Below are 71,051 nucleotides of genomic sequence, written 5' to 3'. Positions count from 1 at the left end.
AGACTGGGCTGAGAAAATATCTGGACCAAGTCATTCTGGGACTGAGTTTCCTTGATTGAAGGTAGAACAATGTTTCTCATCTTTGGCAACTTTAAAATGTGTGGACTTCAACTCCCACAATTCCCTAGCCAATCCACATATCTTAAAGTTTCCAAGGTTGAGAAACTAACTCTAAGGTAGACTGAAATCCACATCTTTCCAGTGCCAGGACATTATATCCACTTATCCACTATAACACACACTGACTTAAAATTGAAGCTATGAAAAGGTAGAGGACATTGAAGAGTTCAAAACTGTTAAAAGGCAGGTATCTACCATGGCTTATTATGCAATATGATAGATTGGTCTGAATCCAAGCAAATCAAATACCATGAAATATTTCAAGCATTAAAAGAGGTAATTTTAAATTGGCCATTAATACCTGCAAACAAATACACACTAATACATCCACCTAAATGCCATCTAAGCATACATTTGTTTCCATTGAAGCCAAGCCCAGTTCTGTGTTAATCCAAAGTGCTGAATTTACCTACAAATCTTGCCAAAACAAAGAGATACACCTTTTGTAAACTCTGATTCCAGAGCAGCCTAAGATTAATCATGTTTACCATTGCTCAAGACCATTTGCAATATGCCTGAATGCAGAAAATCAGCAACCTGGCAGGTACTACAAGATTACTGAAACATTAGCATGAGATGCAAATAAAATTTTGCTAACACAAACATATTCTGAAAGCCAACATGACTAGCACTCTATACAGTGCGTAACCATCTGAAAAAAAAATGCAAAGCTGAAAAGAAAACAGATATTATTTCCAAAGAATTTTGGGTGATATAGTAAATACATTGTAACCATATGACGTCTGTTGATAATTTTCAATCTGTGCATATCTTTTAGGTATTTTGAGAGAGAAAATCTTCCAAGCATATTCTTATACCTGCTGGCTAATTGTGACTTAGGAAGAGGTTATAAGTACTAAACGATAAATTAAAGATGCTTTTTTTTTGTATTGGTTGACTGTAACATATGAACCCACCATCACTCTTAGTAATATCAACAGATCACTATTGCTTGTTTTTCAAGTCTTAATTGTAAAATTCTTAGCTTATTATGTGGTGTGACATTATCAAAGCCTTTGTGATTGCAAAAATGTGATTGTGACACCTCCCAACAACAGTATCTCCAGCAAGCTGAAAGTATATCAAAATGCTGAAATGTTGATAATATGGGGCAAATACTTCCTTAACATACTTGTATTCTAATGTCTGACACCATTATGTAAGTTAGGGTTAAAGTTGATAAGTGGATGTTTCTTGGAGATTCTTTCCCTTTAATTCCTTTCTTGAATTTGGAAGCAAAGTTTCAGGGATCAAGGTGGATGAAATTCAAAATGGACAATGCTGAGGACTGCTGGGAGTTGTAGTTCAGCATTTTAGGAAGGCTGCAGATCCTCTGCCCTATTGGGTGTCACTGAACTGAACTGAACTGAGCATAGCACTTACTGTATGCTCATGCTTATGAATGACCTCTGGCATGGGAGGGATGGGCTAGTGTATATATTCTGAAGCTTAAGGAACCATTTATATTGACTTCAATCTTTCCTGGGAATTGGTCCTAAGTGCAATAGCACTTAGACTTATATACCACTTTACAGCCCTCTCTAAGCGGTTTTACAGAGTCAGCCTATTGCCCCCAACAATCTGGGTTCTCATTTTACTCACTTCGGAAGGATGGGAGGCTGAGTCAACCTTGAGCCTGGTGAGATTCGATCTGCCAAACTGCTGGCAGCCAGTGATCAGCAGAAGTAGTCTGCAGTACTGCACTCTAACCACTGCGCCACCGCAGTTCTTTACCTCTTAAAGAGGACATGTTTTGCCTCTTCCTCAAAAAGCCATTTCTATATCCTATTATAAGGAACAATTTATGTCCAGTATCTTATCTCCCTTTATTTGGGAATTTGGTGGTAGGGAACATGATTGGGAAACAGCTTCAGAGGGCTTTGGAGGTGGGTTATATGGATCTTTTTCAGCCACGATTCACCATCCCTGATATGGGATGGAAATAGCATTGGTTGTGCTTATGAATGACCTCTGGCATGGGAGGGATGGACTAGTGCATATATCCTGGCCCTATTTGACCTTTCCGTGGTTTTGATACCATCGACCATGGTATCCTTCTAGATCAGCTCAGAGAGTTGGGAGTAGGTGGCATGGTGTTGTTCTTCTCCGTCCTTCAGGATCAATTCCAGTTGGTGATGATCACAGAGGAGGGGACTCACCCTCATCCCTTACTAGGAAGGGTGCCATAGGGTATGGTGTTTTCTCCTCTCCTTTTTAACATCTACATGAGGCTACTGAGTGAGCTTATCTGTCACCTTGGGTGAGGTATCCTTAGTATTCTGATGATACCCAATTATATATCTTAACTCTGGCAAGTTAAGTGATGCCATTCTTACCTGGAATTTTTGGCTTCTTTATTAGCATTTAAAAATGATATTAGGACTTTCAATGTTTTAATGTTTTGTTTAAAAAGAAAACTTCAAGAAAACATGTTTTTTCTCTTCTTATCCAAGGCCTTTTTTTATTATTTTTTTATTTTTGTATGTGAGAACTTGTCTTTTCAGCCTCAAACAATAGAGATCGTCTTCTGAAAAGTCCTTGAATACACTTGTAAGTTTTAACAAAGATACAAACCCAACTTGGAAAGAGTATTGCAATCCATACATTTGGCACTTGTGGAATGTTGTGTCGAATCAATGTTTTCTATTGTTCAAGTCTCACATGTAATCACTGTCTTTTATTGTTTAGTCACTTGCTTTCTGAATTATCACACACACCGAGTGTTTGTATCCTTCATTTCTGTATCCTATAACAAAGATTTGACCTCCATCCCTAAAGAAATGCTTTTTACTTTTCCTGAATTGGTGATTCACATTTTCAGGTGAGCAAAAGACCCCCATTGCAAAGATAAAAGTATCTGGCTTAAATTCAGGAATAAAATTTATATCAGCTCCATGCCAAACTCAATCCTGAGTTTTGAGGGAACACCACAAATATCTTATTCTGGTGCCTGGAGGCTGTGAGGATCTGGATAGGGTACATCAGGCTTCAGCTAAAATCTGGTAAGACTTAGTGTCTTTGGTTTTGGGGGCCCAATGATTCCAAGTCCATGCCGCCTTTGGTGCTGGGTGGAGTTGCCCTCCCAGACAGACCCGGTGCTCCATCTGGGATCTTCGTAGACTTGTGACTTGTGCTGGATGAGCAGATGGTAGTCATGGCTAAGAGGCCCTTTGTAGAACTTTGCCTTGTGTGCCAGTTGCACCCATTCCTGAATCTTCAGGCCCTGCTTATAGCAATTCATGCCCTCACCATCTTCAGATTGGATTAATGCAATGTTCTCTACCTGGTGTCACCCTTGAATAGTATTCTGAAGTTTCAGCTGGTACAGAATACTGAGGCACAGGCAGTTATGTCTGCTCTTAGAGCAGCACTTCTGTTTCATGAGCTGCATTGGTTGCTAGTTTGCTTCCAGGTCCAATTCACAGTACTATTTTTAATCTTTAAAACCCTTCTTGGGATGGGACCAGACTATCTGAGAGACCATCTCTCCTCGGTTACATTAACTCACTTAATTAGATCTTGCAGAGAAGGCACATTGTAGATACCATTGGCTCAGAACCTACAGTAGTGGCCAAAATTGGGATAAATACACTTTGGGAAAAGTGTATTTTCTAAAACTAGCTAATAACACCACTTTTTTTTTTAGTAGAACCATAAAATTATATATCAATGGAAAGATAATTTAATCAAGAATGTAATGCAATAAGTTTTATGAAGGATTTGCTATTAGAATAGCAGTTACAATATAAAGAAGAAAAGTGAAACACATAGAAAAAACAAGATATACAAAAATTATCACCATAGAAAAAATGAGATATACAAAAATTATCACCAGTTAATACTTAGCTGGGTAACCTTTAGCATGAATTACAGCCTTACAACATCCTCCCATGGAGTGAACCAAGTCTTCTACTTCTGCAGCTGTTATAATGTGAAACCAAAATTGAATGATTGCTTCTATTACCTGGGTTTTATTGTTGGGTCACTTCTGACTAACAAGTTTCTTTAGTTGGCTCCATAGATTTTCAATTGGGTTAAGGTCTGGGCTATTCCCAGGCCATTTCAGCAGTGGAATGTGATTATCTTTAAACTCCAAAAAAAAGTGGTGTTATTAGCCATCAAACCTCAAAAATACACTTTTCCCAAAAAGGTTTCCACAATTTTGGCCACTACTGTATATTGTTGGGTCCCAGGAGATGTGCTTTCTCTGCTGCCTGAGGTGCCTACTCTATGGAACCTTCTTCCTCCTGGAATTAGATTAAGCCATCCCTTTGGTTTTTCTGAAAGGGCCTCAAGATCTGGTTATGCTACCAGGCCTGGGTCTCCCAGGGAGCCAAAGATTTATCTCGCTATCTCCATTGCTGAGGGAGGTCATTTTTATCTTCCCTTCTCCTACAATTAGTATTTTATGGTATGCATTACTGTGGCTGTTTAGATTTTTATCTGTTTTATCTGTTGGCTGTTTTATATATTGTTGTGTACCACTCACCTTTGATGAGATGGGGAACTAGATACATTGGATTAAAAGTAAATAAAAACAGAAATAAAAAAAGTTGAAAACCATCTTATGAAAGCACACATCTTTTGTTGGACAACTTCATAAATCTTTGTACGTTGACATTTGTTCTTAGATCAGATTCAACATCTTCTAACAGATGTTGCAATAGAGCAAAATTATGAGAGTTTCCCAGAGATTTTGCTAGGCTGCTCCCTTAATAAAGAATATATTTGTCTGATTTGAGCCAACCCAAGCATCTGTTAACAAGAAAAAAAAAATTAACTCTGTATATTAGGTAGTATATAGTGAGCAACTCAACAAAATATGCAATTGTCTGACCTTCAACCTCCCTGCATAAACTTTGGCATTCTTCAAGGGTAGCGTCTCAAATCTCACTATACTCTTAGAATGTGGAACAGAGAGAAAGTTGTAATAATATTTGAGGATGGTAGAAGAGACATTACAAAGGTCACTATAGTGGTGATATTTTTTAAAAAATAGAATTGGTATTTTGTAATTTGGAATCCAGAATTTTCTGTTTGAAGTCAGTCAAGATAAAATCTGTTAGGCCTTCCAGCTGTAACTGGAGACTTGTCAGCTGTGAACAACCAGATCCACACATGAAGAGCCTGATTAGCTCATGCCCGTTTCCCGCAGAAAACAAAACACCGGGCTCTCTCATCTCTCTCTTTCTTTCTTTCTTTCTTTCTCTTTCTGTCTCTCTCATCTCTCCCTTTCTCTCTCATCTCTCTCTCATTCTGATTCTCTGGCATGATCGAGGTGCACGCAGCACCAACAGGGGCCAGAAGAAATGCCCGCGAGACCCAGCAAGAGATGAAGCTTCGCTCCCGCTCTGGAATATGGAGTGAATCTCCATCCCCCACCCTTCCCTTCTCAGGCCAGGCAAGGAGTGACTGGGAGGGCAAGAGGCAGGCCAGCCAGTGGTGGGATCATCCAACAAGAAGCCACAGCAGGGGCACAAAAGAGCCACGGGTTGCCGTCACCCGTTGCTTTGGCCCGCCTGCGCCACTACCCTCTTTTGCCACAACAGCACCATTACTTCATTCTGGCCGGTGAGGGCTGCACTACTCCTTGCACGTTCACCAGCTGCAAAGTTGCAAGTTGCAGGTACCTCCCTCTATGGAGCAGATTTCCAGCCCCACCACAAGCTGCCTGGCTGGGCCCATATTCCAGAGCTCTAGTCACAGGACTGGCCCATTGATCATCCCAGAGCAGCTCCTCCACCCAGGTGTGCTGTGGACCACCAAAATTTTCTCGCGGACCCACCAGCGGTCTGCAAACCACCGGTTGGTGACATCTGCTCTAGGGCAGAGTGCTCATCACCATTTCTTGGCCAAGGGAGCCAGTGTTGTCCAAAAACCCTTCTGTGGTCAGCATGGCTATATGCCAAAGGCATATAAAACGCCGCTACCTTTCCAGCAAAGTGGTACCTATTAATGTACTTGCATTTGCATGCTTTCAAACTGCTAGGTTGGCAGGAACTGGAGCAACTAACAGGAGCTCACCCTATTTCATGGAACTTGGGTCTCGAACCCAGGCTGTCAGCTCTCCAGCTGACAAGCTCAGCGTCTTTAATCACTGAAATCTAAAGAACCCATTCTACAGTTGCTACTCTCTGGCCGATAAATACAGACTTTAACTTTGTCTTTATAGGAATTCCCTAACATTATTTGGCACTGCACAGGTTAAAGAAAAGTGGTCTGAGAAAAATAAATAGCAGACAAGAAAAATCCATAGAGTTTCTCTTGCTTTAAACTCATCAGCCCTACACTTCTTAAAACAGTAAACTTTGGATGGACCTAAAATTATTTATTTTGAAGGTGAGACATTTAATCACAACACTGAACTAGACACCTGGCAAATGTATAACAACTAGGAGGCCAAACTGTGAGATTTTGCAGAGATAAGGACCTGTGAACTGAAAAAAAATCCAGGAACAAGTTAAATATTTAAAACTAAAAATCTCCATTGTTTAACTAAGGCATTGTGTCCATAAACAGAAAACATCTGTTTAATTTTAAGTCATTACATAGTGATAGGGATTCATTTGCTATTATGAATTATGAATTTAAGAATATCCTCCCCCACACTCAAGACATAACTTTTTTTAAAACACAGGCAAAAATTCGATGCAATGACCATTTTCTAACTTTTCAGTCTAAAATTGCCAATCCTAGCTAAACCCAGCCAAATTCACATGGAACCAGCCTTGGAAATTTCTTTCTCCTAATAAAAATATACCTGTGTATCTATTGGAATTAAAACAACAGTTTTAACTGTCTGTAAAATATTGTACCCATTTTAAAGAAATTAATTAAATTCCCGTGCCTCACTCTGTACTACATGAGCCACTCTTGCAACAATTGAGAAGTATTTTTATATAGGCATTTCTTCTAGCAGATGTCAAAGTGAAGTCAAAGTCCTCACTTCTTAAAGTTGTTATGTTGACAAACACTGGTTTAAGAGACATTGGTGGCAGGGTCGAGAGGAATGGCTCAATGCCATTTTTTTTTTTTAAAAAATGAACCTATCCCATACCCTCTTGTGTTGACTTGCAGGCACATCAGAAAGACAGCAAGAGTTGCACATTTAGTCAAATCAATATAGTTGTGTTATTGACAGTTGTGTTAGTCCGGGTTGGCATAAAATCGGAAGAAGGACTCTGTAGCAGCTTTTTTTAACCAACCCATTTTATTAAAAGGCTGAAGTTTTCTTGAGCCACAGCAAGAGAAGTTAAGCTCTGCCCTCTGCTGGTATGATGTTTCTATTACATACAGAACAAAATGTATATCTAAATAATATTATTAGTACTGTGTTTAAAATATATTGACCCAGACAATACACTGTTCACCAAGCATTTATGGATATTAAAGAAAAAACCATTAAAAAAACTATTAAAAAATCTCAATAAAACATGAATCCCCTGATTTCTTCTTAATTGTAAGAATATGTGTTATTTTTTTTTTATTTCTGAACTACATCAAAAGGACAAAGAAGAAAATTAATTTTTCAGACCAAAACAAAAGAAACTTTATTTTTATGCATTCATTTGCTATTTATTTTTTTAAAAACCATGTATGCCATCCACTCCTATTTCTGGCTGTTAGTTGCTTGCTAATTTTCATGCAACGAATATTTTAAACCTGTTTAAAATTAATTTATACCCAACCCACTTAAGCATCTTGAACTGGACCAAGAAAATAACTGGTAACCAGTACAGCTGATTCAGAACCACGGTATGTAATGTGACACTTCCTTCAAAGACAGTTACTCGGTTGGGACCATCTTCAAGGCCCACCCCTCCAAGAGCACATTGCAGTAATCCACTTTGGTGGTGTGATCCAGTGGTGGGATTCTACCAGTTCTACCCGGTTTGGGCAAACCGGTAGCGGTGGCAGCAGGAGGCTCCACCCAGCCACCCAGACATCATTACAGACGCTCTGCGCATGTGCAGAGGTGATGCACACTCACAGTTCCAAACCAGTAGCGAAGGTAAGTGAATACCACTACTGGTGTGATCCCCCTATATTGAAAAGCCCATTTCCTGAGCATGTATGTAGAGATTATTGTCAAAGAGAAAAGCTTTAACAAAATAGGGGATCCATGGATTCCATCTGGAGTATCACGTATTGATATCCCAGCTGATATTGTAGAAGAGGACAATGCAAGAAAGAGAGAGTCGCATTGACAAGAGTCCTTAGCTGTATAGAATGCCCCTGATTACATGAGAAGTTCTCCTATATAACCCATTCATTTTTAATTTATTAGATAATTTATGCCCTAGATAATAGCAGTTTTCTTCCGCTCACTAATTGTATTTCCTGGGCAGCTTATCAAGTTACCGTTGTCTCTACAGGCAGAAGACTCTGGAGAGAGAAGATAGAGTTAGCTCCTATTGCCTGCACACAGAGATATTGTGAAAAGGAGCTGAAGAGCTGGTGTGAGGGAAAGAAGGAATGTCCTTGAAGAACAGAAGGAAAAACCACCATTAGGACAACCGTCAGATAAATTGCCCTGAGCTAAGGCCAAGACAGTAATGTGTGTAAATTTGACAAGCTCTTACTTACTTCATATGGAGATAAAGGAATGAAGAGGAAACATTCAATTTTGGAAAATTATGTTATAATAGCTCTACAGTAAAACTACTACTGTCCTACATGGTTTCCTAGCCTGATCTATCTTGAAAGGCTAACCATGTTTTGCAGTGTTTTGGTGAAATTGAAATGGGTTCTAATTTTTCTTTTTTCATTGAGGCGTCCCATTTTTCTTTCTTTCAAAACTTTGGAAAATTTTCTGGATTCAATATAATGCAGGAGGTGATACCCAGAAGAAAGGAACATCTGGAGTTAAAAATCCTCTCTCTTCATCAATAAGAGTTTTGGAGCCAATTCTCTGAAAAGCAAAATAAAATGCCCTTTTCCTTTTTTTTGGCAGACTTGCATGTATTTCAGACTCAAGTAGGCGTGCACCATCCAGATCGTTTCTAAAATTGTAGAGTACTGGGGGTTTTGTTTTTTGTTTTTTTGTTTTTGTTTTGTTTGTTTTTTTTGCTTCACAAACAATATTTAACAATAAGGTAAAAGATAAAGGTTCCCCTCGCACATATGTGCTAGTTGTTCCCGACTCTAGGGGGCAGTGCTCATCTCCATTTCAAAGCCGAAGAGCCAGCGCTGTCCGAAGATGTCTCTGTGTTCATGTGGCCAGCATGACTAAACGCCAAAAATGCACAGAACACTGTTACCTTCCCACCAAAGGTTGTCCCTAGTTTTCTACTTGCATTTTTTACTTGCTTTCAAACTGCTAGGTTGGCAGAAGCTGGGACAAGTAACAGGAGCTCACCCCATTATGCAGCACTAGGGATTCGAACCGCTGAACTGCCGATCTTTCGACTGACAAGCTCAGCATCTTAGCCACAGAGCCACTGTGTCCCTGGCAGGGAACTACTATATCAATGATAAACTCCATTCTTGAGATCATTGGAAGAGAACTGAAAACAGAACTAATCAGAAACTATTGTCCTTATGCAAATCTGTGGAGAGGCAACATTAGGGAATGTCTCCTGTTCACTGCACATGAAGAGACAAATCATCGATCTGGAAAATGTGCAAAAAGGGAACAACAAAAAGAATATAGGTTTTTTCTTCATTTACAATGAAGAGGGGAAAGGGACACACAATAGAGCAGGATAAAACTAGACATGGCATAGATATAGTGACATACATAATAGTATTTTGCTTCCCGCGTTGAAGCTCAAAGATCTCTGGAAGCCAAATGTAAGGAAATGAAGTATCGTTGGAGCTGCAGTGGCGCATTAGTTAATTGCAGTACTGGAGGCTACTTTTGCTGACTGCCGGCTGCCTGCAATTTGGTAGATCGAATCTCACCAGGCTCAAGGTTGACTCAGCCTTTCATCCTTCCAAGGTGGGTAAAATGAGGATCCAGATTGTTGGGAGCAATAGGCTGACTCTATAAACCGCTTAGAGAGGGCTGTAAAAGCACTGTGAAGTAGTATATAAGTCTAAGTGCTATTGCTATTGTGTTCCCAATATGCATTTGGTCCCCATTCTGGTTGGGGACTTCTAGGAGTGGAAGTCCATCTTACAGTTGCCACATCTGAAAAACAATTGCTTAAATACCAGTTGCTGAGAAGCAGCAATAGGTGGACATTATTGTTCTCCAAAACAGGCTTGGGAGCTTCCCAAATGCATCCAGATTGTTTTCTCGAAAAGCTGGACTAGATCTCTGGCTTGATCCAGCGGGTTTCTTCTGATACATTCTACGACGCTTCATTTAGCAATCTTAGCTGTGTCACCTCGGATATTCCTTCTGGTTCTTCCTGCTGGCTCTTTCTGGATAATCACTCGTGAGTAAGAGTAATTATTTTTGAATTGCAGCATTGCCTACATTGAAACATATTGCTGGACAGTTTTTCTTATTGGTAATTTTGAGGTGGTCCTGGCATCCTTGGCTGAAAAGTACCACTAGGTGGAATTCCAGAATGTCCATTCATGCCTTTGCCTCGAGGTTCTGGTGCTCGTGTCACTGCTATGTGGGGAGGAGGTGTGGGGCCACCCCCTCTTCCTTTGCAGGGAGGAGAAAGGTTTCCATTGGCCACACCAGATCTTTCTTGCTGCTCATGAGGTGGCTTCTTCTTAGACTCCTTCTCTCCTTTGCTTTTATCTGAAATGGTTTTGGGAAGAGAAGTGCTGCTTTTTAAAACCCAGTATACAAATGTGAATTCCTACCCGAAGCCCTTCCTAAATTCTCTTGTGGTTCCTTGTGGCATAAGTTCATGAGAATCCACCATCAGCCTAAACCACAAGTGCAGAATCTGTTTTGCCCTTTTAGTGTCATGTCTGTGATAAATAATAGACACTGTAAGGTCAGAATGAAAAGTAAACATAATTAAAATGAAATTAATTAAATATATTAAACACAATTGCCCATCTCATGTGTACTGTATAATAAATTTGTGCACTGTATAAAAATATATGTGCTACCTGTAGTCGGAGAGATGGGAGGCATTTAAATAAAGAATGGAATGGAATGGAATGGAATGGAATGGAATGGAATGGAATGGAATAGAATAGAATAGAATAGAATAGAATAGAATAGAATAGAATAGAATAGAATAGTGTTTTAAAGATGGAGCATTGAAATGTAAAGTTGAATAAAACTGAAATGTTAGTAAATGATGTAAGTAAGAATGAAATGAAATATAAGTAAGAAGTAAAATAGAAGAAATATATAGTTAAAAGTAAAATAGATTAAGGGTTGGAAGGCTAACTTAACAAAGGTTTTAAGGTAAAAATGGAATAAGTTGAAATACATTGTTAATAATGAAAAAGATGAGGGGAATTTTGAGAAATATATTTAATAAATGGAGGAAAAGTCGGGGTTGCCTGGACTCCATAGTGGAAAATAGTAAATTGAAAATTTACAGCAATAGAGAGAGACGAAAGAAGGAGAGAGAGGAATGGAAGAAACGGAAGAGGGGAGGGAGGGAGGGAGGGGAAATAAGAATAGGAGAGAAGATTAGATAGGGAGAAAGAGAGAAGGAGGGGGAGAAAGGAAGGGGAAGGAGAGAAGGAGAAGGAGAGGAGGAAAGAAGATAAGTAGGAAGGATAAAAAAAGGGAGAGAGACGGAAGAGAATGAGAAGAAAGATTGCTGTACAATAAAAAAGATGAAATGGAAGAAAGGCAACCCCGAACATGTGTAAATGTATTAGGATGAAGAATGAATTATTAAAAAATAAAAGAGAATAAATATGAGTAAAAATAGAGAATTTAGAACTTGAGGGCGAATGAAGATGTTGTTTATATAAGTAACCATAGAAATATTAAGATATGTTCAAAAACATGGAAAAAGAAGATTTTGGCAGAAATTGTAACTAAGTAAAATGTATTTGGATATGATAAGTTGTATAAGATATGATATGGCCAATACTCTGTTCATAAAATATGTGGGGGAATGTGGGGGAGAAAAAAATCAATAAAACTTGATTCAAAAAAATAAAATAGAATAGATCAATAGGTTGTGAGTTTTGGCAGGGCTCCAGAAGCCAAGATTTGGGGAGAGGTAGAGTTTGGGTATCCATGCTCTAAATGAATCAGGAAAAAAAATGCAATCAAGAAAATAATTAACTCTCCTATTTACTTTTGTATTTTGTATCTTATTTTGTCTTATAATAAAATAAAATGTTAAACCAAGAAGAAAATAATTAACTCTTCCCCCAAATCTGAGGCAGATTAAAAGAAATTGGACCTCAACATCCAAATGTCAAGGACAAAATAGGAACCCATGATGCATCGATCACATGCAGCCACCAATAGCATTCATTTACACACAAGATAACGAAGGATTACTGTGTTTGAACAGTTCAAAAGATCTACTGTGGTTCCAAATTCCACAGATGCAAAGAAGGCAGGCATTCAACAGGATCTTTCCTCATCAGGTGTTGAACTGTAGATGCAGAAAGGTCAGGGCTGGCCCTGCTACTAGATAAAGTGATCCTATCACTTTATGAGTGATGATCACTTTATGATGAGAAGAGCATAGGCAGCAGTAAAATGTAGGAGTGGAAGTTACATGCTACACGGGTTGCTCTGGATTTCCTAAGATTCAGCTGCCAATTCACTCAGCTTTTCTCTAAGGAATTGAAAGGTGGCACCATCTTGACAAAGTTTTTGTCTAGAACAGGGGTGTCAAACTCAAGGCCTGCAGGCCAGAACCAGCCTGCGGGTTGCTTAGATCTGGCCCGCGCAGCTGCCGTACAAACAGCAAAGGACCGGCCCACAGTGCCTCTGCCAGCGGCCCTCTCGAGCTCCATTTTTACTTGCAGAGGGCTAACAAAACAAACTAAAAGCAAAAGAAAAGAAAAGGAGAAATGTTTCCCCTTTTGCATTTGAGCATGCAAGAAGGGACAGGAAAGGAGAAAGGGAAAGAGGAAAGACAAAGAAAAATAAGGAAAGAGGGGAAGAGAGAAGGAAGGAAAAATAAAGAGGGGAAGGAAGAAGAAGAAAGGGGAATGAAGAGAAAAGGAAAAAGAAGAGAAGGAAGGAAGGAAGGAAGGAAGGAAGGAAGGAAGGAAGGAAGGAAGGAAGGAAGGAAGGAAGGAGATTATAATGAGAGGGAGGGAGGGTCTGAGGGAAGTCCTGCCTTAGCACTTGGCCACCACAGGTGCCCCAGACACAAGTGATGTTGAGCTGGCATGCCCACCCTGGCCATGCCCACCCCAGCCCCCACAAAGTCAAACACAACTCTGATGCAGCCCTCAATGAAAGAGTTTGACCCTTCTGGTCTAGAATGATGATGCTACCCTTACATGCTTCTGGATGATGCTTCTGGAGTTTCTGCTTTAGGACGAGATGGACCAATGGGAAATAACGTTAAGGAAGAATCAAGACCGACTTCTGCCACCAATAGCCTCCCACCGACCAGTCCGCTCCCACAGAGAGGGTCTCCTCAGGGTACCATCAGCCAAGTTATGTTGGCTGGCGACACCCAGGGGGAGGGCCTTCTCTGTGGGAGCCCCAGCCCTGTGGAATGAACTGCCCCTGGAAATACGTAAGATCACCGACCTCCGGGTGTTTCGCTGCGCACTGAAGACCCTGTTGTTCCGCCAGGCCGGGCTATCAATATAATAATTTTAAATTGGGGTATTTAAAATTTTTGGGGTTTTAAACCGGCCAAATCTATTTAATTATTTTAATTTTTAATCATTGCTGTGTCTTGTGTTTTTAAATTGGCTGTACACCGCCCTGAGTCCTTCGGGAGAAGGGCGGTATAGAAATAAAATAATAATAATAATAATAATAATAATAATAATAATTATTATTATTATTATTATTATTATTATTATTATTATTATTATTATTATTATTCTACAGAAAAGTACTCAGAATAAGGGCAGGGGCTCTGGAATAAAACAGATTTCAAAGTGTTCCTCACCTTGGGCTCCCTTGGGATTGTTCTGAGTCTCAACAGAGACTTCTTCGTTGTCCTGTGGTTGCTGAGCTTTTTGCTTGTTCCTCCTTTTGTTTTCTTCAGCTAGCTGGGAGAGAAGAATAAAAAGAAAAATCTCATAGTTAAATCATAGATAGAATCGCTGTCTAACGAGCAAAAAGAAAACCAGCCTTGTGTTTTCAGCCTTCTTACATTTTGCAATTTCTTCTTGAGCTCCAAATTCATAGCCTGATATCCTTTGGATGTAGCATTGAGATAGTAGATGCTCAGCCTAAAGTGGAGAAAGCATATATTTTATGGCAGTCAATGACGATGACAATGACACTGATATAACAACCATCTTCAAAGTTGAAAATATAAAGTTTAATGGCTTATAAAAGGAAGGGAGAGAAAAGCAGGCTGTGTGGAATGGAATGGATTTACAAACTTCAGATTGTTCCCACCGAGATTACAATCCTTTCTGTTTCTCTCTATCTCTAAAATGACCCACTTTACAGGGCTATTGTGCAGATAAATAGGAAAGGAAAGCTCACTGAGCTTCTTGTGGGGAAAGGGGGGACATTCTGACAGGAGGAAAAGAAAGTAGTTGTACATACACCATCAGAAGAATGAAAGGTAGGATCACACCAGGGTTGGAGACCAGACTGAAAACCTTCTGAAACCAGGAAGGGAAATCATGCTCCAGAGTTTCTCCAATGACTTCAAACATTCTGGTTTTACCACTATTAACAGAAATAATACAGAGAGATGTAAAGAAAAACCAGATGAAAACTATTTGACTTCAAATTATTAATCTATATATATATATGACTCTGTATGTGTGTGTGTGTGTGAGAGAGAGAGAGAGAGTGTGTGTGTGTGTGTTCCAACATAACTCTGGAACACCACGAGTAATTTCAACCAAACTTGGTACACAGATTACTTACTCTCTGGAAAAAAAAATATTGTGGGGGTAAGACACCCTTAACACCCCTCGGGGGGGGGGTGCCTGTGCCTGTGGGTGTGTGAGACGCCTGGGTCACTGAAATGAAAAGGAAAGGAATGTAGTATATCTATAGCCCCAGTACTTTTAACAGTGATAGTGTGCATTTTGGATTCAAGTGCTGTTAAGATACAGCCTGTTGTGCCTTAAAATGGCTTCTACTGTACAGCACAGTGGAGTTGCCATGGTAACAGCTTTACAGTACACCACAAGGGAGCTCCCTCTGGCAATACACAGCCTCCCTGTCTAATACAGGGTTGGGATAAATAAATACCCGGGCAACATTGGGTTATCAGCTAGTACCAAATAAAAAGAAATGGCATTTATAATAATATCAATAATATTATTACATCAGTCTGGATGGTTGTTGGATGCCAGAGTGTGTTAAGGAAGAATCCTGTCATGGAGACTTTCTTCTTATATAGAAATTTGTTGAAAAGGATAATCGTTTTAGCACAAATTTGGCATAAAACAGCATTTTAGCAGTTACTAGTTTGTATGAATCTTAGATTCCAAATTTCAAAGGAATTTGGGGAAACTGTAGTTTTTGTTTGAAAGACTTCCAGTTATAGAAACCCTATAATTTTAGGAAGCAAACTATTCCATTATTTAATAGTTCTTAATAGTTCTTATAATAGTTATTATGGTCAAAATAATTGCTTCTTATAATATAGATGAAAAGTGCGACAGCACAGTGGTTAGAATGCAAAATTGCAGGCAAATTCTGCCCACAGTCGGAGTTTGATCCTGACAGGGCTCAAAGTTGACTCAGCCTCCCAGCCTTCCAAGGTCAGTAAAACGAGGACCCACACTATTGGGGGCAATATGCTGACACCAGGGGTGGGTTCTACTTACCTTTACTACCGGTTCGCAACGGGGCCGTGCGTGCTCTTCTGCGCATGCGCTGAAGCATTTTTATGATGTCAGGGTCAGTGGGCGGAGCCTCCCACCAGTTTTACTACCGGTTCTATAGAACCGGTGACAATCCACCACTGGCTGACACTGTAAACCACTCAGAGAGTATTGTAAAGCACTATGAAGCAGTATACAAGTCTAAGTGCTACTGCTATTATTTTCAGTTTGGATTTCTCTCTGTAAAGCTCCCATCTGTTGATCACTGTCTCCTAGAGCTAGGAAACAGGCAGTGGCAAATCACTTCTAAAATCTTGCCAAAGAAGGCCCTTTAAGGGTTTATCCAGACAGTTGTCAGGAATCAATACTGACTCAAAGATGCGTGCCCATAAACACACTTTCACACACATGGCTATGAAAAGTGCATGGAACATTTCTGCAGATCACCAGTGATACCAGAGCTCAGAAGAATATTACAAATTCTTACAGCTAGGACCACCTAACCTTCAAACGTTGTCAAAATCCTTAAATAGAGCGAATCTGCCCTTTTGAAGAGGTTCATATTTCTAAAGGCAGGGACCTCTAACTCTCTGACACTGAGCAACGATATCAACAAGATTTCTTTTCTCCTATCAATTCTAAGAGAGAGCCTTGGTAGAGAGAGCCTTGGTAGTACAGTGGTCTAAGGCACCCTGTTATTAAGCTGGTTATTAAGACCAGATGCCTGCAATTACTGCAGGTTCGAATCTCGCCAAGGCTCATGGTTGACTCAGCCTTCCATCCTTTCTAAGGTAGGTAAATTGAGGACCCAGTTGTGGGGGCAATAAGCTGACTTTGTATAAATATACAAAAGAATGAGGGCTATTGCTTAGCACATTGTAAATCACCCTGAGTCTCCGGAGAAGGGCGGCATATAAATCAAATTAAAAAAAATGTCTTTATGTCTCTATGTCTTCTAAAACTAAAGGAAAAGCTTATGAGTCTGTTTTGTGCAATCACATATCACACTGAAAATTGTACATAAGAAAAAGCCACAATGACGTCTGGGTCAGCTTGACAAATCTTTCCCCTCCTGTAATGATTTTTTTCTATAACTTGTTAAAACCAATTGTACAAAGTATTATTAATAATTTTTTTTAAAGGTTACACTAGCAAGTTAACAAATACTGCAGTCTGAATACAACTGGTGTGTAACTGAGACTCTTTTAAATGTGTTTGGAAATCCTTCAATTGCCCTTGTGATCAACAGCCAGTAACCCTCTGCTTTTTTTAGACTAGTTGTAATTTTAAGAATATTATATGCACTCATAAAAACTATGAAATATGGACATAGATACTCACAAACACCCTGAAGGCAAATTTAGCAAAAATCTCCTAACTATAATATGCTCTCTACTACCTCTGATTTTTGTTTGTTGGCTTGTAGGTGTCCTTTCCAACAAACAAATGGATTTTATATTGTAAGCATGTTGATAGCCCCTTGAGACTGGTAACCATCAAGAGAAGTTTTGCTGAGCATGTAGGCCCCCATAAATTTCCTGTTGAAAATCAACTCAGACATGTATGTTACAAAGTTCAATGCACTTTACTCCTGGATTCTAATAATGTCACAAGAACTATTCATCTTGAAGGAATCTACCCAATATTATTAGTATTCTATTCATTGGTGCCATATCAATTAATGAAGAAAAGGATACTCAAAGCAATAGACCTGAATGGACCACAGTCAAATGATGGTGGGATGGATACGATGGTATAGACAACGGGCAGGGTCGAGAGGAATAGAATGAACAACAGCATTGCCATGTAGAAGTTGTTGGATCTTGAAGCTTTGAAGACCCTTTCATGGGGAACATTGCAGCACATCACAGCCCAACACTGAAGGTACATCGATGTATGGAGGCGGAGAACATTGATAGCAGGAAGACATGGTGCATAAAAAGAACCCATCCTAGAAACAAAAATAAGGGCAACCAAAAGATTACATGCTGGTCACAAGTGAGCTTTTATGACCCTTGACCCCTTTCTCTGCTTACTGGCTTGGTTACAAAACTTACAAGTGTGATTCTTTTTTTTCTGGATCACATGTACTTGATCCACCAAAGCAGGGAGGCAGAGAATGCTACACATTCCCTCTCCTAAGAAAGTACACCTAAGAGGACCAAGAAGAAGGGCCTTCTCTGTGGTGGCTCTCTCCCTATGGAACATCATCTCTGCAGAGAAAAGATTGATATCCCCCTCCCCCAATTCGGACTCTCTATTGCAAGGCCCTGAAGATCTGGTTTTGCCAACAGCCCAGAGTGAGGTGGATCAAGTGGCTTATTTGATTGAGTAATTGTTGTTGGGGGAAGGGATTATTGCTTTTTATTGTTTTTTAATATTGGGCATTTTAAAAATATTTATAAGCTGCTCAGAATCACTGAAAATGAGTTGGGGATCCATATAAATTTTCTTAATAAAAAAAAATCTTTAATATAGTATACTAATCTACATTATTTTATTTGCTCTGGGATTCTTTGTGCAGATGCTGTTTCCAGTGTTGTGATATAAGGTGGTTGATTAATACACTCTATACACTGATTATCTCACATGTAAGATCATATTTTTATTCTAAGTTCAGTTGACTAATATGGAACAAGATGACGTCCTTTTATTATTTTCTAAGATATTTTAGATTTTGTGACTGAAATAAATGAAAGGAAGGTTCAAGCAAATAATTAAAAAACTGTGTTGACAAAACTAGCCATACCAGCTCTTTGTTAAACAAAGACATTTTTAAACTGCTTTCACAGATTTCCTGCACATGGAGATTTCCAGGTATCATACCAATCAATAGGGTGGACAAATTAATAGAAGTTGTTCAGTGGTGGAATTCAATTTTTTTTACTACCGGTTCTGTGGGCGTGGCTTGGTGGCCATGGCAGGGGAAGGATACTGCAAAAATCCCCATTCCCTCCCCACTCCTGGGGGAAGGATATTGCAAAATCTCCATTCCCACCCCACTCTGGGGCCGGCCACTGGTGGTATTTGCTGGTTCTCCGAATTACTCAAAATTTCCGCTACCAGTTCTCTAGAACCTGTCAGAACCTGCTGAATAGGACCCCTGAAGTTGTTCATTTTTAGAAGGGGTAAAGCAAAGACCTGAAGCTTCATTTCAAAATATCTTGGAATTGTTTCTCTTGACAACCCGCTAAGTCAAAAGAAAGAGAATAGGGGAGGAAAATAAAGGAAAGGAAGATGAAAGGAAGGTGAAGAAGAGGGGAGAGAGGTAAATTTAAAAAAAAAACTGGGCAAAGAAAATAAGAAAAAGAGTTCATGTGCCACAGTCACTTTCAGCTCTGACTGGTTTTCTGCATAGGAGAAGAAAATAAAAATAAAAACTTAGGGTTTCAATCCAATGACTGTGACTGCCATCTGGACCACCAGTCCTTTGAGAATAGCCCCTCCTCTCTCATTAAGTACCATTATGTACCACCTGGCTGAAATTAGGAATAAATATGGTCTCTGATGAAAATATAAAGGTCTAACAAGAGCAATACATTCCATTTTGATTTATGGCAGCTGATAACAGAGAACCAGCAATGTTCCTTGAGAAGGCATATATTTCAGTCAATCACTATAGATAGCACATTGATATTTGTAACATGGTTTGATTAAACTAGCAATAGCACTTAGACTTTTATACTGCTTCCTAGTGCTTTACAGCCCTCTCTAAGTGGTTTACAGAGTCAGCCTATTGCCCCCAACAATCTGGGTCCTCATTTTACCCACCTCGGAGGATGGAAGGCTGAGTCAACCTTGAGCCGGTGAGATTTGAACTGCCGAGCTACAGCTAGCACTCAGCTGAATGTAACCTGCAGTACTGCACTCTAACCACTGTGCCACCTAAACTAAGGGGTGTTTGCTCCTTTTCTCTCCTGTGTGGTAATAAAATTGTGCAAAGCAGACTGAGATCTGACAGAGCTGAAATGCCATTCCTCCGCAAAAGAGGTGAGGGTGAGGAAGGACACTATATACTTGATTTTGACATAATTTTTGAGGGGGTCCTTGGTGCTCTTTGAACTTGGTTCTATCTGACCTTGGCCCTGATGATGTTAGTTTGGTAATGAAACATCTGCAAGAAAGCAACCAAGCTCAGAGATCACCAAGCACCCCTCATTTCAGCCCTGAGCTACAAATATTCTCCTGTATGACTAATTTTTTGCTAGACATTTAGTGAAATTCAAGAAAATAATCACCTTTCAATGTTTAATGCCTAATTTTGGAAAACAGATATAAATTTTCTCGTCATGAATAAGTAGCCTCACAAGACACAATAAGCTTGATGTCAGAATATTGAGGTCCTTTATAATGATGATGATGTTTGTCCATTGTGTTCAAAGAGGACCTTGACATCTAACAGGTTGTGGGCTGTCCACGATGTGTCCGCAGGTGGCTGGTAAGGCCTATACGGGCACGAAACGTTCTGCCACATGTTGGGCAGACATGTGTGGGCACCATTGTTGCAGTATTTGTAGCAGTGGTGGGTTGCCCCTGGTTCGGACCGGTTCACAAGAACCGGTTGTAAAACCAATGCGAGGCTCCGCCCACTGCCCACTGCCCCAGATGTTGACATCGGCGATCTACGCATGCGATCCCGTTGCGAACCAGTAGTAAAGGTAAGTAGAACCCACCCCTGATTTGCAACTCTGGCTTTGTGGAGCGCTCGTTCTCTTGCGCTATGGTTGTTCTTCTGTCCTCAGATGTCTGGCAACCTTGGTGGATCAGTGTGTGCTACAGCTACTAGGAGCCACAGCTGAGGGCTGAGTGACAGGTGGGGACTAAAGGTGGATGAACTGCCCTAAAAGCTGCCCTAAAATGAGCTGCCCTAAAAGGACACAACATGCCCGTACACCAGAGGTGCTACCCCTCCCTGATATAGCGGATATACACCCCTATATCAATATGTTGAGCGCCAAAAGGGGAGACAATAATATACCTCACTATTTCTTTCTAAACGCATTACCTGAACAGCATAGGTGAAGTGTCTCAATGGATTCACAACAGCATCGATGTTCATTACAATATAAGAAGGTCTGTGCTGAATTGGTCTAGAAGTGATTGATGGGATTGCTAATTCTGGATGACCTATTACAATATTAGCATATAATTGTTCAGTTGCTCAGGGAATTTAGTAGTTCACCATCCAGCTTCTATGGGGGATATGAACATTCTGAGTTTAAGTGAGGTTAAAGCAAGCGAAGGCATCCTTAGTCCTAAGGCACGTACTGCCCTTCGTTTAACTTCATAGAGGATGGTTTTGGAAGATGTTTGGATGTGAGCAATTCAGGCCTCTAACAAGACTGGCTGCATGAGGAGAAAGGAATGAGGATGTCAGCATGTGAGAAAAAGGGGTGGCCAGAAAAATGGAAGGATCAGGAAAAAAGGTAATTGTATTTATAGGTAGTCCTTGACTTAGAACTATTCATTTAGTAACTGTTCAAAGTTACAACCGCATTGTAAAAAGTGACTTAACTGTATGTCAGTTTTTCAAACTTATGACCATTACAGCATCTCCGTGGTCATGTGATCAAAAGGCAGACACTTGTTTTTATGATGGTTGCAGTATCCTGGGGTCATGTGATCACCTTTTGCGACCTTTTGACAAGCAAAGTCAATGCAGAAGCCAGTTCACTTAACAACCATGTTATTAACAGCTGCAGTGATTCACTTAACAACTGAAGCAAAAAAAGTTGTAAAATGGAACAAAACTCACTTAACAACTACCTTGCTTAATGTTGGGCTCAATTGTGGCTGTATGTTGAGGACCACCTATAATCTATTTGCTGCTTGTTTTAGACCTGCTTACCATTAGCATGCCCACAATAAATCAGCCTGGCAGAAAAAATATTACCCAGAAGGCATGTGGACTAATAGCTGCCATCCAATCAATAGGCCAAAGTATCAGCCCTACCCAGTCCTGTGAAAGCTCTCCTGGGCAAGTCTACCTGCCAGGCAGGAGAATAGGGATGAAAATCTAAGCTCATTTTACTTTCTTATGTCTTTTGCCAATCTTTGCACAACTTGGTGAGTGACATCCTTCAGAGAAAACGGTCCACTTTTCTTTGAGGTTATCCCTGAAATTACAGAGTCTATCAGTAGTGGGTTGCCCCCGGTTCGGACCGGTTCTATAGAACGGGTAGTAAAACCGGTGGGAGGCTCCGCCCACCGACCCCGACATCATCAAGATGCTTCTGTGCATGAGCAGTAGCGCGCGGCCCTGTTGCGAACTGGTAGTAAAGGTAAGTAGAACCCACCCCTGGAATCTACTAATATTCTAGTGAAGTCTGTCTTGACAAAAGAGACTTTGTGTTATAGCCAATCCCTTTTCCTGTGTAAAGGAGCAAAGGGAGAGGCGATCTGCCAACAGAAGAGAATATTTGTAGCTCAGAATTGAACTGTAGGTTCCTTGGTGCTCTCTGGGTTTGGTGGTTTACTTGCAGACATTTCATGACCCAAATAGGGCACATAATCAGTGCTAGAAGGGAGTGGTGTTTGCTCTCTTTTTATATACTAGTGGCTTGCCCTGTAAGTGTGTGCAGGGGGGGAGTGATCTGGAGATTTTTGACATATACTCCTTGATAAACAACAGCCTAATCAAAGAACCACCAAGAACATTCCTATCCATAGTGACAGGACAAGCCACTAGTAAATAATAAGAGAGCAAATCCACTTTCTTCTAGTACTGATGATGTTTGGTTTGGTAATGAAATTCTGGGGGGGGAAAACCCAGCCAAGCTCAGAGAGAACCAAGGACCTGACAGAGCAGGCTTGTTCTACTGATTCCCATTTCCAATCTACTGAAACAAAAGGAAAAGAATCGAGGGGTGAAATGACCCTGTAAATTCTAAAGCAAAGAATGGGTAGAGTAACCACAATAGGACCCTGACAGTCTGGAAGAGTTTGGTAAACATCAGAGTTCTTGTTATCTGTCAGGCCTCAAAATTGTTGTCATTGGGCTCCTTTCAGGGGTGAAATGCTCCCGGTTCGGACCGGCTCAGGCAAGTAGGTAACGATGGCGGCGGGCAGTTCGGAGAACCGGTAGCAAAAATCCCTGCCCCCGCCCCCCATGCCCAGCTGAGCCACGCGATCATCAGAGGCTTTTTTTTCTTTTAAATGGCTGTGACGATCCAAGCTCTGACGATCCCAGCTGAGTTGCCTGCCAATCAGGCAACTCAGCTTGGATTGTCAGAGCCATTTAAAAGAAAAAAAGTTTTTTCTTTTAAATGGCTGTGACGATCCAAGCTCTGACGATCCCAGCTGAGTTGCCTAATCAGCAGAGGTTTTTTTAAAAACCCTCTGACAATCAGGCAACTCAGCTGGGATCGTCAGAGCCTTTTGAAAGCATTTTTTTTACATGGTTTTACATGTAAAAAATGGTTTTAAAAGTAAAAAAAAAATTGGCCATGCCCACCCAGTCACATTACCCCCCACCACCAAGCCATACCCACAGAACCGGTAGTAACAAATTTTAGATTTCGCCACTGGCTCCTTCCCATAGTGCTTGCTATGGTGGACTTTGAAGTCTGGGAACCATCTTGAGAAATGAAAACAACACATGCAATGATATCACATCATTGTATCTACGGAGTTCTTAAGGTTTCACCCTCAAGGCCAAGCAAGTGTCAGCCACAGCACTGATGATAAACGATTAATAATTGCCATGAACATGTTGCTTCTGTTTTTCAAACAGTAGCTTTGTCAGTCACGTTCATAAGGCAATGGAAGCACAGAAAAATAAATCACAGAAGGAAGAAAGTGCATTTCTAGAGAAATGCTGTGACCTCTGTGTGAGATCTTTGGAACAGAATTAATGGTCCAATTTTCTAACTTCAAGTGGTTAATGAATAAAAACAGTGGTCTTAAATTACTTGGGAGGGGGGGATGGTTTTTGTTTGAAAGATGCCAACCAATATCTTTCTAACTTCAGAGGCAGAACCAGATCTTGTGCCCAGTTTATACTAGGTTATTTCATCACACTCAGCAGGGAATTTCACCAAAGTCAGATTGGCATCGGGAAATGGAGACTCCAAAGCCAGATTACAACTGTGATTGCGTGCCCAGAACTAGAGATTGAACAAACAATTCACTCTCATGTTACAATTCCCATGTTGTATCCTCTACAAAATCTTTTTAGGGGGGGTCTTTTGCATTTCCCAAGTTGCACTGACCAGATCATGCCTTGATTGAAGATCAGACCAAGCACATTTCCACTAATGTCAAATTCTGAATACGAAGGCTAAGAAGAAAGAACAGAAGATTTTTCTTAGATTTGTACAATAACACCACTTAGGATGATGTGAAAAGCAAAATTATTCCACTGCAATTGTTTTGCATTAGGGTTTCCTGGTGCCAACAAATATTATTGAAAAATACTTTGTCACCTTAAAGCCGAATTTTGCATTGTGTTGATAGAGCTGTTTAAGTATACAGACTTTTTTAAGGTTCTAGTTTTAAAAAAACTATAGACACGCTATAAATATATTATTTATAGTTTATACAGAGACTGTCAAACAAGTCAATCAATTATTACAATTCCAAAATAGTCTTGACCAGGATTGCTTGAAGGATTTGAAGTGGGGGGGGGGGAAGGAAAATGGCAGACACAATAGTACAATGGAGACTGTTTTTGTGGGCATGGTAGTGTTTCAATAGCGCTGTTGTGGCCATTATCTTTATGATACTTTATGGGCATCTCTATTATTAAATGATAGGTGGGGACATTCTCCCCACATTTACCAAGTAACAATGTACAAAATTGAAGGCCGATGCATCTCTCCTCAGTGCATTGTTTTTCCTGAATTTCTCTAAAAACTAATAATGACTTCCCCTTTAACCTGTTTTAAAATCAATCCATAAGAAGGACTTATTATGTTCTATCCAGAAGTGAGGACAGAACCCATCTAGCATTTCAGGTTTTATTAAAAAATGGGTTTTGGCAGATAAGAAAAATGTGTAAATAATCCTGACTAGTTATCATTTTTTATCTTTCACAGATGCATGATGAAGAAAAAATAAATAGAAAGAAATAATGGTTAAGGGACCATGTTAGAAACTGGGAGATGGTAACATCTAATCCCACCTTAGACATGAAAGTTGCTGGGTAACTTTGTAACAGTCACCTGTCTTACCTCAACTCACCTCACAGCTTTGTTGTTGTGGGGAAAGTAGGAGGAAGAAGGGATATTAGACATGTTTGCCACCCAAGTTATTTATAAAAATAATAAAGGCAGGATATATAAAAAAAATTTTTTTAAATCCACAAATGGAGATTTTTGTCAGCCTACAGTTGAAGTGTTGGAGATTTTTAAAAAATCTTTCCACCTGCTATATCTGCTTGTCACCCAGCTTTTAAAAACACAGAATGCAAACAAAAATATATCATTGTTTCTCAACCTCGGCAAGTTTAAAATGTATGGACTTTAAACTTCCAGAATTCTGCATTCTGGTTGGGGAATTTTGGGAGCTGACATCCTTGTATCTTAAACTTACCAAGGTTGACAAACACCTGCCTATATTAAACATAAAATTTTTGCCTAAACTGAAATGTTTTATGTTGGTAGATCAGAAAAGTGCATGCTAATCCCTTAAATGCTCTGCCAAAAACTGAGCAAAATGTACTGATGTTACATCTCAAGTAAGGAATTAAGCTGATTATCCTTGATTCATTTGGCATCATGAAAGAGGAAAAGCGGCAACAGTTTTATGCAATATGTATTTCAAAGAAGAGTGAAACGAACAGAACGCCTAACATCTGAAATATAGATTTCAATTTCCGGAAATGGAAGATCACTGCTGTTTGCTAGTAACTCGGTGATCTAGGAGCCCTTAGGAGTATCCTAGGCAGAACCTAAAATTATGATAAAATCCTGTATTTTCCCCTCACATTAATTTGCAAGCTTGTAATTAAATATACATTCCACCACATAAATGTCAACCATTTTCCCCTCTATTCTTCCTCTTTCTTTTATTCACATTTTAACTATCTTGCAGGATAAAGCGTTCTGCATTGGGGTGTTTGAAAATGAACGCATAAAGAGAAGAGTTACCTCACTATGCTACTCTGAAAGTTTCCAAAGAGATCCTACAGGTAAGCTCTATGTCCAGTTACTACTCCTACAGGTATATCATCTATTTTCTCTTCATTTACTTAATTGCTCACATGGAAGGTCATTTTTTCCAGAAATACTGTCCAGAGCCAGTTTGGTGTAGCGGTTAAGACACCAGGCAAGAAACCAGGAGACTGTGAGTTCTTGTCCTTCCTTAGGCATGAAAGCCAATTGGGTTACCTTGGGCCAGTCACTCTCTCTCAGCACAATCCAACCTCACAGGGTTGTTGTTGTAGGGAAAATAGGAGTAGGAAGGTATGTTTGATATGTTTGCCATCTTGAGTTATTTGTAAAATAATAAAGGTGGGATATAAATAAATAAATAAATAAAAATATTGAGATGAGTTTTATATTTCCATATGCAATCTGAGCTTAAATCCTTTTCTAATAAAAATGTAAGATGGGGGGGGAGCTTCAACTGATATTAATACAAATGTTTTGCTTTCTCAATCCTTTCCACCAAAGGAAGGCAATTTAGTTGGATTTGTTGAGCATAGGAATGAAATTGGCATTTTTAAGTCAATGGTACAATATAAAACTCTTATCTCAGCCTGTAAGGCAGAAGTCTGCAAACTTGACAGCTTTAAGACTTGTGGACTTCAGCTCCCAGAATTCTCCAACCAGTTATGCTATGCTAGCTATGCTGGCTGGAGAATTCTGGGAGTTGAAGTCCACAAGTCTTAAAGCTGCCAAGTTTGAAGACCTCTGTTGTAAGGTATAATAACATTTTTCCTAATGTTCTCATAATAACACTTTCAGAAGGATTCGTCCTTTTCAGCCCCAGCAAAATTTGTTTTCAGCCATCCAGGCACTTGCTTGCAAGATGAACAGCTATGCAAATTAAATAAATAAAATAAAGCCAAGGTGCCAGTACTTACAAAGCCATATTCCAAGTCCCAACACCAGCAGTGATTGAATACCCTGACAAAAACGGCTTTTAGGAAATCCCCAATTAAAATTGTAATGTAGGTTGTCACAGTATCAGAGACTGTTAATCGCACAAATTCCTGCAAGGAAAAAAAATTCTGTTTTTATTTAGGAAAAGAAGTGTGCATTACTTATTTTACTGGAGTGATTTGCTTCTGTCCCCACCCCCCATTTTCTATTTAAGACAGGGCAACTTTAAGATTTGTGGATTTCAACTCCCAAAATTCACTAGCCAAGCATGTTGCCAAGGTTGGACATCCTTGATTTAAGTAAAGTGGTTAGCTTGTTTCTTACACATGTGGGTTTGGTTGTTGGTGCCTACAATTTATTTCTTATTTATCAAATTTATTGTCAACTCACAAAGCATCCCTGGTGTGCTCTCGAGTTGCCATAGGCAAGGGGGATGGGAAAATGAACTTTGCAGCCACAGCGAGGCAACACGTCAGTCAAAACAAAAGCACATTCCAGCCATATCTCTGTCAAGGCCGTATCCGCAGTTACCCATAGTAGCTGGAGGGGAGTGATCTCTACAACCCACAAAATTGCTTCATTGGAGAATGTGACTGATGACATACCTTGGAGGGAGGGGGAAAACAGGGTCAGAGCCAAAACATAAATTAAGTGGGATCAGAGTTGGCTTCACTTGGAATGTGCCGACATGAAGTTCCTAATAAATAACTGGATTTCTTTTGAAGCTTGGCTTGAGGCTCATGATTTAATTAGGGAATCAATTGGAACCCTGATATTTATTTCCTGAGTTTCCTCTAAAATTTACATACAGTCATGCAGCACTGCAAGATCAAATTGAATTAATTAAATACAAAATAAATAAATAAATAATGCTAAAATTATTATATGGCTTGGACTAAGCAGACTCATTTGGAAAAGTTCAGGAATACAGTGTCCTTATGACTCTCAAAAAATGGATTCATTTAGATTGATTTTCCTAGGTACATTAATACGTTGATATGCTCCCCAATTGTATTTTCCTTCTCTTGCTATTCAGCACCCCCTAAAGTGATTCCACCAGGGACATTATGAAGAGTTGTGATAAGAATTTACAACAGCAGAAGCAACTAATGGTAAGCAAACAAACATGATTTCAGTATGAGACCTGCTTTACCTGACCAACCATGGTTTCCCAACAAGGACCTCTGGGAACATCTGCAGGATTGACCTGAACAGGGGGAGTTGTGATGTTTTCTGGCAGGGTTCCATTGTACAAACTAGCTAGCCAGATTGTCATGTTCTGTTTTACAATCTTCTCTTCATCCAGCTAAAAAAAGAAGACTCATTTTTCCCCTGGATCACAAATCATATTAATGAATATAATTCAGAAGCAATGTGACAAAAACTGACTATAACATAAAAATGAGAAGCAGTTTGGTGTGATGCATCAGGCTAGAAACCAGAAGACTGTGGGTTTTAATCTTGCCTTGGACATGAAGCCAGCTGAGTGACCTTGGAATGGTCACTTTCTCGCAGCCTTAGGAAGGAAGCAATGGCAAACCATTTCTGAAAAACCTTGCCAAGGAAACTCCGGGGACTATACCAGGTAGTCTCCCAAAATCAGACAAGACTGAACAAAAGAAAAATGTAAAAGATTCATTCTCAGATTATTTCAGTAAAAAAACTCAATAGAGGCCCACCTCTCAGTTTGTTATTTATCACTTGGTAATAATAATAGCAAACTGAGAGTCACGTTGTTTATATTGGTTAAGGAACCAAATTCTCCAAGGACCTGCACCAACTGAGAATGGACCTGAGTGATTTTATCCACTAGGTGAGCTGAAAATTCTTCAGGGAAGGCCTGAAGGTAGACCTCTGACCCAGGGGGTCCAGGTAACTCTAAACAGGGCCACTGGAAGATTATCTGCAGATGCAATAAGAGCAGAGAAACATTGATGTTTCACTGCTGTAAGTGCCACAAGATAGGCCTTAATAGTGGCTCTAATTCTTGATTCATCCCTTGTCTTCCTCCAGTAGCATTCTAGATCTCTCTTGACCATTTTCAGCTCACTCAACTGCTTCATAGACTACAAGGAATGCAGAGAGCGATGGGCCAAGAGAAGTCATACGGGCATGATTCCAGGGGTGGGCTGCTGGGGGTTCACAGGGGTTCGGGAGAACCTCTAGCTAAGATTCTGTGCAGTTCGGAGAACCGCCAAATCCCACTCCTGGCTGGCGCCGCCCACCCCGCCACACCCAACCCATGAGTCCCCACACAGCCCGTTTTGGATGCAGGTAAGTGCAGGGCGCACATGGAGGCTTGGGGAGGATGAAAAATGGGCCTATCGGAAGTTCGGGAAGGCCGGAAACAGGCCCAGAAAAGGGCCTGCGGAGCCTGGGGAGGCTCTTTTTGCCCTCCCGGAGGCTCGAGGAAAGCCTCCGGAACCCAGGGAGGGCAAAAACACACACCCCCTGCCATGGTGCAGGAGGCCAACTAGGCCACGCCCACCATGGCCATGCCCACCAGCAACCGGGCAGAGAACCCCTTGCTAAAATTTTTGAAGCCCACCCCTGCATGATTCTATCCAACACCTCAGCAGTACTGTGCAGCAGAACTTCAGATAAAATTTCCAGTTTCCTTTGGAATCCTATGAGTCCATCAGTCACCAGTCAAATTGGTCCTACCTCCCTGGAGATAACGTGAGAGAATCTCAAGTCACCAGGATGTGATTTGAACATGACAGAAAACCAAAAGAGTTCCCCTCCTGAGATGATATTGTGACTGCTCTGACAAGAAAACTAAGTCTGGTGTTTGACCAGGGTTTTGAGTTAAGCCAGATATAGATATATTGTTTGGTGGAAACATGGGAACTATAAGCAGTGAAATCTAGGGAAAATGAAATGCAAAATTACATTTCACCTACATTCAGGAAATCCTGCATATATTACACTGTAGCTGAGAATAACATTTTACAAACACAGTTCGGTTCCAGAAAGCACAGGATAAGGCATCAGAAGACTGCTATTTTTGCTATGATTAAGATCAGCAGTCTAGAAATATAATGTAAGTTTAAACTACTTCTACAAATATTTGAATTTAAAAGCAGATATATGCCAGTCGGACAATAAGAATTATTTCCTCTTTAGCAACTCAAAATCCAAGATGTGATATTTGTATTCCAGCTCAATTTGGCCTGAATGAGTTGCAATTAAAGCAAATAAGCCTTAACTAACATTCCATTAGTCTCGATGTGACATTAATAAATACAGTATCTTTCTATATTCTAAAAATCAAAACATCAGACTGGAAACTCTTTCTAGAAAGCTGAAAATATAGAAAGCAAAATACTTGCCTTGAGATTGATTTCATCCATGAGAGCAATAATGAAGGTGTACAAGTTGCCCAGAAAAAGAGCGAAGATGCGTCCCAGCTGCCACCGTAAAGCGATTCGGGGATGATAATTTTCAAGGTTGCTGATGACATCAAATAAAGTTGGACAGAACATTCCTAGAAGTGACATGACCATATTCACCTGAGGAAGGGAGAGTAAAAGTTAAAACATTTAATATAATATTCACATCCTACTTGTGCAGCAATAAATATTAACTTTTTAAAGAATAAGATGTAACAAAAATAGTGACTGTATTTATCAGTATTGTTGTTTACCCTATTGTTATTTACCCTATTGTCTTCTACTCCTTCTCTTTTCTTCACCATTGAAAGGTGAAGTTTGACAGAGAATAATAAGGTTCTATTGTAGTTTGTAATCAAAGTAAAGCATTAAGAGGTCTACCAGTACAGATGCTAAAAAAAGGTTTTTCTTTTTACTATAGAAAGGACAGTAAGACAATGATGGATCCTTAAATCTTCAGATGAAATAACTTTGGAAAAAAGTACATATCTGATCTCATCGGATAATCAACTGAATCACTCAGTCAAATATCTTATAGCGATCAGAAAACATCAGGCAGGTAATGGACTATCTACTTATAAACTATAACTGTGAGGCCATTACCTTCCAAAAAATAATATTAAGAAACAGGAGAATAAGTCACCAAATTCTCCTACCTTTGAGTCTATTTGTTTGGATATTCATATTATGGAAAACACACATATATGAGAAATTCACAATGTTCCCACCTGGTTTCTTTTAATTTACAGGTTTTATACACTGGGGAAGTCATTTCCACACCTGTAATTTATGACACCTTCATAGCATTACCCACCTGTCTTTAAAGCCTGTCTGTAGCATTGCATAATTGTTTATGAAAGCTTGTCTTAAAGCATGGATTGCATTTTGTCATGTTTTGATCAAGTATTATTTTGTTTATTTAATTGCATTATTTATTTGGGGGGGAAATATATATTTTATTTATCAACTATTTTTCTTAGAAAAAGAAAAGCCCAGTGCAATAAACTATCCTTTTAAAAATAGGCAAAGGTAACATTAAAAATTTTAGCTATGGAGTTTAAGACAGAACACCAATATTGAATAGTTTTCTTTTGGGGATTATTCCAAAATAAATATCTACATTTTTATTTTTAGAAATACACTAATAAACACATCCCACTAATCAATGGATCTAAGTATTACTGGCAGTAAGCTAACAATTGTAAGTAGATTTTCTGTTCTTTACAGCTGATAGTATTTTGTCCCGCTGAAGAAGTCAAACAAACTGGAATAGGTTCAGAAAAGGTTGATGATCAGGCATCTAAAATTAAGTTTGATGAAGAGAGATCAAAGGACTATTAGAAGAGATCAAAGCATTCTTTAAATACTTAAAAAGATGGCAATTCAAGGCTGGTTGTTTATCATTCTAAATTAATTGACTAACATGAAGGAAGATCTTAATAAAAAAAAACTTCCTAACAGAAAGATCAGAAACAATTTCCAGAAAGGGTGGACTTCCTTCCCTTGAAGTTTGACAATTCCAGTTGGGGATTTTTAATTTGGATTCCTATAGTTAGTGAAGGATTAATTTAATGGCCTACATGGCCCTTTCCAATGCTTTGATTTTATAAATTTAATCCTTCTTCAAACCTAAAGCTTGAATAGTACAGGTAATCCTTGACTTACAACTACAACTAGGACCAGATTTCCTCTTGCTAAGCAAGGCAGTTGTAAGTGAGTTGTGCCCAATTTTATGACCTTTCATGTCATGGTTATTAAGAGAACCACTGCAGTTGTTAAGTGAATCACAGGGTTGCTAAGCAAATTCCATTTTCCCTCTTGACTTTACTTGTTGGAAGCCAGCTGGGAAGGTTGTTAATAGCAATAGCATTAGCACTTAGACTTATATACCGCTTCATAGTGCTTTACAGCCCACTTTAAGCGGTTTACAAAGTCAGCCTATTGCCTCCAACAATCTGGGTCCTCATTTTACCCACCTTGGAAGGATGGAAGGCTGAGTCAACCTTGAGCCTGGTTAGATTTGATCTGCCAAATTGCAGTCAGCCGGCAGTTAGCCTAATTTCTACTCTTAGAGTACTGCACTCTAACCACTGCGCCACTGTGGCTCCTTAGCTCATATGAATGGCAATCATATGATGCTTCAACCAATGTAAATAGATGCCAATTGCCAAATATTCAAATTTTGATCATGTGACTATGAGGATGCTATGACCATTGTAAATGTGAAGACCATTTGTATGTTTTCAGTGCTGTAGTAATTTCAGTGGCTAAATAAATAGATGCAAGTTGAGTGATCCTGAGATTCTGCACTTCTAAGTATCATTATGAATTTATATGCAAGGCTGAGATTACAGCCGCATTCTAGCATTCTCCAATATTCCAGTTCCATAAAAACATTTAATTTTGTGTGGTTGCCATTATAATGTACCTTAATTAAGAATTAACAGCTGTATATTATAAATCATGCATTCAAACTCATACTGTGTGCAGTAATAAAAATCTTCTCAGATATCCCAGCTGCAACAGAGACTAATAAAAAAATCCCTACCTTTTTGAGTAAACATATTTTGTTTCTGCATAATTAGTGTAATAATTTAGAGTTATGTGTTTATTGTAGTTATACACTTGCAGGAAAATTTAATATAAGGAATGGCAGGATAATTCAAGTTTTCCACTCACACGTTTGCTAGTCTATTACTCCTTTCTATGCCACTAATTCAATTTGGTTTCTATGTTTTTCCCTTTAAAAAATCCAGCCTAAATATGACAACTTATATCTGATGGATATAAAAAGTTTTTTAAAAATCTAACAATGACAATCAGGGAATGAAATTGAAAATAAAAGAGAAAACAAGATGATACCTGAAACTTGTCTATTTAAAAATTTGCCTTGGACAACCTAAGCAGTTCAATACCAATTGGAAATATCCAGTCAAAAACAATTCTTTGTTTTAGGCGAGAATACAACACTTAACTGGCATACTTATTTCTCAGTTGTCATGAATCAAGGCAATCTGATGAGCATTTAATCCTCGTCAAGATGAAAAGATTTATCTTGGTGAACCAGAAAGCATTATTTTGTTATTTTTCTTTTTTACACACTGTTTTTCCGTTACATTCTATTTAAAACCCTTTCTTGCTTTCAGGTATAGGGAGTGCTAAATAAGCAAGACCATTTTAAAATATCCTACAAAAACTTGATTTTTAACTTCTAACCATTCTTTTAAATTCCTGATGTGCCGCATTCTCTTCAATAAGGGTCACTTTACATATAACATTTTGGAGGTATACACAAAACACATATATCTTACAAAAGCAATTTCTTTCTGCTTATAACTTACAAGTAATGTGCCTCAGTTACAGCCTTAAGAGGGATATGTGGATTAGTGATCTGTATAATGTGCATTAGTATTAGTTCATTCTTACGTTAACAATGTTATATAAAATGTAATGTAAGTTTTATATAATGTTATATAAAACTTTTCTTAGCACATTCTTTTAGCAAACGTTTCCCTAATATCCTTTTTTCCAGAGCACCTTTGCCAAATTTTTGTACTCAAATTTCCCCATATTTTAATTTTGGAGTCAATTTTTTGTCTACATTATTTTTATAGTCCTGTATAATTCTAATCATTGAATCCCCATATCAACATTTCATTTTTTTCCCCTGTCTATAGAAACATCTTATGGAACTTTGCTTTTATGAATGATAGCAGCGGTGAGACTTTAATACTTCGGATTCAATTTTTGAGCTAATAAATATCTTGAGAAACAGATGCTAGTAGAATTCATTATTTATGTGTTTCTACAACAAATGATATTCTGCTGGCTAAACCACTTCACTTGAAAGTAATCCCTAATGCTATGCAAATGTTCAGTATTTGTATTAAAACCCATTTTGCCAAGATTTTGAAATCAAGTGACTGTACACTGAACAAGTCTAATGAAGCAGGATTATAAACCATGTTTGCAGTCAGATTTGGAAGGGCCACTAAAATCAAGTAGTTTTACAATATGAAATATATTTAATTCAGATAGGAAGCCCGGACTCAAGTGTCACATGTAAAAGGAAAGAAACATGTGAATTGTCTTTATTTGTGATCCTCCAAACCATGTTTAGAGAATCATTTGAATGAAACCAGGGTATAAAGTTATGATGAGTGATACAGGTCTTTATAGTCTTATCCATGAGTTTGCATATCATAGAACATAGAATCATAGAAGTGGAAGAGACCATAGAGGACATCCAGCCCAAGCTTTGCAGCTTGGCGGCCTGGCTGGGGGGAAAAGGGGAATGGGGCTGTACAAGCAGTGGGATGGCATGCATGTGCACACGCAGCCCTTGCAAAAGCAGCAGGCCAGCACGAATGGTGTGTCGGTGCGCATGTACACAGCTTGACTTGTGTGAGCGGTGGTCTGGCACACATGGGCTGGCACACATGTGGCTGCTTGTGCAAATTGAGCTTCATGCATGCTCCGGCCAACCACTCACATGGCCCAGTTCTGAATAGACCATGGCCCAGTAGTGGGTCATGGCCCGGAGGTTGAGGACCCCTGTTCTAGTCCTATTCCCCTGCTCAGGGCAGGAGACCTTATATCATCCTGGTCAAAGGGTTGTCCAGTCCATTCTTGAAAATCTCCAGTGATGGAGCATCCACATCTGTGAGAGGCCAACTGTTCCATTGATTAATTGTTCTCACAGTCAGAAAATTTCTCCTTACTATAGATTGGATGTCTCTTTAACAAGCTTCCACCCATTACTTTTTTCCCTGCCCTCTGGTGCTTTGGAGAAAAAGTCAATCCTCTCTTCTCTGTCCCAGCCCCTCAAGTACTGAAAGAGTTATCATCTTCCCCCATTCCTTCTTCATGCTTTATACTTCATATCCAGAAGTGGTATTCAGCAGGTTCTGACCAGTTCTGGAGAACCGGTAGTGAAAATTTTGAGTAGTTCAGAGAACCGGTAAATACCACCTCTGACTGGCCCTGCCCCCATCTATTCTCTGCCTCCCGAGTCCCAGCTGATCGGGAGGAAATGGGGATTTTTCAGTAACCTTCCCCTGGAGTGGGGAGGGATGGAGATTTTACAGTATCCTTCCCCTGCCATGCCCACCAAGCCATGCCCACAGAACCGGTAGTAAAAAAAATTGAATCCCACCACTGTAAATCATATCCATACTTCATGTCTAAGTTCACCAACTATGGTAAACTTATGGATTTTCATAGTCAGGGCTTGAATTTGTTCTGACCTTATGCTGATTTTACTCACTCATAAAAGTACCAATCAAACTACCTCATTTTCTCAGCAGTCTCTTCCTGATTTTCCTCTCAGCCAGCCCAGCTCAACAACAGATCTTCACAGTACTTCTTTCCCTCCTTCCAATCAGCCCATATACTGTATTCCTGCAATATACCACTGTTCATTGCAGAGAATTCTTGGCCATTTTCTGGGACTCTGAAACCAGCTTGCTCAATTCCCACAGATTCAAGATCTTATTATCAATGATTTCACAATTCTGCAGTTGTAAGCTAGAACGGAACTCTTTCCCAAATAAGATGAGCCAACTCTAGTTTTGCATTGAAGCAAGACCATCTATTTTACATATTCTGGATTCAGAATCTAGATTAGCAGTGGACAATCTAGTAAAGGAGAATCTTTGTAGCTCAGGATTGAAATGATGGTTCCTTGGTGCTCTCTGATCTTGGCTGTTTTCTTGCAGATGTTTCATTTCATTACCCAAACTAGCTAAAATAATCAGTGGCGGCACTAGTTCGGACTAGCACTGATGATGTTACCTGGTTTGGATAATGAAAGAAAGGTTGCAGATTGTTTTCTGCAAGAAAACAACCAAGATCAAAGAGCACTAAGGAACCCTCAAACAATCTATTATTATAACATTGAGTTACTCTGAATATTAGAGTTTTATTGTGCAATTCTTCCTAGATTCTGAAAAGCATTTCATAGTCCTAATAATATCATAGTATATATAGATTGTGAAAATCTGGTGCTGTAATCATCAAATATTGCATTCCAAATCTGACAAGAACATGTGTTCATCACTTGTAGCAGCAGATCTGTAATACGGCTGGATTACACATTTGACTGAAATGTTGTCTGAAAGCCCAACAAATTTTGCAATTGCATTACTTCAGCACAACTGATGTGATGACGTTACATAGAAACAGTGAGTATTTAAATGCAATTTTCACCAAGCTATTCACCAAGATGATAGAGTCCATCCATCCTAATTTAAGTCATACATAATTCTCACTGAAATTTATGGGACCTTCATAGTCCTGAATTATTTTGTTCATTTCTGTGAAAATTAAATGTGAGAGTACCGTAGATGCAATCCAAAATATCTTATGAAAAAAATGATTTCAATAACATTACAATTCCTTTATGTCCATTCTGAAAATGAAAAACTTCAGTGACAATTTCTGGCCTTCGGAGGGCCTCTGGAGCCCGGGGGAGGCTGTTTTCACCCTCCCAGAAGCTCGAGGAAAGCCTCTGGAGCCTGGGGAGGGTGAAAATGCCCCCCCCCATGGTGCAGGAGGCTGAGGAGGCCACACCCATCATGGCCACACCCACCCAGCAACTAGCAGAGAACTAGTTGCTAAAATTTTTGAATCCCAACCCTGGTCGTAAATCACTTCCTTCAGTGCCATTGTTACTTTGAACAGTCACTAAATGAACTGTTCTAAGTCAAGGACTGCCTGCGTTTATTTTTTCCTGCATAATTCTAGCTCTTCTAATCACATTTGTTTTACAAAACAAAGCGTGCTGGAACGCACTTCGTTCCTCTCCCACCATCCGTAGTTTTCAATGCCTGCTAGAGCAAACTTCTGGGATCGTCTCACGACGAAGTAAATAAGATAGCCGCTCCCAGCCAGGGTGCACAAAGCAAAGAAATTCGCGAGAACCCTTAGGAATCGAGTCAGGTGGATGTTCTCTTCTTTCCGGCTCTCTTGTTCCTCCACAATGGCTTCCTGTGCTTATTTGACACATTAAAACAAAAATAGTACAAGTAAGCAAACTGAGAAGAATCAGGATACCAGCCAAAAAAATCTATAACCAGAATATCCTTTTTGCTCTTCATTACAGCCTCTGTACATTAATCTTTATTAAGGCCCTGCATCAGGGGTGAAATTCAGCAGGTTCTGACAGGTTCTGGAGAACCAGTAGCAGACATTTTGAGCACTTCGGAGAACCGGCAAATACCACCTCTGGCTGGTCCCAGAGTGGGGTGGGAATGGAGATTTTGCAGTATCCTTCCCCCAGGAGTGGGCAGGGAATGGGGATTTTGCAGTATCCTTCCCCCAGGAGTGGGGAGGGAATGGGGATTTTGCAGTATCCTTCCCCCAGGAGTGGGGTGGGAATGGAGATTTTGCAGTATCCTTCCCCTGCCACGCCCACCAAGCAACACCACGCCCACCAAGCCACGCCCACAGAATCGGCAGCAAAAAAAATTGAATTCCACCACTGCCCTGCATGTTGCACAATTATTAAAAGATGCTACCAAGTACAAATTAAAAAGCAAGGACATTTTCAAACATCCATGAAAGTAAATATTCACTATAATACCATGAATGAAGATAATAATATACAAGGGAATCCAAATATTAACATTAATTGACAGGACTATATAACTACTTTGTGAATGAATAACCAGAAGGCTTATGCACTAATTACTAATCTGCTGACCATGTATTTATGTAAATATAAACTACAACTACAACTCTACACCTTATCATTTTATCTGAGGGGTTTGGCTGTCTGAAATTTAGGTCAGAGACCCTTCAAGTAGGGCCAAAGGTGTAAAACTCATTTCCACAGTAACATTAAGCAAGTAATATTACAAACAAGGAATGCTAGATGTGTCTACTAGAAATAGTCAAAATTACCACTTCCTTTGTCTGTGAAATCCAGAAAAATCCAATCCCTTGTTGCCATTGCATGCTATTATGGATTGAATTTGGGTCAGTTTGGATTTGGGACAATATTGAGTGGCAATAAAGTGAGTTGTTTGGGTTTTTTCTGAATTTCATAGACAAGAAAGTGGGGAATCTGAATGTTTCTGGTAGATCCATGTAGCATTCTCTGTTTGTAAAATTACATGCTTACTGTGGAAATGAATTTTACATTTCAGATAAAGTAATAAAATGATAAGGTGCAAAGGTTTACATTTGCATATATGTGTTTCCATACATGCTCAGCAGGTTAGTAATTACTGCATAAGCCTTCTAGTTATTCATTCATGAAGTAGTTATATGGTTCTGAGAAGGGGAAGTAACAATAAACAGGATGATCTCTATATTGTGCCTACTGAATTCTACATGTTGTCAGTAACACAATTACCTGCATTATAAGATGGCCTTGCTACTGACTGATTCAGGTATTGATTTCACAGTAATATATATAGTAATATATACAATAATAGGGCAATATCACTCTTGTGAGTAAAATTCCATTATTCTCACTTGATTACTCTGAACAAACTGTGAGCAAAGATTACCTTAAAGCTAGTAGTTATTGATGCAAATTTATTATCTGCTGTTTCAGGATTGCCAATCAAATAATCCCAGCTGGTGAACATTTTCCAGCTAAAGTTAAAACTTGTATCATCTCCCCCACCATCATTATGTGCATTCTTTGCCATTCTGAAAAGATCAAAAATAGAAGTGTGGCTTAAATGATTTTTTTTTCAAGAAAAAAATGGTCTAAACATCTCTTTCCAACCCTGTGATTCCATGATAAATTATTTCCACTGTAGAGAGATTTAGGTAGGTGTCACCTCAGCTCTGCTCGTGACTATCCTTTGTTTTCTGATCTGCTCATGCAAAAATAGAAAAATAAGCAAACACAAAACACACAAATCTTTTCATTGTTTTACTGTCTTTCATGAATTTATTTATCAACAAGCTGAAGAATGTAAGGCGATTTACTCTCAAGTTTCTGTAAATATAGATCAAGATTACCTTGTGGCCAGATGGAAAGTTAGCATGTACAGATTACATGTCAGGGGTATTTCTTATTGTTATGCCCTAGAGATTGTGCTGTGAGGTTTTCTTTCTTAATAAAATTACTAAATAGCAGCTACCTAGCAATCCTTTCCTGTGAGGAATTTATAGGGGGAAAAAACTTTTCAGGCACACAAAGAAATGTGGTTAATGTTTATAACAGGGTTGTTGTTTTTTTAAGTATGATTTGTATGTGAAATTGCTTTTTATATTTTAATCAAGTAAGCAATGGATATGGAATAGAATGAGGTACAAAACCCTAAAACTTGGCACTGGGAGATTCAATTTTTCTCTGAATCCTAAGGCTCTAGGCTGAAATACTCTATGATCCTATACAAAAAAAATCAGCAGGCAGGGCACTAGTGATGGGTTGCTACCGGTTTGCCCTGGTTTGGGCAAACCGGTAGTAGCAGTGGCGGGAGGCTCCACCCACCCGCCCGGACGTCATCAAATATGCTCTGCGCATGTGCACATGAGCGAACTGGTAGCAAAGGTAAGTGAAACCCACCACTGGTTTGAATTCAAGGTTTAGAGTGCCCTGCAGTGGTGGGTTTCACTTACTTTTGCTACCGGTTAGTTCGCTCGTGCACCTGCGCTCGCTTCACTCACATGCGCAGAGCATATTTGATGATGTCCAGGCAGATGGGCGGAGCCTCCTGCCACTGCTACTACCAGTTTGCCCGAACCGGGGCAAACCAGTAGCAACCCACCACTGATTCAAACATTCAGTCTTAAGTCAATATTCAGCAAACCAGTGATCATTACAAACAGATTTTCACAGATTACCTTAACAGGGACTAGAGGTCCCTGTTAAGGGACTAGAGGGGAAAGAAATTTAGATAACATTGAGTCGGAACAAAACCATAGAAAGACACTGCAAGTTAGATAAGGAATACTTTTGATGACTTATCTGACTTTATGACTTTGGAAATAGCCGTGTCTCCATCTACCTAGCTTCCGAGAATTGTTATGAAGCCACAACAGAATGAGATAAAAAAGTGTTTGCTGCCTGGGAGCCAAAAACAGGATATAAATGTAACATATAATAATCCGGTTAATCATTAATTACCTCTTTTTAATCCTTTTGAAATACTAGAAACTTACGTGCGAATGACCACCATGAAACTATAAGCGATGGTCCCAACACCAACCAAAAAATATGAAAGAGGCATTCGGAATTTCAGCCACCCAATTGTTCTCTGGTTATTGTAATAGCCGTAGAAAAGCACAGAATATTGTGCAAAGCCCTGAAAAATTAATGGCAAGAGTTCAGAAAAGTACATTTCATCAGACATGGGACAGACTTTAACCTAGCATGATTTAATTTGTTTTAAATCACCGCATTTCAACCTGGCACCATCCAGAAGTATCAGGACTACAATTTCCAAGGCTTCGAAGTTTTGGAATACTTTGGGAGATGCAGTTCTAAAAGAACCTGAAGGCAGGACAAGAAGCAATGGATGGAAACTAATCAAGGAGAGAACCAATCTAGAAATGAGGAGACATTTCCTGACAGTGAACAATTAATTAGTGAAACAACTTGCCTTCAGAAGTTGTAGGTGCTCCATCACTGGAAGGTTTTTAAGAAGAGACTGGACAACCATTTTTTTTTAAAAAAAAATTGATTTATATGCCGCCCTTCTCCGGAGACTTAACTTAATGCATTAAGCAATAGCCTTCATACTTTTGTATATTTATACAAAGTCAGCTTATTGCCCCCACAAACTGGGTCCTCAAATTACCTACCTTAGAAAGGATGGAAGGCTGAGTCAACCTTGAGCCTGGGGAGATTCGATCTTACTTTAATTGCAGACAGCTGGTGTTAAATTACAGAGCTCTGTCTGTTAAGCTATCCAGGCTCCTTGATATTTGTCTGGAATGATGTAGGGCAGGGGTGTCAAACTGGCGACCCACAGGCCAGATGCATCACACACAGGCCACACCCACTCCAGTTCCGCAAAGGAGAAAAACATCACAATACGTCACATGATAGCAACGTGATGCTGCGAGTTTGACACCCATGATGTAGGGCTTCCTGCTCGAACAGGGATTGGACTAGATGACCTCAAAGGTTCCTTTCAACTCTGTTACTCTGTTTCAATAAACAGTCTGAGCCATGTGCAAAGTAATAGCTGTAGAGCTGGACCCAAATATTTATTGCATGTCGTGATTCACCTTCTGGAGTTAGTTCTGATGGTAACGTAGAATGTGAACCTTTAAGAAACCTTTGTAGCCATTCTGGTCCATTAACTCTCTTCTGCCTACAGATGACCTCTTTTCTAAATGAACATTATGCTATGTATAAGAAACTGAAAAATATCCTCTTGGGCCCGTTATATCATACAGTCACACAATAGACTCCCTTCAGCTGAGAGTACTTTTGATTGGGCTTAAATGTTATGAGAAAGGAGAAAGGAAGCAGCAAAGTATTTTGAGACCAGGGATTCTATAAATCAAACCCGGCATTTTGGAACGCACTAGGAAAGCAATTAAAACTTAGATATATTAAAGCAAAGTCATCATGGAAATAAGGAAATAACTCTGCAGTGAGACTGAAGATGTTTTGTAAAATAAAAGGGTAAGTGTCCAATCAAGGGTTACAATCCTTTACATATTAGACCAGGGTTGGGGATTTTCTGCCAAATGTTTTCATTACATCTTATATTGGTGGCAGTGTGTGATCATTCTTGGATAAAAGTCAAACTGCCACAGAGCTTGGACGTAGCCCTAATAAATAGAACAGAGGCTGCTTCTGTCTAGAATAGGGATGTCCAACCTCAGCAACTTTAAGATCTGTGGACTTCAACTCCCAGAATTCCCCAGCCATGCTAAGAATTAAAGTTGCCAAGGTTGGATACCCCAGTCTAGGACTTCACTGGGATGTAGTAATAAAGAGAGGATCAATGACTTTGCAAGCGCTGTCCATCAATGCTCTTTTCTTGTTCTTTATTATTTCTTCTCCTATTACTTCTTTTAAAAAAATAGTAGGTTAACCTGTCAAAATCCTTCACTTTCATTTAGTTAACTATGCATTTGATATATTGAAGCTGCTGGGCTACTTAAGGCGAGTCATGTCCTGAACCTGTTAAGCCTCATTTGCAATAATTTCCATGATAAAAATGAAATATTAATACACATCATGTACATATTGATTTTTAGTGGGGTTTATCAACCTCTTTTACCAAATGCAGAGACAGAAGCATTGCTTTCATTGGAGAATTACAGCACCAAAAGATGACAATTATCACTTTTGGTAGTCAAAAGTTGGCAGTATGAGAATTCCCATGTGGTCAAATATGCCATACATATTTTGCACAGGTTGTCTCGGTTATTACTTCCTAGATGTTCTGTTTTCAAAAAGAAAACCAAGTGGTGCTTATTAGTTTCTGTCCTTAAATTCTCATGACTAAGATGCAGGAAGTGAATAAAACAAAATAAAAATGAAGCTAAAAGTGTGTTTCCGTGAAGCGTGCAGAATGTTTAAAAATGCGAATACCAGCAACTATTCAAATAGTGGATAACTGGCAGAAAGGAAGAATTAACCTTCTTCTATTGCTTGGCATTGAGGAAGATCATCAGTGTTCAGTATCTTATGACACAATTAATCAACTGGTTTTTTTTTAAGAGTTATATTTTTTAACCCAGGGCCAATCAAGTGAGGCCATCAAGGTTCTGTCCCAATGCCAGGAGATGGGGTGGGATGGGAAACAACCATCTCCAACTCAATTCTACCAAGACCAAGTCGATGTAGGCTTTTGATTGTGTTGATGCTTAGAGGCTTGTAGGAGATCTGAGGATACTTTGTCTTTGACCTTGGATGGGGTTGCACTTCGTCTTTCAAGGTTGTCTTCCTGTGCCTGTTCCTAGATCAGGGGGTTCTTTAGACAATCGCTCATGCCCTGCTTATCTTGCAGCTTGAATAGTATAACCCACTCTACATGGGATAGCTTTTGAAGACCACCTGGAAGCTTCAACTGGTCCAGGACACAGTGGTATAGGGAGTGATAGGCATACCTCAGCATGTCCATGTAACACTTCTGATTGTCAGTTTCTTTCCAGGTGCAGTTCAGTTCAATTTATAGGCCATTAAAACTACATGACATGGAGTACTTGAGGGTCCGCCTGTTTCCCACAGTATCTGTCTAGCCAATTCAATCTTGGAGGTTTAACTTGTTCCAGGTTCCTTTAATTAAGGATGAGCCCAGGTGGCACAGTGGTCAGAATGCAGTATTCTGACCACTGCCAACAGTTTGATTCTGACCGGCTCAAGGTTGACTCAACCTTCCATCCTTCTGAGGACCCAGATTGCTGGGGGCAATGTGTTGACTCTGTAAACCTCTTAGAGAGGGCTGTAAAGCACTGTGAAGTGGTATATAAGTTAAATGCTATTGTTATTTCTAATTAAACAATGTCATTTATCAGGACTCTGAAAGCATGCCTTCTCTATAGCATGTCTATCCTCTGGAATGAAGTTCCCCTGGAGATCAGGATGGGCCCAATCATTATTTAGAAGAGCTGTTCCACCAGGCATTGATAAGGTCAAGTGAGATCCCCCCTTTTTTTTTTTTGTTTCCATACAAGTTTGATAAATGAATGAATGAAATATGTCATCGGATCTTTGTGTCTCTTACTTTTTGAAGGTGTCTAAAGAACACTGAACTGTGTTTCTGGCAACAGCATCTTCTGTTCCTTATTGAAAGGCATTTAAATGACTTCCACGTACTGTTTTCATACCTACATAGTTTCCTACTTCCATATATTTTTCCAGTGTGAAACAATCCTGATTGCACCATTTGACAGAGTGTTTTTAATTCCTACTGATATTGAGAAGCAATACATGGCAATAACCATGTATGTGGCAGCAATTGTTGATGCAACAATATAGATAAAAGAACATATGCAAAGAGCTTCTCGTTCTGCTTCTGCAGATCAGAGCTTCTATTTTAAGCCATGATTCCATGACAATAACCCTGCTGGTGTTTGCCTCCAATTAATCTCTGCTCATTATGAAATTAGGAGCTAATTTTGATGCAAATCTTTTCCTCCTCAGGGAAAAGATGTGGCAGAGCTGCAATGGACTGTGGGTTTTACATGAAAAAATATATAAACAAATTACAATATTGCTGACAGCTCCTCTCTGCAATATTCCAGTGCTCTTTTTTGGCTGCATAGATAAAACCGAGCTCTCGGGAGAAGACTGGGACTGATGGGAAAAAAGAGGTCAACCAACCAGAAGGTGGAGGAACTTGGCTGCATTGTTGATGGATGCACCATTGCAAGAAAGGTCAGGCTGGGGACAGATAATCATGGGAAAAAAATACCCATATTGTTGTTAAGAGCCAACACCAACATGAAGACATCATCAATTAATCAGTGACAGACTTGCCTGAAGAACATGGTATCTTCTTGAGTATTACATGGGCTCTGCATTTTTATGCATTAAGAAATGTTTCTGTTCCGCTACTTCACTCTGCTCTGCTGCCCTCTTCTTCTAGTTCCCAGATGAACTAAAAATGTTGCATTGTCATTCCAGAGTTTCCCTATTTTGCCTCTCCTTTTCATTCATCTCTATGTTATTGAAGCACATCTGGTGCACACCAATAAAATGCATCTGAGATTATAAACAATAATACAATACCATCAGTCTCCTTTTCCTGGAGAAAGGGAGACTGATGCTATTGCAAAAACTGCTTTTTCCCCAGTTTGAACAAATTTGTTAGTAAATTTGAAGATGGGAAGTCCTGACAAATAAGAATGATCAAAAAGCATTGTTAATCTGTGCATGTACTGTGTTTTAAAATATTAAACATAAACAAAATACATTAGTTCCATTAGGCTGCAGTAAAATATAAATGTAATGCGACTATAAATCTTTCTTGTGTGTTTATTTTACTGTATGTCACTCAGAGTTGTTGCACAGTTGGGCAGCCTAATGAACTAACTAATTAACATTGATAAACTATGGCTGGATTGTTCTAAAACTATCATGTAGACGTATGGTTTGGCTTAGAATAATGTGTAAACCCCAGCCGCCATTGTTTATAGGCAACGATTCTGACTCAACAATGGAGATGAATACAATTTCCTTGTGGATTTTTCAACAGGCAGCACAATTTTGTTCTGCTTTCTCTCTGATTCCCTACGTGATTTTTTTTTTCCAAACTGTTTGAGGGACAGGAGAAAAGCAGAAATATATGACACTGGGTGGCAGCAACCACCAACATTTCCTCTCTTCCGTCTGTGTCTGGCTGACGAGCCTCACAATATTTTAGCAGGTAGGTTACGATTAGTAGATGTTGTTGCAAAACATCAGACAAACTCTAAGAGCTCTCTAGCAGCCAGAGATGTTTTTGTAGTCCAGATATGGTACCCCTAACCTATTCCCTTAAAAAGTCAAATCATTGTGAGCTCATCTAAGTACTTGTTCTGTCTTGGCCAGGAACATAAAATAGAGCATTCAAGGGTACACAAATTACCTACAGCCATGGTTCGCTCAATGTGATGTTTACATAGCATGCTGTACATGAGTTATAAATCAGATTATCAGAATGCGATGGACTCCTCACGCAGCATGATGAAACAGTGGCAGATTTGTCCTAGTAACCTGAACCACTAAATAATCTGATTGCAGTCTGATGTAGCATATTGTATAAATGCAACAATAGTATCATGCAGTGATGGATTTCAAAAATTTTTACTACCAGTTCTGTGGGTGTGGCTTGGTGGGCGTGGCTTGGTCGGCATGGCTTGGTGGGCATGGCAGGGGAAGGATACTATAAAATCTCCATTCCTTCCCCAATCCAGGGGAAGGTTACTGCAAAATCCCCATTTCCTCCTGATCAGCTGGGACTTGGGAGACAGAGAATAGATGGGGGCAGGGCCAGTCAGAATTTTTACTACAGGTTCTCCAAACTACTCAAAATTTCCGCTACCAGTTCTCCAGAACTGGTCAGAACCCGCTGAAACCCACCTCTGGTGTCATATATTTTACAATAAGGATCAAATCCCTGCACCTTCCCCATCATATGTGGCCTACAAAACCCCAAATGACTAGGTGGTAGCAAAGAGAGAGAAAACTCTGTCGTTACTATATTTATTGTTCATCCGAATTGTTTCAGCCCAGACCTAGTAGCCTTACCGCTTTTTTCTGATATATACTTTATTATTTTTATTAGTTTTTTATCCCAAAATGTTAACATATTTTCGTCAACTCAATGTGGCAAATATGTGCGATATCCCTTCCTCCTCTTATTTTTCCCTCACAACAACAACCTGGGTGAGGCTGAGAGGGAGAATAATTGGCTCAAAGTCAGCCGGCTTTTATGCCTGAGGCAGGATTAGAACTCACAGTCTCCTGGTTTCTAGGCCAGCACTTTTACCACTACACTAACTGGCTCTCACAACTTCACAACTTCCTGCAATATTACATACATTTAATGTAAAGTTCCTATGGCTATTTCATTCTTGTGAGAAGCTCCTTCTGATTATACTTTTTTTTCACTCCATCAATTTTCTAATAACTTTATTAAATTCCAACATCAAACATTAAAATATAAACTAATGTAAAAGGAAAGGGAATCAAAAAAACAAATTAAAAGTGACAAAAAATTATACACCAAACAAATTTATAATATCTTTCCAGTGCCTTTCCACTCAATTCATGAATCAGCATTTTTAAAAAGATGTGCTTGTGTGTGTGTGTGTGTGTGTGTGTGTGTGTGTGTGTGTGTGTGTGTGTGAAAACTTTGTATGGTTGTTGGATGAGTATTTCCCTCTGAAGGTTAACACCAGGGTTTCTGAATTTGGCCTGGAGGAATCCCTCGAGCTCTACATTGTAATATGTGACTTTCAAACTTATTGAAACCGGTATCTCAGTTTTGCAGAAATCAATGTATTAGTAATGGTGTTAAAAGCATGTGAGACTGATTCTCCTGGGATTGTGCTGTTATTTAGTGTATTTAGTGGCCACTAAAGCATTTGGAGAAGACCTGCCATGAGAAAGACCAGTCCTGATTCTTTTTGGTCACAGAAAAGACAGAAATACCATCTCTCTATATATATATCACAATAGGGAGATAATAATTGCTCAGGGTGAGGAGTTTTATACCTCCTGGCTTGCAGATATGACTTGTGGATCCTCCTATGCAGGTCTACAAACTCCTTCTTCAGTCTCTGAGGTGACAGAAAACTTGCCAATCTATTTTGCACAAGGTTGTGTCATGAATATAAGAAATTATGAAAGGGAGGGAGGAAGGGAGGGAGGGAGGGAGGGAGGGAGAGAGGGGAGGAAGGAAGGAAGGAAGGAAGGAAGGAAGGAAGGAAGGAAGGAAGGAAGGAAGGAAGGAAGGAGGGAGGGAGGGAGGAAAGAAGGAAGGAAGGAAGGAGGGAGGGAGGAAGGAAGGAAGGAAGGAAGGAGGGAGGGAGGGAGGGAGGGAGGGAGGGAGGGAGGAAGGAGGGAGGGAGGGAGGGAGGGAGGGAAGGAAGGAAGGAAGGAAGGAAGGAAGGAAGGAAGGAAGGAAGGAAGGAAGGAAGGAAGGAAACCCTACGAGAAAATAGAAACTGCCTAAATTTGAGAATCTCTATAAATTATAATCCAGACTTTCCTATCAGCTGGACCTTTTATCTTCTCCTGTAGCCTGGATGCTTATTAGGGAGCATAAAGGAAGGTCCTGCTCTTGATAACATGTGGGTGAAAAAATAATGTTGGAATCGAATGTGGAAAGCTGCTGTTTCCTAAATTGGGAGAGGGGGGAAGGGGAGGGCAGGCAACTTAATTCTCTGGGCCTAACTACATCTGTTTTCACCCCTACAACTGATAGGGAAGCAGTGGCACGCATGGACCGATCACCCTTGTTGCATCCAATTGCTTACCCTCGTGCCCTTGATCGTGCATCCTAGCAGTGTCAGAAAGAATCATAGTTAACTGTGGAAGATGAAGCCCAGAAACATAAGTAACATAAGCAAAGCAGAGCTCGGAAGACCCCAATGCCTAATCATCCAAACAATCCCTCAGAAAGACGAATGTGGAGCATCCCATCTGAGTTGGTGGGGTCACTTCCAAGCCTTCATTGTTTGGAAGGTGCTGCAATTTTTAATTCTGATGGCAAAATACAGGAGGAAGCTGCCTACAGAGTCAGAGGCTACCGAGCACACGCTGGTTTTTCAAAAAGGACAGGCTGTAGCAAATATTTGCTACAGAATGTACAAGAATTGTACATCTCCCGCACGCAATTGCTTCCTCCAGCCCTGTTGCATCACAGTAATTTGGACACTCTAATAAGTAGCTTACTGTTAATCCCAAGGAGTTACTTGCTAAAAGTGAAAAGACAGGAGTGCAATACGTGATTAGAAGCTGAGCCTTTTTTTCCCCCTCTCCTCGCTTTCTTTCCTTGTGACTGTCACTCTGCAGACTTACAGGCAGAAAGGGCCAAATGAATCCAACAGAGTCATTCTGCTCTTGAAGCAAATCTCCCTAAAGAGCTTTTGAACATCATGGATTTGTCCTGGAGCAATTCACGAAGAAATCCCCAGAATCTGTTTTACAGCACATCAACTTAATAAATACAAAATGAAGTGAGAGATCTTCCATCTTCATTATTCACATAAGAAAACTGTGAAAAATCAGTCCTGGGTTTGTTTGTTTTTTTTTCTTTTCTTTTCTTTTGGGTTATGGAAAAGTTCCACTGACTCCCATTGGTCACCATTTTTATTCTTGTTCCCAAAATGATTTTGAATGTTTTTGCTAAATATCAATGAAACATCATATATGGAATTAACAACCCTTAGAAATTTGCCAGTGTTTCAGTTTTACATTTTCCATAAGGCAATAAAACCAACACTGCCTAGTCTTTCCCAGTCAAATATTCTCCCAAAGTTGCGACACAATTCCCAAATTACTAGTCAGCTTGCCAATAGGCCGGAAGAGCATACTGAGTGTCGTCCCACATAATGAGAACCCTAATTTGGACATGATTGCCGTAATGTAGCACATGATTGTAAAATTGTCTACTTACACTGAAATCCCACAACGTGGCAAAGTTCATAGCACTTGCTTCCTCTGCTCTTGGCACAGTTTTTCTAGGCAAAGACCCATATGCCTTTCCCATCAATGCCTGCATGCAAAAACAGGGAGAATGGTTTCCAGTGTACTCACATCAATAATCCAAGAGCAATTGAGGTTAATTTTTTATTGTTCCAATACGTTGGAAATTGAACGTTACATGTTGGAAATCAGTGATGAGTTTCAAACAATTTTACTACCGGTTCTGTGGGGCGTGGCTTGGTGGGTGTGGCAGGGGAAGGATACTATAAAATCTCCATTCCCTCCCCAATCCAGGGGAAGGTTACTGCAAAATCCCCATTTCCTCCCGATCAGCTGGGACTTGGGAGGCAGAGAATAGATGAGGGCGGGGCCAGTCAGAATATTTACTACCAGTTCTCTGAACTACTCAAAATTTCTGCTACCGGTTCGCCAGAACTGGTCAGAACTTGCTGAAACCCACCTCTGTTGGAAATGTAATATGAAATTCAACATGCAAAATCATTCACCTATAGTAGTGATGGCGAACCTTTTCAGCACCAAGTGTCCAAACCGGAACACATGCACACGTGCGCCAGAGCACTGGAAACCCAAAGACCAGCTGGCCGGTGCGCATTCACACCAGAAACCAGAAGAGCAGTTGGTGACAGTAAGTGTGCCCAGAGAGAGGGCTCTGCGTGCCATCTCTGGCACACGTGCCATAGGTTCGCCATCACAGACTTATAACATCAATATGATCTCAAATATTCATGAACCTTAGAACTGTTGGTTTTGTATTGGGGGAAGGAAAAGATTGCTATTATCACCTTTTTTTTTTTTAGCCAAGGAGTTTTAGGAGACAGGAGATCTGAGCCTTAAAGGATCACAGGTCTACCAAGAACTCAAGTCTTGATCATCTCACTGTTGGACTATTGGAATACACTCTACATGGGACTACCCTTTACAAGTATTAGGAAGATGCAGTTGGTGCAGAACGCAAGATAGTTCTTGGGGCCACTAGGGTGGCCCATAATACACCACTAGTTGCCAGTTTGCTTCCAGGTCCATTTTAAGGTGTTGATTCTTATCTTGAAAGCCCTTCATGGCATAAGTACAGGTTTCTGAGAAACCATTTCACCCCAATCGGATTGGCCCATTCCCCTCCCCGCCAATATGCTGCAGACCCTGTCAATCAAGGAATTCTGGTTGGTGGGATCCAGGAGAAGAGCCTTTTCTACCATGGCTCCTGCCCTCTGGAATCATGTCCCCTCATCCCAGGCTAGATCTGCACCTACCCTTTTTGGCCTTCCAAAAGGGCTTGAAGTTTCTGCCAACTGGCCTGGGCCCCCAGGAGGGGAGGGTGTCATCCTGGAGGTGGTTAATGGACTAAGATAAGATCTCACCTCTTCCCTGTGTGCAACTTGCTCCCTTCCTCCATATCTTTGTCAATTTTAAACCAAACTCAGTGTTACTATTTATTGTTTTAATGTTTCACCTTGGTGTTTTATTAATAGTAAACTGCCTAGAGGTGGGTGGCATATAGGTTCAATAAATACATAAATAATACATAAATAAATTGAAGTTGTTAAAGCATGGCCTACAAAAAAAACACATGGAGAAATCTATAAAGTTGATTCATAGGAGATGTATATCAGAAAACCTTACCCTCTTTCCCTGAAAATAAGACCTCCCTGGATAATAAGCCCAATCGGGCTTTTGAGCACATGGACTAAAATAAGCCCTCCCCGAAAATAAGCCCTCCCCAAAAATGTTTAAACGCATGCACAGCCGGTCCCCGCCATTTCCTCTGGTTAGGGAGACAGAGCTGGAAATCAGGTAAGACGGCAAGAGGAGCCCCATCTTGCTCCACGCACCCAAAATAATAAGACCTCCCCGAAAATAAGGCCAAGCGCTTATTTCGGGGTTCAAAAAAATATAAGACAGGGTCTTATATTTCGGAAAAACACAGGTAGTTAACTAGGAATTGTTTTAGCATTGTTATATGTGCAAAAAGAAAAAAAAGGAGAGAACTTCTCATTTTATACCTGGTGTGCTCTCTAAATGTGACATCAGTCTCAGTCAACTTAGCCAAAGACCAGGGATTTATAGAAATTGTAGGTCAAAGTTTTCTAGATGACTATAAGGTCCACATGTTGATTTTTCTTGGCATTTTGTCTGGCTTAATTGCAAGATCCACTTGCACTGTATTTACCCAATTCTCACAGTGAGGCATTATCCATACATGACGTGATGAGAGGCTTTGTTTTCCAGCCAGTTTATTGTATAACAGATGCTGATTTGGGCTAAGAGGGAATGACTGGGCCCAAGGTCACCAAGAAAGGTCCATGCCTAAGGGAGAATAAGAGTTTGGGTTTTCCCCTCCTGGTCCAGCTCTTTATCTACTGCGCCTCACTGGTTCATAGGCGCCTCACTGTTAAAACTGCTGTAAAAATCCTTACTGTGCTAAAATTAAACAAAAACAGCAGAGAGTCTTTAACATAACTTAAATCAGAAAACCAGGTGCACATGGAAATGAAATTGTGCTCTCACCTCAGGCACCATGACAAGACCAAAGGTCAGCCCAAACAGAACTATATTTATTCCATACATCCATCGCAAAAATATGAAGTAAGATGCAACTGAGGAGCCAAAATGACCTGTGAAATATTCAGATAAAGGCAGATAAAATGACAAACTTCCCTTGTCATTTAAAAGAGAAAAACCTGATAAAATGTTTAAATAGATTTAACAAATTAGTATATCAGCAAATAACATTTTTCCATGAACATAATTATTTGATATGTCAAAACCCACAGAAGGGTACAAAGATAGGCTTATATGATAAAAATTGGGCTGAATTTGGAAAAAAATAGTTTTCAGCATCCTGTACAGGAAGGCATATTTTTAAATCAAACTGTGGAATTTTAAACAACAGACTGTAAACTTTAGAACTAAAACTAACAGGTTAGGCAACTAAGATTAACAAGGTAAGAATAAAATTATGAATCTACAAGCGCACAAAACGATTCATCTATAGCTATAGTAATGAAATGACAAATTTACTGTCCCTGTATTTATGTTTAATGGAGTTTTCACATACACCTCATCCTTTTCTTTAAACTTTTAAGCCTTGTTCCTTTCCTTAATTCTATAAAATCCCAGAGTCTAGCTCTTTGAGAAGGAACCTGCACAAAATTATTTCAAAAGGATAATTTCTGTACAAGAATAAGGCCAAAATGTCATAGCTTGCATTAGCTTTGGTGCAATTTGTTCTTCTTGAGGGGTTGATTTGATATATTTGATATATTTGGTATATGGTTAAGGCACCAATCTAGAAACCAGGAGACTGTGAGTTCTAGTCCCATTTTAGAGACAAAGCCAGCTGGGTGGCCTTGGACCAGCCACTCTCTCTCAGTCCTAGAAAGCAGGCAATAGCAAACCACTTTTGAAATCCTGTCAAGAAAACTGCCGGGACTTATCCATATTTTTATGAGTACAGACAATTAGCCCAAGCAATAGTTGATTTTTACAGGACATCTCCTTAAATATTGATGGAAGAGAATATACTTTCAGGAAAACTTAATTTTTATTTCATGATGCCCAGCAATATGCCACTTATTTGTACCAAATGGGTGAGGAGAGGAAGGCCATCAGTCACTTACTTTCAATTTCTTTTATTTTCATTTCCCATGGTATGCAGGCGGTTTTAAAATTATCAAAATCACGCTGAAATTTCATCCATTTCTGAAAGAAAGATCACATAGTACTGTAGCCCATTTGGATAACAATGGAAAGCAAAAGAAATGAGAGGAGCAATGATAAGTATACGCCTCTCTTCCTATCTCTATAATGCATACACAATCCATTTGTCGGAATAGCTTTGGCAACGATGTCTCTAATATCTCTGCACATTTCTGTTTCTTTCAGAATGAAACGTGGATGCCTCACCAAAGCAAGCTGCCATATTAATTAGAAATATTATACAAATAGTTTTGACCTCTCTGTGTACAGAAAGTCCTCGACTTATGACCACAATTGAGCCCATAATTTCTATTGTTAAGCAAGACATTTGTTAAGTGAGTTTTGCCCCATTTTACGAACTTTCTTGCCACAGTTGTGAAGTGAATCACTGCAGTTGATAAATTAATAACCCAGTTGTTAAGTGAATCTGGCTTCCCCATTGACTTTGGGTGTGAGAAGGTCACAAAAGTTGATCACATGACCTAGGGACACAGCAATAGTCACAAACCAGCTGCCAAGCATCTGAATTTTGATCACATGATCATGGGAATGCTGCAAAGGTCGTGCCTGTGAAAAACAGTTATAAGTCACATTTTTCAGTACCGTTGTAACTTTGAACAGTCACTAAATGAACAATTGTAAATTGAGGACTACTTACTATCTAAAAGTTCTATTTCTCAACTATTATGAAAGACATCTAAAGCAGAAAGTTTCTGGGCCCTTTCAGTACCAATACCAATACAGCTTTGCTCTCTATTCCAGGGATCTCCAATCTTGGCAACTTTAAGCCTGGAGGACTTCAAGTCCCAGAATTCCCCAGCCAAGCAAAGCTGGCTGGCTGGGGAATTCTGGGACTTGAAGTCCTCCAGGCTTAAAGTTGCCAAGGTTGGAGATCCCTGCCCTATGCCATTCGTCTGGTAAACTTGCAAGATTTGTTTCTCTTGCCATGCACATGTATACATCCAAAATAGACTGTGTTGTTTTCTCTGTGTCATATAATATATGTAGGTATATGCATAATTTTGTATTTATTTATTTTGTCATGTTTATGTTTATATTAGAGGTGGAGACTCTTTGAGAGCTGTATGCAACGTAATTTCATTTTAATGTATGCCGATTAGTGTACATTCAAAGTGACAATAAAGTATCCTAATAATAATACCTTTCATCACCTGAAGCCAGGTAGAGCTGTGCCTCTATCAAAACATTTGAACTGGCCTATGAAGCTTAATCCACTTTATTCTGTAAAGATTTCTTTTCTTATTCCAGCTAATTTACTCTGGATGAATGTACTTAAAACTGCAGTTCTAAATACATATTGAAGTACCTAATGTTAGTGATCTTCATAAATACTTTGCACACTTCTTCATTGGACTGTTTGCAGTGTGATTTTACTCAAACATCATCAGAATTTAATATGCTAATATTTAAGCTCTACCATCTGCAAGAAGCACTTGCTGATCTATTTTATTTTATTTTACTTTATTTTATTTACTTTATTAAAAATATCTTCTTATTTTTATTTTACTTTATTCCTTCTTTTTCATCAATATTATAGATTGAGAACACCTATGTCTTCAAAGTTGAATGGTGGATGGTGTTTTGCAGTATTTGCTCTTTTAAAACAAAAAACAAAAAAAGAAGGCTAAATGCAATCTACGTGAAAATGGAGCTATTTAGTCTAGAAGAGGCATCTAGGGAGATGGGAGTAATAAGCTATTTCCATTGAGCTACTTGAATAAGGAGAAATTAGGCTTACTTTCATCATCATCACTTTATATGCGTAAAACTTCTTTCCTTTGCCTTTCCCGAGAGCCCCTTCAAATTTTTCCACAAAACGCTGGGCATCTCTAAACAAGTTTTAAAAGAAACAGATACATTGATATATCAGAAGTAAAAACATGGTTCTATTTGTTAAAACGCTGAAACCAGTAGAAATCAAGGCAAGCTACTGTATATAAAGAAGGAGCAAACCCCACACTCACTTGCATTGATGAAGTTACCTGGTTGGGTAATGAGATGTCTGCAAGCAAATAAGCAAGCTCAGAGAGCACCAAGGATTCCACAGTTAAACCTACCTTACACAGAGTTCCTAACAGGCATGTTATGACTTAGAGCTGTAGGCATATAAAGTTCCCTGAGTACCTTGTAACATTTGAAATTGAAGTTCTGTGAACAACCCATCAAACCAAAATGTTAAATAATGCCAAGTATCACTTCAGCCACTTGCAAAAGCATTTAAGAAAAAAAAAACCAGGCAACCTTAGACAGAAATGAGGTAGTGTCAAAAACACAGGAAATATGGACGTGGGTTTTCCATAAACAAGCATTCAGGGTAAATTCTATATAACCCATGATGGAGTAAAATGTACACTCTGAGTTAGCTTATGAAAGCTTTATTAAATTAAAGGAACTTTAATCTAATTACTAACACACACTACATCAAAGTTTCATTAGCCCATGCATAATTGTCCTTAAATGGCTTGGCTTAATAATTAATTGCAAGTGTAGGGTTACAACTCATCAAGCATGTGGTGTCCGGTACTGAGGCTGTTTCAATGTTGCCACAGTGAGACTGAATTACTGAACTTAAGAGGTCACTGCTGAAGATTTGAATAGGTGGGCCAACTTTTCATGAACAGGTCAAGAGGAAGGGCCTGGTGGCTCAGCAGACTAAAAGCATTGTGATTAACACCAGCTGTCTGCAATTACCGTAAGTTCGAATCTCACCAGGCTCAAGGTTGACTCAGCCTTCCATCCTTTCTAAGGTAGGTAAAATGAGGACCCAGTTTGTGGTGGCAATAAGCTGACTTTGTATAAATATACAGAAGTATGAAGGCTATTGCTTAAAGCATTGTAAGCCACCCTGAGTTTCTGGAGAAGGGCGGCATATAAATAAAAAAAAATTTATTTTTTTTAAAAAAAGAGAGATTCAGGCATCAGCTGAAATCCTACAAGTGAGAATTGTCCTATTGATATTGATCAATTGTAACTTTTCAGGTCATCTTTTTACAAATATTGGATTTTCACAATGCCAATCCTCAGTTGTAGCACCCTGAAGAGTATGATTGGAACATAATTTAAGGTAGATATAAGTTCACCTTTTCAGCAGCCTGGTTGGGTCTTAGCAAATGATAGCAATTCCCTCTATGTGTTTAGATTTGGATACTAAGCAGAGTCAGGCCTGGTTAATGTTGGGTTGGGAGGCCTCCAAGGAATAGCAGAGCTGTCTAGACTGTTGACAAGAAAAACCGCATGCCCATGGAGTCACAAGGAGCCTTGGTTCAAAAGAGTGTCTACATCTTATATTTTACCATTTCTATCGTCCCAGTGTGTAATGAATTTTTAAAAAACCAACACGGATCTACGGGAGGAAGAATTTAAAAGCAATTGGAATTCACAGCTCAGACTCTAGGTTAATTATTACATAACTCAAGACCTTACTTCAAGATTTTCAGTTTCTTTTTCATACTCCAAGACTTGTTTCGCAAAGTGGAAATCAGCTTCTTCTTTTCTTCCACAGCTTCTTTCAACTTGCCCAGTTCCTCCTCTGTCATTTCCTCTTCAGAAGTAGAATCTGAGCTTTGGGGGACAGGGAAAGAGAGTCACCAACCATAAGGGTATAAAAAGGATGAGATCTTTCCTGAACATTTATGAGGTCTAGAAGTAGCTATATATTGCTTAACATTACTAGCTTTCTATGTTACATGGTAAATGAATTTCCATTGGCCAAATGAGTAAATTCTCTGTCAGCAGATGTGAAAGTTTTGAATATTGATAACGAACAATGATAATGAAACTAACCTCAAGGATGGGGAGAATAAAATGTATTAATTTATCACATATTGCTTTTCTTAAAAATACATTGCACTTGCAATATTTGCAACTTCCCTTGCAACAAAACAGAAACCGAGCAATCTTGAAGAAATTGAAGCAACATCCTGAAAAATTAATGAGAAAGCCAATTTTCTAATACCTGCTAAAATTCAATTTGGCTGAATTTTAATAGATGTGCCTCCGTCAGTTCTTATCTACGAGCAATGTTGTTTATCTGAGGGATACCAGGAAAAAGGGGACTGCATGACAGCAAATGCATCATTTTCTTCCTCCTATTTTATGCTAAACTTGGACAGCCTTCATGGCTGGAAATTTGAGAAACTGAAGTCTCAGACATATAGAGGGATTTTGATTGGGAAAAGCAGCCTTAACATTTCAAAGTCACATTAAGGGAAAAAGATGTTCTACTAAAATGTATTTCCAACATACACAAATGTAAAAACACAGATGAGCTACTAAAATTAAGAACAAATAGAGACACTACTAATAAGAACTGCATCCACTATCAATACTGTCATGAAAAGTCTATGTCTTTCCTCATATAGTTGAACTATAGCTCCCAGCACCCCTTACCACTAAAATGCTAGTTGCAAGCTCTGGAAGTTGCAGTTCATCCACATCTGGATGGCACATATTCCCTACCTTCCATGAATGCATCAATAGTCCATGAGTCTACCTGATTGCAACTAGGGCCTAAAAAACTGAAGCTGGAATGCAGATGTCCAAGACATATAGACAGGGGTGAAATCCAGCAGGTTCTAGAGAACCGAAAGCGGAAATTTTGAGCAGTTTGGAGAACCGGTATTGGAAATTTTGAATAGTTTGGAGAACTGGCAAATACCACCTCTGGCTGGCTCCAGAGTGGTGTGGGAATGGAGATTTTGCAGTATCCTTCCCCTGGAATGGGATGGGAATGGAGATTTTGCAGTATCCTTCCCCTGGAGTGGGGTGGGAATGGAGATTTTGCAGTATCCTTCCCCTGCCACGCCCACCAAGCCACACCACGCCCGCCAAACCATGCCCACAGAACCGGTAGTAACAAAATTTGGATTTCACCACTGCATACAGAGAAAAATTGTATCCTTCTTCTCACAAAGAGAAACAGAGTAAAATCTTGATAATGAACAACTTTATGCAATTACCATTCTTCCTTACCACTTTAAGCCTGTTAAGGACACCAAACAAGCAGGAACCAGTAACCACAAACCAATAAACAAGTAAAGGTTAGTACAATAAGCTACCATATACTGTATAAACTGCCAGCAAATTTAAGTCTATTCATGATGTTCTTAGCTTGGTAATAAAACATCTGCAGAACATCAACAATTCAGTATTGATCTACACATATTCTCCATGGATATTAGGATCCATGTGATCCTAAATGGCAATAGGAGAGGACAAAACTTTATATGAGAAAGGAGAACCCAGAAAAAACCAGAAGCAGAAACAAGCGTACAAGTGAGACTGCTAGTACGGGCAAAATACTATACAGTAAGAGTTATGTATTTGTCACCTTCAGTAAACAAAGTGATTGCTTAACTACAAGTCTCAGATTGTTTTATAAAGAACAAATACCGGTTAATCTGTTGACTCAGATAATAATAATGCCACCAAGCACTATGAATAAGAAAACAGTACCTTGATTCTTTTTTCTTCTTATCTTGGTTTTTTTTCTTCTTCTTCTCCTTCTTCTTCTCTTTGCTTCTTTTGTCCTCATCCTCTTCATCGTCACCATCATCCCTGGACTCATCCCTAATGTTCTGATTTTCTCTGTTCTTCCTGGTCTTGTGGGCTTCCCCCTCGGATTCACTGCCTTCATTTCCATCTTTCCTCCGACGTCTCCTATATCTTCTCCTGCGTTCTGCAGCCGTCTCTTCTTCATCATCATCCTCTTCCTCGGTTTCATTTTTCTTTCTTTTTGATGCTCTTTTCTTTTGCTCAGACTGTTCTTCTTCATAGAAAGAGAGAAACACTCAGCTTAGTCAGCACAAAAGGAACCTGGTCTCCCTTCTGTCCTTCATCCCAGATATAATTATTATTTTCACAGTACAATCTCATTCCGTGAATGCATTGTTTGGTAGACATTCGTAATACAATGGTTGAAATTTCAAGGGTGATCATTTTCTGACAACTCAGCTTTATTGTCACATATTTTAAACTACAGCATTTCAGTCTGAAACTAGATACTATTGCCAAAATAGCAAATTCTTCATAATTGTATTAGACCGACTAAACTAATATTTTTCTCTAGAAGGATTTATTCAGTGCTCAACTGCATCAAACAGTGCAAAACACTGGTGACATAAGGAATATCTAAAGTATGACTCTGATGACTTTGTTCCCAAACTAAGCAATACATTCTGTATTTACTCAAAACATGGTCAGTACTATAAATGCTGAAAGCGCCTATAATGTTTAGAAATGATTCTCTTCGTTCTCTGCCTTCTTCCCACAATACAGTGACTCACAAGCTACCCAACTGCATTTTAGCTAGGGAGCTGTGAGAACCCAACCCATGTTTATGCTCAATACATCTTGCAAATCCAAAAAATTAAAGTAAAATTAAGTAGCAGATACAGCAGCAGAAATCACAGTGTAAACCAGTTTTAGCTATCTTCCAACATGCTTATAAACTTAAATACTATTTCAGCCTTGTCCAACCAAGAAGCTATCCAAATATGTTGCACTACAAATCCTAATATTCCCCAGCCAGGACTACTGGAATTGATGACACCTTTAGCATCAATACATATTGGAGGTTCAAAGAAGGCTGTGTCTAGAGCTGAAGTTGTTCTCCACAACATAAGTTTTAGAGTAGTTACCTTCTTCACTTTCAGTAGCATTGTCTTCTTCATTGTGCTCTTCAATATCCACTGTGGAGAAAAAACAGAAATCATACACTGAGAAAACTGGGTGATCGATGACATCTTTTTGAAAGAAGAGGATAAATTTCACACATATTAATTGTTATGTACACCTATGAGTTTAGAAGTGGTTTAACTGTGAGCAGAAGATGGAATCAGTAAAATAGGACATGTTCACTTTTACTGGGAATGCCCCATCCATTCCATGGAACAGAGATCAATAAAAGTGGCGAAGAACTGAAACAAGACACTTCAACTGAAGTCCCACTGAGGAAGTCATATAGCCTGGTGATGAAATGTTCAGAAGCTAAACAGCAAGCTCAGAGAACAAACCACCAACAACAGATACAGTACAAGTTTCCCAATCAATCATAAAAGGCTCTCCTCTCTTTTTTGACCAAAAAGTCATAGCCAACCCATAGGTCAGGGACTACAGCTATTCCGTGGGGCTGGGTCAGAGCTAGAGTAAAGTAGGAAAGATACCCTGTTTCACTGGCTGACCTGAATTCTTCCCCATAATGATTGTGGTTTAGCCTAGAGCAGAAGTATCCAAACTTGGCAACTTTAAGACTCGTGGACTTCAACTCCCAGAATCCCCCACCCAAATAGCAGGCTGGCAAATTCTGGCTGCTGAAGTCCATAGGTCTTAGAGTTGTCAAGGTTGATCACACTGGTCTAGAGGGAAGGACTGCCCAGTGAAGTGGGCTCCTCTCTTATTACCCTCATCACTTTGCTAAGTAGTGATGACAGAAGTGGGGAGAAAAGGCTCTTTGCCCATTAGGTCTCTGATTCATGAATCAGCTGGGGGTTGGAAAGTAATTGATGCAGTGAAAAGCCCAATGTAAAGAATTGAACCTTCCGGAGTCAAGAGCAAAATAATACTGGGAAACAGTACCCAGGAACCAGCGGGGAGGCCCCCTACCTCCAGCAATCTAAAGCAGCCAATAGGAGCTGGGGCCCTGATGATGTCGTGAGCACATTACTGTCAAAGTGTTGTAGATCAGGTGTACCACAAAGCTTTTGCCAGAAGAAGAGGGAAAGCATTCTTTGTGACTAAAGCTTTGTGGTCTACCTGATTGAGTTAAAGTCGTGTTTTTCCTCTCTTTTAAGGAAGAGCATGGAAGATCAATGCTGGAGGGGTGAGGTCAAAAGTGTTAAGAATTGAACTTTAGGTTGGTTTGTATGCATTTTTAGAAATTTTGTTTTTGAGCTGATTTTTTAAATTATCCTTCCTGTCATAAAAAAGAAGTGGGAATGGTTCACACCAAGGATGTTACATGCTGTATTTTGTCTAATTGATCTGGAGAACTAATGTCAAGGTGTATTCAGTGGGGAGACTGAGCAAATAACAACTTCTATGAAAAAGCTTAACAAAGAGAGTATAGACCAAAAGCCCTACTGAGGTCCAAAGGAATTTGCAAGCCCTGAAGGTGTGGCTTTTTTTTTGCAAAGAAGTTTACTAATAAGCTAATAATCAAGGCAGAATTGGATCAGGTCTTTTCCACAACCAATGAGGAAAGAGTGAACTCCAAGACGGATAGAATGTTTCCTGCTAATAGATAGATAACAAAGGAATATTTGGTTGAGGAGAGGGAATGATCCTCATGCCAATTCCAAGGCTAACAAAAAAACTTCCCACAGGAGATACAGAAGGAAGCAGCTTGAGCAGGTCTCCGATAGGTTCAAAATATCCAAGAAATGCTGAAGTCACATCACGAAGAAACAGAATTTCCTGCACCAATGACTCAGGAAGAAAGAAGGTTCAATACAAAAAGCCCATGGGTCCAAGGTCAATGGAGAAAGAGAGGAAGGATTGCAGGAAGACGTTTGAGGAATCAGTGAAAACTGTAAGGCTCAGAGAATGAAAGGGGAAAAAGCAGAAGGATTCCCGGGTGCCAGTTCTGCCCTTAGGGAAACTCCTGACCACAATAAGATTCCCCTGTTGCAAAGGAGAAAGAGATTGAATCTTTCTTTGTGATTTTGAGTGGGTGGCGATGGTATAGCCCATCGGACTCTCAGTCTGAATGGAAAAGCCATAAGAGATTAAATTTAAATTGGATCAAAAAAAAAAACAAACCAAGTGCCGAGGGAAAGGGGTACATCTTCTCTTCCTCAAAGGTGCAATCCATACCCAATTCCATACCCATGGCTGCAGTTAAAAATAACAGTGGAGCCCAACCATTCCATGTGGCATTGACTTTGGCACTCAGATTGTTTTAGTTGCACATGTGCAAATTCATCTTTTTCTAATAAAATTTAAGGTGTCTACATTCTTTCAATCATACTATGTTCCATTGCTTTCCCTTTTCTCATCAACTGAAAGAAACCTAGCCCACCTGAAAAATGCAACGGCGCGCGTTTTTGTTAGTTAAAACAAAGATTTGATTTAACAGCATCCTTCCTGCTTTGTTAAACCAAGAGTGGAAGGAATGATACAAATCATGCCGCTGTAAAAAACAGAGCCACATTTTCTAAATTTGACAGCTGAATAAGAGAGGTGGAGGGAGGGAGGGAGGGAGGGAGGGAGGGAGGGAGGGAGAGATGCATACATATATTGTGTGCATCTACAAAGCAGAACTTTTTTTCTAGAAAGTCAGTAATATATTGGCCATTTGGGAGGGAGGATGGGTGGAATTTGGCTATATGCTTTCTGTTGGAAGCAATCATTCGTCTCCCTTTTAGACAATTAAAGTCTTTGCAGTGTTTTGCAACCTTGGCAACTTTATGATGTGTGGACTTCAACTCCCAGGTTTCCCCAGGCAGCATGCTGCTTTAGAGGGATGAGGACAAACACCTTTCAAAAAAAAAATATTTTTTCTGCTGGAATAGGGCATTATCTGTTATTAGCAATAATGCCTTCAGTGGTTGTTCCAGGACAATTCTCTTGGAAGTACTGTATTCTAAAACTAATGGAATGGCTGCACAATGGATTTGAATGAATTCAAGCTTGAGGTTTACGATATGTATTGCAACATACACTAAAGCAGTGAGTTCACCTACATATACCTCTCCGTGCGGAGTCCTTGATGCTCTGAGCTTGGTTGTTTGCTTGCAGACATTGCATTACCCATCTAGTTAATATCATCAATGCAAATTTGTTCTCTATTTATATATAGTAGCTTGCCTTGCCAGTTTTGGTGGATTTTTTTCCTTGACAGTTCTTTGATTAGAATATCATTCATCATTTATCATTCCTACTATTTAAAAAAAGATACTTCCAAATCTCTCCTTCTTCTATCATATAAAAAAACTAATCAAAGAGCAACAGAGAGACTTACTTTTTTAATGGCTCAAGAAGAAAGTTGTAGGCTATAATGATCTCATAAACCACCACCGCAGTTGTGATGGACAGTGATGAGTAGAAATTATTGACATTTCTTTCCTCCCAAAGGTGAAGGGGAGAAGGAAAGAAAAGGACTTGTGAACTTCAACTCCCAGAATTCCCCAGCCACCATGGGTGTCTCAGCATGGCTAGCTGAGGAATTCTGGGAGCTAAACTTCACAAGTCTTAAAATTGCCAAGTTTGGAGACCCCCTGCTCTAGCCCATTCTTGTCAAATGTACTAATTAAGGATGCTCAAAGTTCTGAAGAAGAGACTACATCAGTAGATGTTCCCAAATCTTGTACAAACCAAATTGGTATGAATGTTCGCAAGGGAAAGTTAATATCTACCAATAGACTGAGGGGAGTGGTTTTGGTTAGGAGACACAATATCAGTATCTTTGGGGAAAGGCTAATTGCCACTGCTATTTGTATTACTTCTGCCACTAAATTTATTAAGGGTTTTAGATATAGGGCAGAGCGCTTTGGGGACAATTTGCCAAGATCCAGCTGAAACATGGAGCTAATTCTGAGCCAGCTGTCAAGGAAACAAGGCAAAAGCTAAGGCAGATGAAGTTCTGTTGCAAGGACAAGATTACGGTCTATCTTCTTCTTTGAACTTGGTAAGTAAGACATATAGGAAATTCCGTTGAACCCAGTAAGTATGCAGTCATTATAAGCATGTTTGGTGTTACAGTCAGTTAGTCTCAGATATTTCACAGTTGCAATAAACATTCTGAATTTCAGTTAATGAAGACAAGCCCAGTGTGTTGTTTACCAAAAAAATGAAAGTGAAAAATTAGAGAGAAAAAGAGAAATTCATCTGAGGAATGTGAATGTTATTCTAGACTTTTTAATTAAATTGAGTTTTGGCACAATTTTTAAAGTTTTTCTGATCCTAAAAATCACTGACATTTGTATAAAATGAGCCCATGCTTCAGAAAGAAGAGAATCTAGTACTGAAACAAGAAAATTCAGAACCACACTTCCCCACAATTTATTTTTTGAATTAGCTACATAACATTTACATGACAAAGTATATGTTTTCCTTCAAAGAAATAATTATTATCTAATATAGTATGAACCAATGTTAATTTGAATTATCTTTTTTGTTATTTTATTGCTTTGTATTTTTGAAAAAAATATAAGAGGTGGATAACACACTTGAAAGAATCAAGTACAAGTGATGAAATATGACTGGATAAACAACAAATCTAAAAATGCAAAAAAAAAAGTAAAACATTTCATATCCATTTTCTGTTGAATGTTGAGCTAAAAATGCTTGGTTAAATGCTTGATTTCAATGCTTGAAATCCTTAAAAGAAACTATAGGTTTTACAGAATACATTAAATCAGTGCAATAAATTCTACACAATTCTGCACAATTCTCTATATAAAATTATAATCCAAGAATGGTTCCAAATGAGAATTAAATTCTATGATGTGTCTATTTATTTTTTAAATACAGTTATTCTAAACATTGAAGAAAGTCCCATAATTTAGTTATCTAGACTACCAAAGGGGAAATCAAAAAACTTTTCCAATAAAAGATATATAAAACCTTACAGCCATTAACATATACAGTTTAATTTGGTGTATTTTGAAGGGATATACAGTTTAGTGAAATTTAGTTCCAAATTTGCTCCATTCTACATTAAATTATTTTCCAATACAGCATTAATGTTACAGCAGATGCGATTTATATTAACCATACACAGAGTGGGAAACGATGTAATTAAAATGTATGGTCCAGTTTCTCGTGTATTTTTTTTTCCAGGCAGGGTACATCTTCTTTTCCATAGTAGGCAAAATCCTGATCCCAATTTAGCATAATTAATTTACATGAACAATTTCCTAGAAAACCAACTTGTAATATTATAAAACCAGATGACTTTCAGAGGAAAAATACCCTGCTGATGTTAGCATGCTGGAAAAACTAACATTTCTCCCCATCTCACGACTGCCAAATTGTGTTGTTGTAATACAATATATACAAAGTCATGCCTGTACTGAGACTTCAAGCTGAGCCCAAACTGTTTTTTTTTTTTTTGCTTTCTTCTCCTCTCTTAGATGGAACAGCTGCAGATGCAAAACAAGGAACATGTAGAGTTTTCATAAGCAAAGAGTGAGACCACCAGAATGAAAAGAGAAAGCCAAAAGCCATAGGACCAAAGTAAGCTTCAGAGGCAAAGCAAGTTCTCTCAAAGAGACTTGGTGTCAAAAATGAGTTTTCCCTATAACCTGCCTCACACCAGGATTATGCACCTAAAGACTGCAGGAATAAGATGTATAATTAAAATTGTCATTACCATTACTTGGGGAGGCCGTTGGCTTCTCACGTCTAGGCATGGTGACTGTATTTCACAAGAATGGTTGAGCTGCTGCCTGCATTGGCAATGATCAGGATAAGTAGCTCAAGATAAAGTGTCTCGCATATCAACATAGTTTTGTCTGCCAGTGAAAGGGTCCTACTGCAATTTCATTCTCTGAAATTGAAGAAGGGACTAATTTCCCTGGTCATTCATTTTTCATGAAAGTTTAGTTTATCATTTAAGGGCAGCATAAAAGGGTCAAGAGAGTTGAAGAGTTTCTCTCACCTTGTTTCTTTCCCACTCCCCTTGAACAGAATGAGAATACTACCGTGTTTCCCCGAAAATAAGCCCCTGTTTTATATTTTTTTGAACCCTGAAATAAGCGTTTGGCCCTACTTTTGGGGAGGTCTTATTATTTTGGGGCATGTGGCGCAAGATGGGGCTCCTCTTGCCGTCTTACCTGATTTCCAGCTCTGTCTCCCTAACCCTAACCAGAGGAAATGGCGGGGACTGGCTGCGCATGCGGTTAAATATTTTCAGGGAGGGCTTAATTTCAGGGGAGGGTTTATTTTGGGGGAGGTCTTATTTTTGGGGGAGGTCTTGTTTTCAGGGAAACACAGTACTTCTGCTACGGTAGGAACGTTTTTAGAAGTTGGCATGGAAAGGCGTAGCAGATGATACTGCTAAGAATTTGCCCAAAGGAAGAATCAGAGGAACTCTGAAGGCATTTCCTCACTAACTTATAGTGTCTTCCGGTCACTATGTTCTGCCAAAATAAGAGTCCAGTAATTAGACAGGCTTCATATCACTTAAACAATAGCTGGATGATGCTATAAAGACATTGTAAGTCACTAGTGGTACAAGAATGACACAGAAAAAGTTAGAACAGTGTTTCTCAACCTGTGGTCTGCAGAGTCCTCGGGGGGGACATGATGTCATCACAAGGGACCTGTGGAAGCTTGAAGAAATATTATGATTTAAGTCTTGAGTTAAGTCTTGGTGGTCCGTGGCCACAAAAGATATTTAAAGGGGGTCCCTGGTGATGAAAAGGTTGAGAACCACTGAGCTAGAAGATCATTCATTATGATGATCTTTTTTTAGTGGATTATATCTAGTCCAGCATAATGTCATAAATGCAGTAGTTCTGCAGGTGTATAAAGATCAAAACAGGATTCCAGGTCAGTGAAAGAGCAGATATTCTACATACATATATAATGAGTTAAAAAGAGCCATCGATGGAATTGTTTTCCTAAGATCCAGTGATGTTATCTTAATTTGGTGCTCTCCGAAGGGACTGACATTGCAATCCAGAATTCCCAGCTGGTAGCACATCTGTCGGGTTCTGAAAGGCTGCTTTGGGAATGCCACCAGACAAGGTAGGCAATATGGCAAAGATGCACAAATGTGTGGCTATACTACAACTCTCAGATCCCTCAGCCATACTGGCAAAGCTGTTTAGAGTCATCTGCTGCCAACATCTAGGGGATTACATATTCCCAATCCAGCAGTACTCAGAGACAACAGCCTGACTCAATATAAAACAGTTGACTGAGTTTCATTCCCCACAGACCAGACTGGCAGTTTTGTATTCTTCCAGAGAGATTCAGAGCAAAGCCAGTGTATTAATGAAGCTGATCATGATTTAACTAGGACAACACATTTAAGGTTCCTAAGTAACCTACACAAGCATATTGAAACAGCAAAAAACCCAAGTAAAATTGGAATTTTATTTGATTCATTTTGATTTTGCCAAAATAAACCTTTTTTTCCCACAGGAAAGAAAAAAATTCTTAAAAAAATAGCAAACAGTAATAAAGGCAGGATATAAAAAAATGAATAAATAAATAAATAGCAAAACTAAAAGATCAATCTATTAAGGAAAAATATATTTTGAATGCTAAAGTCTTAAAAAAAATAAACTAGTATATATTATACTAGTATATATATATATTAGCAAAAAAAATAGCCAAAAAAAATCCAATTTCACTAGAATTTGATACAGTGTCAAACATCTTTATTTCATGCTGATGCATATTTTTGATAGCTGACTTATAACTAAAATCTAAGTCCTATAAAAAAGTACAGCATATTACTATAATGATCCAGCGACAGTCATTTGTGAAGTACAAATAGTTCTAAGATTATACTTCCTCACACCTTTATTTCACCTCAAAATAACAAAGGCCACTTCTGGATTAGGCAAAAGAACATTAATTCAACTCTAGAAACTAGTTAGCAACAATTCTCTAAATTACAGAATAGGTTCTGCAACCAGTTATACTATATTATAAATGTTCGATTTCTTTAAAGGATTAGGTTCTACCTTCCTGTGAGAATGTTTCTAGGTGAAATATAATAGTACAAAACTAAAATGACAATTGACAGTCTGATAAAATATAGAATATAGAAAAGCATCTTTCTTTTCAACTTCAAAAGTGTGAGACATCTTAAAGCAGATTATGCAGTCTTAACATGTAAGAGTCAATAGCAGCTGGGGAGAAGAAAAAAATTGCAGTTCAGTGGTCTGGACAACAGGCCACACTTTAATCCAACATTCAAAGGAAAGCAAAGATGATGCTAGATAAGTCCATGGGAGAAAATTTCACACATATGGTGATGTTTACAAATTATTTCCTGCTGCAGTAGCATCAGCCTATCTTTGGCAAGTGGGATTTCTTCAGGAATAGCCTTCAGTGAAGACCACAAGTGGATAGGGTCATATGGATAGAGGCAGTCTAGTATAGATAGTCCTTAATTTACAACAGTTCATTTAGTGACTGTTCGAAGCTACAAAGGCACTGAAAAGAGTGACTTATTTATTTATTTGTTTGTTTGTTTATTGAATTTATATTGCCACCTATTTGCACATAGTGACTCAAGGCGGTTTACAGAATATAAAATATCATTTAAAACAATAAAATTAATAAAAAAAGAATCAAATAAATTAATATAATATAATAAAATCACCACCCACCCCAGTGACAGCAGATACACGAGCCATTTAATGGGCTCCATCCTGCTCTGGGTTTCCCAGGCCCACTGCCAGAACCAGGTCTTCAGTGCCTTCTGGAAGAGTGTTAGAGTGTGGGCCATTCTAATCTCTGGGGGAATGATGTTTCAGAAAGAGGAAGCCACCACAGAGAAGGCCCTTCTTCTAGGTCCCACCAGGTGTATCTCCCTAGGGGACCCGCAACATTCCCTGCCTCCCTGCTCTGATGGTTGGGTAGATGTGATCGTCAAGAGACAGTCCCTCAGATAACCTGGTCCCAGCTTATGACCATTTTTCACACTTACAGCATTTTTCACACTTACAAGGGATGCTGTTACAGACTGTTACAGCATCCCCATGGTCAAGTGATCAAAAGTCAGATGCTTGGCAACTGACTCATATTTACGACAGTTGCTTTGTCCCAGGTTCATGCAATCAACTGACAAGTGAAGTCAATTGGGAAGCCAGATTCACTTAACAACCGTGTTACTAACTTAACAAGTGTGGTGATTCACTTAACAACTGTGGCAAGAAAAGTCATAAAACGGGACAAAAATAATTTGACAAATGTTTCTCTTAGCAACAGAAATTTGGGGCTCAATTGAGGTTGTAAGTCAAGGACTGTAATAGGAATCAAAGAAGGTCTAGCTCTGATTTCCTCCTTCTGAGTTGGGAGAAGAGGAACTTGAGAAAAAGAGAGAAGAGCAAGCAAAAAATATTTTTTTTAATTAAATGTCATTTACTGAACACATGTCCAGCAGGTGTTACAGTTATAACCAAGGCCAACAGGATAAAAAGATAAGGAAAGCAGAACACACTGTCCTTTGACTATTAGTAATCATTAAGATAATAAGCAGACTCAGGAATTACCTTGACTTACCAAGGTTGAGCTCCAGCGTCGGTACAATGGAACTTGTGCCTGAAATATGTTAATTAAAATTAAAGGAGTAATAATTAAAAAGAGAGGAGTAAGTGATCTGGAGATGCAGAGAGATTTTTTTAAACATTTCCCACACATACTCAGTGTTAAAGAGCAGATGGTATGGCAAGATATTTTTATTTGCGGCTAAAAAATGTTAACACAAATAAAAACAAAAGGTATGGTATACATATGTAAAAGCCATTAAAACTAACAAGGAAAAAGACTAAATCAAGTACATACTCCAGACACAATAATAATTACATCTAGACAGAAATTGCTACAGCTCACTTTTTAAATAATAAACTGAATCCTGACAACATGGAACCACATTGTCCAGTCTCTCCTTCAAAGTGATAAAGAGTCAACCCGAGCAGGGTTACATTTCATCAAACCAGGCTTGAATATATGATCCACAATTGTCTCTTTCAGAACACATAATGAACTTTTTGGCAACAGTCCAGGCTTGCTGGACTGGTTCTTCATAAATACCTAAATTCCAAATTTGTGGAATATAATTCAACAACTTCAACAATTTGTGGAATATAATTCAACAATATAATTCAACAACTCCTCAGGGAGAAGGGTGGTATACAAATTCAAAATAAAATAAAAAAATAAAAATAAAAACAACTCACGGACATATTTAAATCATAATTTCATTCTAAGATCCAGTTTCAAGATAGTAAGACTATCCAATCAATAAGGATCTACCAGGAGAACCAATCAGGTATAGTGGTCAAAGTCCCACTTTAAGTACAACACCAGCTGGGTGACTTTGGGTCACTTCCTTTCCCTCAGCCCTAGAAAATAGGCAATGGCCAGCCACTTCTAAAACCATTGCCAAAATACTGAAGGGACTAATCCAGGCAGTTACCAGGAGTCAACACTGAGTTGAAGGCACCAAACAACAACAACAACAACAACAACAAAAAGAATCTGCCAAAAGACAAAACTAACGTCTCTGCTTTCAAATTTATTCTATTTTCAAAATAAGATCAACAACCAACATTTTTAGACATCATTGAGGAGCCCACAAATTTTTAAAAAGTATTTTCTTAAAATAAACTAATCTGTCATTAAAACAGAATTGTTGGTTTAGTTCCTTTTTAAAAAAAATAATAATAATCTGTCTTTAATATGTTCAAAATCAAAGTGGTTTCCTAGGCAACCAGCTTGTCTGGTCCAAACAGAGAGCAGAACCAATGTTTTAATGGATCTGGTGTCATTCTACTTTTTCTAATCTTTCAAAAATTGTAATAGTAGCTTTAAGAGTCAGCTGACTAAATAGAATTATTTCCTTCAGTTCATACTTTCCAAGCCAAAACAAAAAATTACCCATCATTTAAAATGTATAGATTATTTTTAAAAAGGTCAGTTTTTCATAAGAACAGGATTCAGCGTTTAAATCCCTACCCAATTCTTGCCCAAATTTTAAATTCTTATTGCAAAACAATAACTTTCCAATTGGGCCTTCCATGGTGATCATCAATATAATTTTAGTTCCAAAACAATGCAGAAGTTAGCAGATAGGCTCAACTAATAACTAAAAATCAGGAAAAGTAAAACATGTGTCTTATATGAAAAGCCCTGGAGTTTTACCATTTTAAAGGAAAAGTCTTGGAGATTTACCATTCCATAAAAATTAATATCAGT

General features: G+C 39.1%; 1 protein-coding gene across 1 annotated transcript; it reads right to left on the bottom strand.

Moving 5' to 3' along the window:
- Positions 1 to 10,571: 10,571 nt before the first annotated feature.
- TMC1 (transmembrane channel like 1) lies at positions 10,572 to 62,001 on the bottom strand. The gene is made up of 20 exons (XM_070934515.1): positions 61,932 to 62,001; positions 59,813 to 59,863; positions 58,629 to 58,941; positions 56,598 to 56,735; positions 54,913 to 55,003; positions 53,075 to 53,156; positions 51,963 to 52,069; positions 49,408 to 49,506; positions 40,499 to 40,641; positions 38,890 to 39,034; positions 37,169 to 37,363; positions 30,317 to 30,496; positions 28,138 to 28,290; positions 26,966 to 27,094; positions 24,150 to 24,217; positions 17,651 to 17,890; positions 14,702 to 14,827; positions 14,298 to 14,376; positions 14,091 to 14,193; positions 10,572 to 10,819 (listed from the first exon to the last, which is right to left on the bottom strand). The coding sequence occupies exons 1-20, from the start codon at positions 61,999 to 62,001 to the stop codon at positions 10,572 to 10,574; spliced, it is 2,760 nt and encodes a 919-aa protein (XP_070790616.1).
- Between the last annotated feature and the right edge of the window lie 9,050 nt (positions 62,002 to 71,051).

Source organism: Pituophis catenifer, unplaced genomic scaffold (assembly GCF_029215685.1).
Source record: "Pituophis catenifer annectens isolate HBS135680 unplaced genomic scaffold, rPitCat1.0.hap2 SCAF_2, whole genome shotgun sequence".
NCBI lineage: Eukaryota > Metazoa > Chordata > Lepidosauria > Squamata > Colubridae > Pituophis > Pituophis catenifer.
This window is presented reverse-complemented; position numbering and strand designations above follow the sequence as displayed.

Bases quoted from the DNA above. Each gene is read 5' to 3' on its own strand.
- TMC1 (XM_070934515.1), bottom strand. From the start codon at position 62,001: ATGGGTATGGAATTGGGTATGGATTGCACCTTTGAGGAAGAGAAGATG. The intron at 28,291-30,316 runs GCAAGTATTTTG...TTCTTTTTTTAG, and splicing joins TGGATGAAATCAATCTCAAG to CTGGATGAAGAGAAGATTGT. The intron at 27,095-28,137 runs GTAAAGCAGGTC...TTTTCCTTGCAG, and splicing joins GGGAAACCATGGTTGGTCAG to GAATTTGTGCGATTAACAGT.